The sequence below is a fragment of the Trachypithecus francoisi genome, unplaced genomic scaffold (assembly GCF_009764315.1).
Source record: "Trachypithecus francoisi isolate TF-2019V2 unplaced genomic scaffold, Tfra_2.0 Contig00057_ERROPOS647011, whole genome shotgun sequence".
Classification (NCBI taxonomy): Eukaryota; Metazoa; Chordata; class Mammalia; order Primates; family Cercopithecidae; genus Trachypithecus; species Trachypithecus francoisi.
The window spans coordinates 1-58,155 of NW_022680466.1; the positions used below are offsets into that span (position 1 = coordinate 1).

General features: G+C 43.7%; 1 protein-coding gene and 3 pseudogenes across 2 annotated transcripts; all 4 read right to left on the minus strand.

The window, feature by feature from the left end:
* Positions 1–9,911: 9,911 nt before the first annotated feature.
* LOC117086971 (leucine-rich repeat-containing protein 37A3-like) lies at positions 9,912–39,898 on the minus strand. The gene is given in 13 exon segments (XM_033216716.1): positions 9,912–10,135; positions 13,277–13,381; positions 13,968–14,981; positions 14,984–15,268; positions 15,270–15,742; positions 15,745–15,786; positions 17,717–17,835; positions 26,765–26,839; positions 27,443–27,514; positions 30,677–30,757; positions 31,391–31,462; positions 37,403–37,474; positions 39,184–39,898. Coding segments are annotated over 13 exon segments (3,024 nt in total). The 5' UTR covers positions 39,735–39,898; the 3' UTR covers positions 9,912–10,072.
* Positions 21,608–24,126, minus strand: LOC117087048 (annotated as a pseudogene). Its single transcript, XR_004438663.1, has one exon. The product of XR_004438663.1 is annotated as an endophilin-A2-like (transcript).
* A 208-nt stretch (positions 39,899–40,106) lies between the features above and the next one.
* Positions 40,107–41,506, minus strand: LOC117086836 (annotated as a pseudogene).
* A 287-nt stretch (positions 41,507–41,793) lies between these two features.
* On the minus strand, positions 41,794–45,446 carry LOC117086917 (annotated as a pseudogene).
* Between the last annotated feature and the right edge of the window lie 12,709 nt (positions 45,447–58,155).

Here is a 58,155-nt window from a genome sequence, read left to right on the forward strand (position 1 = left end):
ATAATTTTTTTTTTTTTTTTTTTTTAGCTTCAAGTTCAGGGGTGCATGTGCAGGTTTGTTATAGGTAAACTTGTGTCATGGGGGTTTGTTGTACAGATGATTTTGTCACCCAGATACTAAGCCTAGCCTAGTACCCATTAGTTATTTTTGCTGATCCTCTCCCTCCTCCAACCCTCCATCCTCCTATAGGACACAGTATCTGTTGTTCCTCTCTATGTGTCCGTGTGTTCTCCTCATTTAGCTCCCACTTGTGAGAACATGCAGTATTTGGTTTTCTGTTCCTGCTTTAGTTTGCTAAGGATAATGGCCTCTGGCTCCTGTTTTTCATTTCTAAACTATTAAAAAATCTATTTGGCCTGTAATCCCAGCACTTTGGGAGGCCGAGACGGGTGGATCACGAGGTCAGGAGATCGAGACCATCCTGGCTAACACGGTGAAACCCCGTCTCTACTAAAAATACAAAAAACTAGCCGGGCGAGATGGCGGGCGCCTGTAGTCCCAGCTACTCGGGAGGCTGAGGCAGGAGAATGGCGTAACCCGGGAGGCGGAGCTTGCAGTGAGCCGAGATTGCGCCACTGCACTCCAGACTGGGCGACAGAGCGAGACTCCGTCTCAAAAAAAAAAAAAAAAAAAAAAAAAAAAAAAAAAATCTATTTGGGGCCTGCACAGTGGCTCATGCCTGTAATCCCAGCCTTTTGGGAGGCCAAATTGGATGGATCACTTGAATCCAGAATTTTAAGATCAGCCTGGGCAACATGGACAAACTACATCTCTACAAAAAGTTTAAAAACTAGCCAGGTGAGGTGGTGCATGCCTGTAGTCCCAGCTACTCAAGAGGCTGAGTTGGGAGGATCATCTGAGCCTGGGAAGGTTGAGGCTGCAGTAAGCCATAATCACACCACTGTATTCCAGCCTGGGCAAAAGAGTAAGACTCTGTCTCAAAACAAACAAACAAACAGACAATATATATATATATATATTTGTTCATTCCTAATAATCTGTGTTTGATAGTTCATCTTTGTGATTGTACTTTTTTATTTTTGAAAACATTACGTATCATAACTGTTCTCTTTTTGGTTTCTAACAGTCTTTGGGTACCTAATTCTGGGATTTTATTGTTGACTCTGCTGCTGGCTGGCTGTTGAGTCTGTTGTGGACTCTGTCACTCTGTCATAGTGGCTTTTCTTCTGAAAGGTTTGGTGATCTTAGATGCTGAATTTATTGTTTGAACTGAATAAGTCGGGAGTTCTGTGGACATACAGTGGGAATTTAGTATGTTTTCCTGGAATCATTTCATTCCCTCTTGAGTTCTCAGCTTGGGGAGGAAGCTTCAGGTTTCCTATCCCAGCCTTGCTGCTGGCCTGCCCCTCTGCCTACCTGCCACTCAGGGACCAGCTTCACTCAGTCCCCGACTTCACTCAGTCTCCCCAAATCTCACCCCCCCGCTTTTTTTTTTTTTTTTTGACAGAGTCTTGCTCTGTGACCCACACTGGAGTGCAGTGGCATGATCTCGGCTCACTGTAATCTCCGCCTCCTGTGTTCAAATGATGCTTGTGCCTCAGCCTCCCGAGTAGCTGAGATTAGAGATGTGCACCACCACGCCCGGCTAATTTTTTTGTATTTTTAATAGAGACAAGGTTTCACCATGTTGGCCAGGCTGGTCTCGAACTCCTGACCTCAGGTGATCTGCCTGCCTCCCAAAGTGCTGAGATTACAGGCCTGAGCCATCACGCCTGGCCACCCTCTTCAAACAAAATATGGGCATTTCCATTGGCCTAGGTCTTCACCTTGCCTACTTTATTGACTTACATTACTTACCTGGTCCCTGGAGACATAGACACATTTGTCACCCTTAGAGCTCAACCAAATTGTATTGAATGCATTTATTTGGCAATTAGTGCCTGTATTTTAATCTTCATTTCACATATGTGTTCCATTTTCCTAACTAGGTTGAAATAAGTCACTTGATGTACAGAATCCTGTTAAGTATTTTTCTTTCTTTTTTAAAAATTTTGAGACAGGGTCTTGCTCTGTCACTCAGGCTGGAGTGCAGTGGTGCAATCACGGCTCAGTGCAACATCCACCTCCCAGGCTCAAGGGATCCTCCCACCTCAGCCTCTTGCATAGCTGGGACCACAGGTGTGCACCACCATGCCCGGCTAATTTTTCAAATTTTTTCTAGAGACAAGGTCCTGCTATGTTGCCCAGGCTGGTCTCGAACTCCTGATCTCAATGTATCGTCTGGCCTTGGCCTCTCAACGGGCTGGGATTGCAGGTGTGAGCTACTGCGCCCAGCCAACTATTTTTCTTTAAATTACTTTTTGGTTGAGGCCGGGCGCGGTGGCTCACGCCTGTAATCCCGGCACTTTGGGAGGCCGAGATGGGCAGATCATGAGGTCAGATCGAGACCATTCTGGCTAACACGGTGAAACCCTGTCTCTACTAAAAATACAAAAAATTAGCCGGGCATGGTGGCGGGCACCTGTAGTCCCAGTCCCAGCTACTCGGGAGGCTGAGGCAGGAGAATGGCGTGAACCCGGGAGGCGCAGCTTGCAGTGAGCCGAGATCGCGCCACTGAACTCCAGCCTGGGTGACAGAGTGAGACTCCGTCTCAAAGGAAAAAAAAAAAGTTACTTTTGGTGGTCACTTATCTCAATAAATATTAATATATGTTTACAAAACCTTTTTCTTACCTGAAGAGCTGACCTCAACCACTTAGGGTTGAGTCCCTGTGATAACGTTTGAGGGTGCCTGAAATGTCATCATGATTCGTCCCCTGGGCTAAGCTGAAAGCTAGTGACATCTCAGGTCAATAAATTAAGGTTATTTCCCGATAATACAAACATGTAACACCGTGAAGTAGGTTTTAGACAAGATTCCCTCTTTTCCACGGCAAAGGAGAGTTAACTTCTTGCTGAGGTGGTCGAGGTCCTAGCTAAGGCATTAGGAAGGTGGCGGGAGATTGGAACGTGCAGTAGTTGCGTTCTGGAGTTTACTGAGGCTTTCGCAGTGGGGATTCCACGCAACAGGTCTTAGGACGCCCTTCCCTCAGGGCGTGGCTCCTGGCACAGATCCACAGCGGTTGTCATCTGAGTCAATTTCAGGACTCCAGCTCCAAGCTTCGGAGTTCCCTAAATTCTGGGGCCTTGTCTCCTTGTCTCCCCCAACAAATTTCCCTCCGTCGCTGGCGCTGCCCGGTGCCTTCGGTCGCTCGGGCGGCCCCTCTCCGCGATTTTTTTTTCTTTCTCTCTCTGGCTCTTTCAGCATCAGTTTCCCGATGGGGCGAGAGGGGAATGATACCTGGGGGCTCCCCTGCCTTCCTCTCCCAGCCGCAGAAGGGGAGATTCGGGGAGGAGGTCTGGGCCACTTTGGGCTCCAGACGGAGACTGTGGTCTCCGAAGGCCTTTGACAAGGGGCGTTTCGCGAACTGCACGCCCCTCTCAGCCGCGCCACCGGCGCTCGGAGTCCAGCCGCGCCGCGCTGCGCCGAGTGCGGGCGCTCCGAGCTCCCGCCCGGGACTCCACACTCCCGCGCTCCCCGCAGCAGCCGCCGCGTCGCCTCGCTGCGTCCCAGTCTCTCCCGCGGTGCAGCTCACGTGACTCCGCTCTGGGAGAAGGAAGAAACAAGATAGCGGCGGACGGCGATCCGGCGTGGGGCCCCAGCAATTCTGATTGAGCCTTCTCCCTCCAGCCCCTTCCGCCAGCCCGACCCCTCCCGCCGGGCACCGCGGGCCTCCCCACCCGCCCCAGCGCTGCCCACCGCCCCCACTGCGCCCGCCCCTTCCCCTCCGCTTTACCTTCTCCCACCTGCCTAGGCTACAATTGGAGGGGCAGGTGGACAGGCCGCCCAAGCAGCTCGCGGCTCCCGCTGCGGAGCCCTGCCACCGCCGCCACGGCCCATGTCTGGACCCATCGAGGGTCTTCGCTCACAGCACCTGGGTAGCCTCCGCGGCAGATGGGCCGCAGGCCAGGCTGAGATGGACCCCAAGACACGGCTGAGCTCGCCCAGCAGGGGCAGCAGCAGCCGGAGGAAGCCGCCGTCGCCGGTCCCCTGCCCTCCTTACTCCCCTATCCCTCCCCGGCAGCACCAGCGCCCCCGGGCGGCGGCGGGGGAGGGACAGGAGGCGGGGGCGGCCACCTGGCCGGGACCACCGTGGCCCTGAGGGCCGTCAGCAAGGTGGTGCACAATGACCACGACAGCAGGAGATGGAAGAAGAGGACTGCCACACCGAGGAGACCCACGAGTCTGAGGACAATGAGGAGGATGAGATGGAGGAGGACGACGATGACTCCGATTACTCGGAGGAGCAGGACGACGACGACGACGACGCCAGTTACTATATGGAAAGCAGCTTCAGGAGCCATAGTACCTACAGCAGCACTCCAGGTACCCACCCGGCCCAGTTGCCGCAGACTCCTTCTCCACCTCCTCTGCCCTCCCCTCTTGCTCACTCCTGTGCTGTGCATCCTGCTGCGGTCTCCCCCCAACCACGCCGACCCCCCAAACAGAGGGGAAATGGAGGGCACATCAAGTGGCAAAAAAACTGGATTTACAAGAGGAAAGAGGTGCATTGTTCAAAATGGAGATTGCATTGTTACAGTTTGAGACCGCACTCGCTCGATCTCTCTCACCCCTCCTCAACCGCCTCTTTTCCTCTTCAAAATACGCGCAGTGCAGTGTCTCCCCCGGCAGAATTGAAACTTTGGCAAACACATATCCATTGCATTCAGTTTTCTCCCCTTGTTTTGGTGTGATTTTCTGGAATGAAAGAAGCCTCTTGTTTTACAAACCTCTTTGCATTTCTAATGAGGTTTCTTTCGAATTTTTATTATATATCTGTTCCTTAAAAGGGAATTAAGGATTTGGACCGATCGTGGCACTCAAACACACACCTAACTGTGGTTTTTAAACTGTGTTAAGGAAACGGATCATTTGGGTTAGTAGGGGAACCTTACCTGGTCTTGTGTGTTTGTTTTTATTCTTCGAGTGCTAATGGGCCCGTGCAACAGTTGCTGGTAAATGGCTGATTAAAAAGCAAAGCAGAAAGCCAAACAAGACCCAACCAAATTTGGTAATTTATCCGATTCAAAATTGTTTTGGTTAAATCAAAAATAAAAGTACAAGACCGCAGGAACGGGCGTCTTAACTCATTTGATCGCTTTGCCTTGCTTGGGAAATGCAGTTTCGTGTCACCTATTGCAGAAGATGTGTAGTTGATCATCTGGACATAATCGCGGAAGATGAACTTTTGGACCGACTTCTGTCACACAGCGTCAGTATCAGATTTCTTACACAGCGACTTTTACTTTTCACTATATTTCTGAGGAAAAGGCCCTCCCGAAATCCATAACGAATTTCTCCATGGTAACCCCTCTTCTGTTTTCACACAGAAAAGTTTCTCTAGGCTGGTGCTGAGATGCATTTTGTTAAACACCCCCCGCCCCGCGCCAAGGCTGCTTTGTATTAAATACATAGTTGCAATGTACTAAATTGTGAAATTAGCATAACCGAAGCAACAACTGGCAAGACATTTTCTTTATAATTTTGCAAATCTAGATTAGTTAAATTAGAATCTGGTTTTAAAAGCATTTAAAAAATGAAGTTTATGAGGAAATATTTGTGAGGAAAAAGGACCCCTTTTTCTTTGAAGTAAGGCATGTCATGTTTTTCTCAGAGAGACTAGGGTAGTACAAGTGGTTAAAATGAATTATTTTTTTATTTTTTATGGTTTTTTGAGACGGAGTTTCGCTCTGTCGCCCAGGCTGGAGTGCAGTGGCCAGATTTCAGCTCACTGCAAGCTCTGCCTTCCGGATTTACGCCATTCTCCTGCCTCAGCCCCCCCCAAGTAGCTGGGACTACAGGCGCCTGCCACCGTGCCTGGCTAGGTTTTTGTATTTTTAGTAGAGACGGGGTTTCACCGTGTTAGCCAGGATGGTCTCGATCTCCTGACCTCGTGATCCACCCGTCTCAGCCTCCCAAAGTGCTGGGATTACAGGCTTGAGCCACTGCGCCCGGCAAAATTGTTTTTTTAAATAAATGCTTAAATACTTACTGAAGAAGTAGGGTAGTATTATATTAAGCCAAATGTAAACTCACGTAGGCTGTCCTAACATAAACTGAAAAAGGTAATTACTTTTGCCCGATGGTCAGAATCGTTGCCAGACTTGTCCTGGGAGGCTGGCTGAAGAATGAAGGGAATGAATCAAGTGTCAGGTATTTATGTCTTATATGTAGAAAGGACTACATGTAAATTCTTGGCAACTTAATTTTTTTTTTTTTTTGAGACGGAGCCTTGCTGTTGCCTAGGTTGGAGTGCAATGGCGGGATCTTGGCTCACTGCAACCTCCACCTCCTGGGCTCAAGCGATTCTCCTGCCTCAGCCTCTTGAGCAGCTTGGATTACAGGTGCCCACCAGCACGCCTTGCTAATTTTTGTATTTTTAGTAGAGATGGGGTTTTACTATGTTGGCCACACTGGTCTGGAACTCCTGACCTCAAGTGATCTGCCCACCTTGGCCTCCCAAACTGCTGGGATTACAGGCGTGAGCCACCACGCCCGGTCCTTAGATGTGTCTTGTGGTTTGCATGCAAGCGTGTGTTAGTAACGGACTTTTGTAAAATAATTTTATTATACTAGAAAAGTGTGTGTATATATATACACACTTTGTGTGTGTGTGTGTGTGTGTGTATATATATATATATATTTTTTTTTTGGACAGCATCTCTCAGGCTGGAGTGCAGTGGCACGATTCCAACTCATGGCAACCTCCACCTCCTTGGTCAAGTGATTCTCCTGCTTCAGCCTTCTGAGTAGCTGGGACTACAGGCACCTGCCACCACACCCAGCTAATTTTTGTATTTTTAGTAGAGACGGGGTTTCACCATGTTGGCCAGGCTGGTCTTGAACTCCTAAACTCAGGTGATCCACCCACCTTGGCCCCGCAAAATGCTGGGATTACAGGCGTGAGCCATCACCTAAGGCCAAGTATATTCCTTTGATTTTAAAAATTAAAATAAAATCCAAACCACAATAAGATGCCACTTCACATTCACTAGCATGGGTGTAATTGTTTAAAAAAAATAAAAATAAAAAGTGTTGGAGAGGATTTGGGGAAACTGGAGAAAGTAAAACCATGTAGCACTGTGGAAAATACTTTGGCGGTTAGTCAAAAAGTTCAACTTAGAGCTACTATATGACCTAGTAATTCTATTCATACATATATAGTCAAAAGAATTGCAAACATTTAATCATTCAGAAACGTATACACATATGTATGCAGCAGCATTATTCTCAATGACCAAAAGGTGGAAACAACCTCCATGTGCATTAACTGATGAATGGATAACACAAATGTGATTGATCCATATAATGGATGTATTCTTCAGCCTTGAAAGGAAGGAAATTCTGACATGGAGAACCCTTGATGGCATTATGCTAAGCAAAATAAGCCAGTTACCAAAGGAGAAATACTGTGTGATTCCACTCACATGAGGTACTTAGAGTGGTCAGATTCACAGAAACAGAAAGTAGAAGGGTGGTTACTGTGGGCTGGGAGAAGGAGAGAATGGGGAGTTAGTGTTTAATAGGTACAGAGTTTCAATTTGGGAAGATGAAAAAGTTCTGGAGATTTGTTGTAGAACAATGTGACTGTACTTAACACTACTGAATTGTACACTTAAAAATGGTTAAAGATAACCAGGTGTGGTAGCTGATGCCTGCAATCCCAGTACTTTGGGAGGCTGAGGTAGGAGGATCACTTGAGTCCATGAGTTCAAGATCAGCCTGGGCAACATAGCGAAATCCTGTCTCTGCAAACAATGCAAAAATTAGCCAGTAGTGTGGTGGTGTGTGCCTGTGGTCCCAGTTACTTATGAGACTGAGGTAGGAGGATCACCTGAGCCTGGGGAGGTTAAGGCTGCAGTGAGCCGTGATCACACCACTGCACTCCAGCTGGGAAGACAGAGTGAGACCCTGTCTCAAAACAAAGGTAGGGGGAGGGGCAGTGATTAGAGTTTAAATGTTATGTTATGCCTACTTAACTGTTTGAAGTCACACACAAAAGTCTTTAGTGAAATCATGTATTTTATGATTTCATTTATATGAAATGTCCCAAATGGGCAAATTCATAGGAAGTAAGTAAATACTTGCCAGGAAATGGGAGAGGAAATGGGGAGTAGGGTCAGTGATTCTGGGGCTTCTTTCTGGGGTGATGAAAATGTTCTGGAATTAAATAGTGGTGATGGCTGTACAGCCTTGTGAATGCTATACTAAAACCCACTAAATTCTGCACTTATTTAAATGGGTGAATTTGTGGTGTATAAATTACATCTCAATAAAAATTAATAAAAAGGAGTGGTGTGAGGAATTGGGAAAACAAACACACACATATATATACAATATACACACACATATATACACATACATATATGCGCCTTAACCCTAATCAGTTCCCTTTGTCCTTTCTGCAACAAAGTTATACCCAACTTATACTCTAAGGTATATAGTCCAGATCTATCTGTATCTCTCTCTCTATGTGTGTATGTGTGTGTGTGTGTATGTGTGTGTGTATATATATATATATATATATATATATATACCTTTATCTTTCCAGAAAAATATGCAAAATGGCTTGGTGAATTTTTTTGATTTTAACACTTCAACTTTTTTTTGGCCAGTCGTGGTGACTCACACCTGTAATCCCAGCACTTTGGGAGGCCGAGGTGGGTGGATCACTGTAACCCAGGAATTCAAGACCAGCCTGGGCAACATATTGAGACCCCTTCTTTACAAAAAATACAAAAATTCACCAGGCTTGGTGGCACGTGCCTGTAGTTCCAGCTACTTGAGAAGCTGAGGCAGGAGGATCGCTTGAGCCTGGGAGGCAGAGGTTGCAGTGAGCCGAGATTGCACCACTGCACTCCAGCCTGGGTGAGAGTCAAACCTTGTTTCAAAAAAAAAAAAAAAAAAAAACAATCTAGCCTCGCAGTGGCTTCTTTCTGTAATCCCAACCCTTCCGGAGGCCTTTAAGGCAGGAGGATGCCTTGAGCCCAGGAGTTTGAGGCTGCAGTGAGCTATGATTCTGCCATTGCACTCTAGCTTGGGAGACAGAAACAGACCTTGTCACAAATATACATTTTTTTCTTTGCTTTCTTCTTCTTCTTCTTTTTTTTTTAAAGACAGGGTCTCACTCTTTCACCCTGTCACCCCCCAGGTAGGGGTGTAATGGCTCAACCTCAGCTCACTGCAACCTCCCAGGTTCAAGTGATACTCCCAACTCAGCCTACCAAGTAGATAGGACTACAGGTGCACACCACCACGCCTGGCTAATTTTTGTGTATTTTTTGTAGAGATGGGGGTTTTGTGAGGTTGCCCGAACTCCTGGGCTCAAGCGATCCACCCAGGTCAGCCTCCCAAAGTGCTGGGATTACAGGTGTGAGTCATTGCGCCCGGCCAGTCTTTTCCTTTTACTGTGTCCGTGGTTCAACAATTTCTTTTTTTCCTCGTTCTCTATGGACTTTCTACTTCATTTGGACTCTGCTTAGATTGGCCTAGTTTTCTCTTTAGTCAAATATTCAGGAAGCAATTTATTAAAATTAAAAAAGATTGGCCGGGCGCGGTGGCTCAAGCCTGTAATCCCAGCACTTTGGGAGGCCGAGATGGGCGGATCACGAGGTCAGGAGATCGAGACCATCCTGGCTAACACGGTGAAACCCCGTCTCTACTAAAAAATACAAAAAACTAGCCGGGCGAGGTGGCGGGCGCCTGTAGTCCCAGCTACTTGGGAGGCTGAGGCAGGAGAATGGCGTAAACTCAGGAGGCGGAGTTTGCAGTGAGCTGAGATCTGGCCACTGCACTCCAGCCTGGGCGACAGAGCGAGACTCCGTCTCAAAAAAAAAAAAAAAAAAAAAAGATCTAACAAGCTTTATTTTTATTATTGTTAAAAATCCTCATTTTGAAGAACACAACCACAAAGTAAAGAATGTTATCATTGATTTAACCAGCAAAAAAACAATATTTAATAATAACATTTAAAAAACATGGCTCCAGGCCATCTGGATGCCTTAACGTGGGCTCAGGGTTCTAACACTGATGAGGCTTCTTTAACTTCCTTCAATGCCCTTCTGTGGGAATGAATCTGTTTTGGAAGAAAACACAATTGAGATTATCCATCACAGCAACCACTATCTGCAAATCTGTATTCATTCCTTTTATTCATTATAAGTCTCATCTACCTGATAAGTTTTTTGAAGACAGGAATTGTATGATGTTCAACAGAGCTTTGATTCTTCCACAGTTCAGTCATCCTTGCTATCCTGCGGGGGACTGGTTCTAGGATACCGCCCCCACACCATGCCAGAATCGGTGGATGCTCAGTCCCTTATAATGGTGCAGTATTTGCATATAACCAACACATATCCCCCCAAATACTTTACTTACTTGGAGACAGGATCGTCCTGTCACTTAGGCTGGAGTGCAGTGTCACAATCACAGCTCACTGCAGCCTCAACCTCCTGGGCTCCAATGATCCTCCCACCTCAGTTTCTTTGGTAGCTGGGACTACAGGTGCATACCACCACACCTGGCTTTTTTTTTTTTATTTTTATTGAAGACAAGGTCTCACTATGCTGCCCAGGTTGGCCTCCCAAAGTGTTGGGACTACAAGTGTCAGTCACCATGCCTGGTCCCATGTACTTTAGGTCATCACTAATAAAATGTATAGATATTGTACAATGGCAACAGTTGTTATACTGTACTTTCTATTTGTATTTTTATTGTTTCTTTTTTCAAATATTCACCTCATCCAGTTGAATCTGAAGATGTGGATCTGCTGATGAAGAGGGCTAACTGTATCTAACTTAGGGTCTTGCATGCAGCTGACACTTAATGCATTTTTTTGGCTGTTTTAGCTAACATTCAATGGACAATTCCTAATAAAAAACTCTTAAAAGTATGAAAAAAAAGGAAACCTGCTCTAAAGTGGCAGGAAAACCAGCCTGGGCAACATAGCAAGACCTTGTGTCTACAAAAAAAGTTTTAAAATTTCACTGCCTGCCTGTAGTCCCAGCCACTCTGGAAGCTGAGGCAGGAGGATCCCCTAAGCCCAGGAGTTTGAGGTTACAGTGAGCTAGATCACACCATTGCTCTCCAGTCTGGGTGACAACAAGGCCCTGAGAAAGAGAAAAAGAGAAAGGAAAGGAAGGGAAGAGTGTACGTATTTAAAAGTAAGAGGCAAAACTATCATTATTTGCATATAAAATAATAAATGTTAGCCAAAGAAGCCTAAGAGAATCAACTAAGATTTTACTGGAAGTAATATGAGAATTCAGTACGGCGACTAGAAACCAAATCAAGAGAGCAGCACACAAAAGTCAAATACTTGTCAGATGCACCACCAATAACTAATTAGAAATGGAAGTAAGTCCCATTTACAATGGCAATACAAATGTATGAAGTATTTAGGAAGAAAAATACAAAGATCTGTTATGTAACAAAAGACGTGTAAGATCTGTATGATGGAAACCCTAAAACTCTTCTGAAAGACATTAACAAGAAATGAAGAAATGACATGAAATACCACGTTCCCAGAATGTTGTATAGATGTCAATTCTCAAATTAATCTACAAATTTAAGGTAATCCTATTCAAATCCCAAGACAGTTTTTGGTGGTAGCTATTTTTAAGACAGGGTCTCGCTCTGTTGTCCAGGCTAGAGTGCGGTGGTATGACCACAGCTCACTTCATCCTCAACCTCCCAGGCTCAAACAATCCTCCCACTTCAGCCTCTGAAGTGTCTCATATGGTGTCCAAGAAATGGGGACAAATCTCACAAAGGGACTAGGCTCAGGAGGGCTGGAATATTCAGGGAAGGTGTTTTTTTTGTTTTGTTTTGTTTTTGTTTTTTGAGGCAGAGTCTCGCTTTGTCACCAAAGCTCGAGTGCGGTGGCCCGATCTTGGCTCACTGCATGCTCTGCCTCCCAGGTTCACGCTATTCTCCTGCCTCAGCCTCACGAGTAGCTGGGACTACATGCGCCTGCCACCACGCACAGCTAATTTTTTGTATTTTTAGTAGAGACAGGGTTTCACTGTGTTAGCCAGGATGGTCTCGATCTCCTGACCTCATGATCCGCCGCCTCAGCCTCTGAAAGTGCTGGGATTACAAGCGTGAGCCACCACGCCTGGCCTATTCAGGGAAGGTTTCAAGCAGAAAGATGAACTTGAGTTGGCTTTGGAGAGATTCATGGGACTCCCACAGGCAGAGTGAAATAAGGGCATTTTAGATGGACAAATGCACAGACAAGAGCAGAAATGCGGATGGTGTGACTGGGGTATGGTGAGGGGCTGATCTGGCTGGAATGGAGGGCTGCCACAATAATGGAAATGGTAAATGAGGCAAATAAGGTTGGATTGGGAGCATGGCGTCAAGGTTGCCAGCTTATTAAATCACTCTTCCAATATGCTAGCAGTGGCCTCTTGGGAAAAGTAATACATCATGTAATCGAACAAAAGGCAAACAGAGGCAAGCTCCAGGAATGGGCACTGTGAACAGGACTCGCCCCAGAGTAGCCAGATGTAGGCTTTAGACATGTTAATGCAGGTTGAGCATCTCTGATCCGAGGGGGAATGTCTCACATGGTGTCCAAGAAATGGTGACACATCTCACAGAGGGCCGAGGCTCAGGAGGGCTGGAGTATGAGACATTCCCCCTCCCCTGTGAACTTAAAAATGTGGCCAACAATTTTTTTTTTAAATGGCTACTCTGTAGTGCTTTAACTGGACCTATTTAGACAATGCCTTACACACTGGAAAAGGATGATACTGTGTGAATCTAATAAGTCTACAAGACAATAGTTCTCTCTATTGGCTGGCTCCTTCCTCTCCAGGGTGATGACAACTTCGTGAGGGTGGAGATTATACGTCTCTCATCATTTCAGCAACAAGGAAATAAATTAGTGGCAGAGTAAGGGGTGACTTGGTGAGTACATCTAATTGTTGACATCGTTTTACGTGGGAGAAATTTTGCTATTATATCAACTTCTTAAAATAGTCTAGTGGGATTAACTTGGTTTCATTTCACAGAGACCTCCTGGAAATGAGGATCCTTTAAAATCCTGGAATATACACTGCAGTAAAAGAACAAAGTATACCTCAGCCTTAAAGGACTGAAAAAGAATGTCAAGTAGCAGCAGGTGGGGAAGTGGCTTTGGTTTTCAGTTTGTGAGCTCTGAATCCACAAAAAGACAGGACTGCATTCTGAAAACCTGAATTATTGTCCTTACCTCAATGAGACAAAAAATTATAACCACAATTGTTAGTATTACAGTCACAGATACTGCCAAGATGATTTTGTAGTCAAAAGCATATCCTGGAAAGTCTTTCATGAGCTAAAAAAAAAGGAAAGAACAATTAAAAAAAAAAAAAAGAGAATGGAAGCTAACTTCTCAAAACCCCAGTATTCCAGGTGAGTAGCTTACAGGTTTTTTTTTTTTTTTTTTTTGAGACAGAGTCTCACTCTGTCACCCAGGCTGGAGTGCAGTGGTGTGATCACGGTTCACTACAGACTCCACTTCCCTGGGTTCAGGTGATCCTCCCACCTCAGCCTCTCTAGTAGCTGGGACTACAGGCATGTGTCATCACCCCAGCTAATTTTTTTTTATTTTTGTGGAGACAGGGTTTCACTATGTTGGCCAAGCTGGTCTCAAACTCCTGACCTCAAGTGATCCACCCACCTCGGCCTCCCAAAGTGCTGGGATTACAGGCATGAGCCACCCCACCTCACCTGTAGTTCATCTTGTGTACTAATCTATTTCACTCTCTAAATGAGCAAAATGGGAGATCACAGTCATGGCCAAACTTACATGGCCAAGACAAGCTATGGCCTGGGAATTCCAGGTTCTCTGGTGTGGGCACTTTCCTGGCATACACTAAATGATGGGAAATCTGGGTCTCATGTTTCTGTGTGGTCCTCACCTCGCTCGACTTCTGCTCTTTCTGTTCACTCTGGGTTTCCATGCTCTCATTAATATAGTTCTCAGTTTTCCATTGGTCCGTATCCCATTCTGCCTTGGACGCCTTTACTTCCTTCTGCTCACTAAGAAGCTTCATCAGGAGGCCTGTCCTGGAGATGAGCTTGGCACAGGTCAGTTGCACATGGGTGTCAGAGCAGTCCATCTTTAAGGTCCGGATAACATGAGAAATAAACCTTCTCACATCCTCGGTGGGGATGAGGGATCGTAGCTGCTCGGTTAGCTGAATTTCAAACTGATCACCTGGGGATGAGAGCAATGGATAATTGAAGCTTTTGGGCTCAGGGGACAGGTCAGTGCCCACGTTGTTGTATTCCCATTGTGTTGGATCGGTTTGTTTAACAGATGGCCCTAAGTTGAACGCAATCCCAGCAGAATCTGCCTCAGGAGGAGGATTGTAGTTTGTGTTTTCAGAGATGGTGCATTCTGGCATAGTAGTGGTTTCCATAAAAATGTTTTCTTCGAAGGCATTTCTTGCAGTTGTGTCTTTTACATTCGTGTTCTCTGTAACACGTTCTGAAGTATCAAATAGTTTAGGAAAAGGATTTTCCTTAGGACTCAGGTCTACTAAAGGCAAAAAAGCCCTTTGTGAAGGGGAATTTATGGGGCTGTTCGCTGCAGAGAATGGCGGCCTGTTTGCAAGCATCAGTCTATCGAGATAATTTTTCTTTCTCAAATTTCGACTCTTTTTGGCCTTGGGTGTTCTGTGGGCCACACGGTAGCGAGTTTTATGATAGCAGTAGTTTTTTCTGGCATATACGATTGGTCTAGCAGCCTTTGTATTCTTAACTCTAGCCTCTGCATTTTCTAAAATTAAAATACTGTAGGTTGAGTCTTTTGATCTGTCTCTGACCTGAGGTAGGGCTTTTGCAGGGGTGGAAGCAGAAGGCTCACCCATGAAGAAGCATTTCAGCACAGAGGAGATTGCCGCCTTACGCTCTTGGGTGAATGAAGGCTTCCTGCTTCAAATGCGTAGATGGCATTTCCTGCTAACTTCTCGGGCCCCTGCTCTATGTGAGGCTGTTCCAGCTCCCCTGGGACTGGGCTCCTGAGCCTTTTTTCTTGGGCAGCGTTCTCCACAAATGCCCGTGCACCCTCCTCCCTCCTGGTGCTCTGCTTTCCCACCTCTTTGAAGTGCCTTTTCTGGATGCTCCTTGGGCCCAGGAGGACTCTGTTCACTCTCTGCAGGTTTTTGCCTACACTTTGAATCTTTATCAGGCTGTTTTCCTGTGGTTGGATAAATGAATGATTTCTTTTCAAATATTTGGCGTTTAAATTTCTTACCTAGAAGGCTGGTCTGCATAAGCATGGCAGTTTTTTCTTCCCTTTTAACTTCATCGATTTTTTCTTGTGTTTCTGCATGTAACACATTTTCTAGCAAATACAGCTTTCTCAATTTATTTTCATAACTTGAGTTGTTGGATGCAGGTTGAAGAGAGGGGCCCTTTGTATTGTTTTCCAAAATACTCAGGGGCCTATCTCCATCTTGCGCATTAGAAAAGAGTAGTTTCATGAATGGTAACAACATTGATTCCGCATCTAGATTTCCTGCTGAGAAATAAGGCAAGATGTAACTTAGTGCACTGATAACCTCACTCTCATCATTGGTGTCTAGCTGCTCACTCCCAAAGCCTGACAAGTTGATGCCACTGCTGTCTGAGGGTGCCTCCGGCTCAATAGTCAGCTCAGTGCTCGTGTGCTCCTTCCGGGCCTGTAACACTTCATGAACGCTCCTTCTCGATTCCCTATGGATGCTTCTTCATCTGTGAAAAAAGAAGAGACTGCTTTGATCATGAAAGATGATGGGACGGCACGCATCAGTCCACAGCTGTACGCCCCAGTCACACGGAGTAGGAGTCAGCAAACATTCGGGTGCCATTCAGAGCGGAAACATACACCCAATCCTAAACCTATGAAATGGCAACAAAAGGAGGAAAAAACATCTTTTGAAAACATGGCCACCTACTTGGAACATTCCATAGTGTGACACAGAGTAAGTCTGCTTAGGATTATTCTGTTGATCCCCAGGGGCCAGTTGCCCAGTGCTCAAAGCTCAAGGTGGAAGACAAGTGCTACCATGATGACCTGATGAGCTGGCCTCTCTGCAGACTGCTCCGTACCCTGTGCTGTCCTGCCTCAGATGCAGAGAGAGCACAAGGCTCCCTCTCTCCTTGTCCTCGGTGTACCTGTAGTCTCGCTACCATCACAGCTGAATGCAATGAAAGGCAGTCCTCTGAGAGGAGCAGGGTGGAGATGCTAAAGTGGAGGATCCCTCCCATTGCTGATAGATCCTCATCTGGCACACGCGCCACCCACCCACCCCATTCTCTGCTCCCACATACTGTAGCCCCATCACAGAAGACGCGACATGGAAAAAACTGCGTCCACCCTAATTCTTTTCTTAAATTTGGGCAGGGATTCAGGGTGTAGGTTAAGAGATTTTTAATTTGCCAGATTGTAGGCTTATGTTGTTGAATGTACAATGAATCTATGGTATGACAGCAGTTTCTGGATAAACATTACTTGAGGTCCTAAAATGCAGAAGGGAAAAAGCAACTTTCGTCAGATACCTACTTTGCTTTCATTTCATCTCTAATATTTTGGATGCAGAATCATCCAAAGCTTCTGACTGCATGAAGGTCAAATGTACCAGTGTGCAGCTGGCTTTCTTTTCCAGAATTAAAAGTATCTTGGGCGGTGCTGAGGGTCGGAGGAAGAAGTCAAGATTGTGAGAAAGGAGAAAGATGGGCTTGGGGAGAACACAGAATTGGGACAGAAGACCTGGCACAAGGTACAGCACCTAGCACCTCTGATCTTGTTTTTCCTCATCTGTAAAAGGAGATTACCAATGCTTTTCTGCCCACCTCTTGGGGAGAAGGGAAGAATATAATTGGTAAAAAAAAGTTTTGAAAAATAAGCAACATTTTCTTTAAATAAGTAGCCAGGCATTATTCATCATCCACCCCATATCACTGGTAGATACCTGTATTCAAGCTATCCGGACATGAAAGCAGTCACATTTTAGAAGTCATGAAGTTGGTGCTAATAAACCTAATCTACAGAAAAACTCCTGAAAGCACTTGAGCATTTGTTCTGTGAATAGAAAGGTTTGAGATTCAGAGCAAGTTCAGAGTTGGATGGTCTAAGCTTGGAAAATCCCTCATTCCATTAGAAGAGCCAGGTAGCAATTTCTGGTTATGGAACCAGAAGCTCTCAGGCTTCAAATAAAATAGCATCACTTGTACTCTTATAAAATTGTAAAAACAAAAACAAAAAAACCCGGATCTACATCTGTCCTATAAGGCCGCGAGTACTTGAGATCTCATGGATATAAAACCAGCTTACAAACTACATTGCACTGTATGAAGAAATTATCACTGGGGGCAAAGCACCAAGCAGAGAGCACAGTACACAGTGTGTGGATGTTAATGTTATTGCCTAGTCTTCCCATTCCTTTGTCTTGGTCCTTTATGAATATGGAACAGTTCTATTATTACATTTTCTAATAATAACTGAGAACCTGACTCTCAGCAAGGGAATAGTTCAGAAATTGAGGGAGTTTAACTCTGAATGAGTAAATAAAAATAAAGCAATTATATCATTACTTTACAAATTTATCAATTAAAAATAAAAAATTTAAAAACAAACACTTAAAATAATGTAACAATTGATCACCAGGCAATTTGGACTCACGACAACGTATGGTGCTTGTCAGACATGTACTGTTGCAATGCAGCTTGACTGTCTTGCAGACAGCCTCAATGCTGTTTTTAAATTGGCAGAGGCAGCAGGCCATATGGCTAGGTAAGATCCTATAGATGAAAACAGAGAACAATAAATTAGTGGTAAAGCGGTTGAGTAGGTAAAGGAGGCAGGCCAACGCTACCAGAGGGCTGGGTGAAAAGGTGTTATTGAGGCCTGTGGACTGAACAGTTGGGTAGGAACTAGAAGGCCCATAGGAAGGAGGACAGAGGTGCCCAACTGAAGGGTAAGCATGGCAGTGAGTATGGTATGCTTAGAATAAAGGTGGTTGGGATTAGAATTGGGTGACGCTGATCAGTAGTTTAATTCAGAAGTATTTCTTCCCAACTCAAAAGTCTCACTTTGGGCTCAAAGTACACAGGAAGAAGGTAGACTTCTAAGAAGAGTCTGAATAAGTCCCCAACTTCTGGAGGCCCTTTCTCAATTCCTGTTGGGAGTGGGAAATACTAGAAATTACTCTGGGCATTAAAAATAGCTTAGTTCAACGTGGATTGTGGGGTTAAAAAAATAACAGAGATTGCATTGGTCAAATCTGGACAATTTGAGCATTCAAAAGAATAACAACAATAATAAGCTATAACATAATTAATATATAAAAAAGAATCAATGAAGAATGATATTAAAAAAGAAAGAAGGGGAGTTGTTCTTTAATGAAATAAAGCCAGATAATAAATGTGGAAGGAATGACAGAATTTTAAAAAGTGTCACTTTGCAACCACCAGTAATAAAAATTGATTCAGACAAGGATTATCACTGATGGACAGCTGGGTGAAAAGACATCTGAGAACAGGATCTTCACTGATCTCAAAGTACTACCTCACACATTATTTATTAACTATAGGAAAAATTACTTTTTTAAAAAACGAGACAAGGTCTGACTCTATCACCCAGGCTGAAATACAGTGGCAAAATCATAGCTCACTGCAGCCTTGACCCCTCTGGGCTCAAGTGACCCTTCAAATTCAGTCCCTGGGACTATAGGCTTGCACCACCACACCCAGCTAATTTTTTTTTTTTTTTTTTTTTTTTTGTATTTTTAGCAGACACAGGGTTTCACCTTTTGCTCAGGCTAGTCTAAAACTCCTAGACTCCAGCAATCTGCTTGTCTCAGCCTTCCAAAGTGCTGGGATTACAAGCATGAGCCACCACACCCAGCAAAATAACTACAATGGAGAGACCTGGAAGATTACCTTCAACAAGTGATCAAACCTCATATTACAGGTCACCTGCGATCCCGAGGCAGGAAGGATACATCGCCTATGCAGTATTCTTCCCAAAAATGCTTCACTTGAATCTCATCATGAGGAAACAGAGAAATCCAGATTGTAGGACAATTTACAAGACAACTATCTTTGACTCTTAAAACATGCCAACGTCATGAAAGATCAAAGAAAGTAGAGGAATGTTTTAGATGAAAGGAAATGAAGACATGACACGCAGTGCCTGATCTTTGATTGGATTCTGTACTGTTCTTTCATCTTTCTGGCATGTTTGAATTTTTTTCAAAGTATAAATTTGGGCAAAAGAGATAACCAAGACAATTGATTAATTTATTGTTATGGCTTATTGGGGGCAGTTTCAGAGAGATAAAAACAATCTCTGTAACTGGAGTAAAAGGTTAATCTTAGGCAGTATAGCATGGTCATTAAGAATACAGATTCCACAGCCAGACTAGGCTTAAATCCCAGCTCCACTAATAACGTGAATTTGGGAAAACTGCTTAATCTCTTTCCTTGGCCTTGTTATAATAGTACCTACCTCTAATAAGTTTTGAGGATTAAATGAAATCAATACGTGAAAAATGCCTGGCACACAGTGAGTGGTCAATAAATGTTAATGACTATAATTATTACGTTACAGAGGTTTTGGGTGGGCGGGGAGGGGGCGCACTTTTCTGAGTCCTCCAAAAGGATGGCTTTATTAGGGCCACATTAAGACTGTGGAGACAGAAGAGTGTTTCATGGATATCTGAAGTCTATGAGTTGGGGGTACAATGTATAGAGTTTTAGATTACAACTGCATCCAATAAGTTGGCCTGACACATCTTTCAAACCTACAGAGGAATAATCACAAGTGACTAGTATTACTCCTTTGGGTCCAGTGGAAGCCTCTGATCTTCATGCGGACTGGACCCAGAACCGTAACCCAGCATTTTATTATACAGCAACCTTAACTCTGACACAAAGGTGTTTCTTTTGTTTGTTTTGAAGCTGGGTCTCGCTCTGTTACACAGGCTGAGTGCAGTGGTACAATCTTGGCTCACTGAAGCCTCTGTCTCCTGGGCTCAAGTGATCCTCCCACCTCAGCCTCCTGAGTAGCTAGAACTACAGGTTTGTGCCACCACACCTGGCTCATTTTTGTACATTTTGTAGAGATGGGGTTTCATCATGTTGCCCAGGCTGGTCTCGAACTCCTGAGCTCAAGCAATCCTTTCTCCTTGGCCTCCCAAAGTGCTGGGATTATAGGCACGAGCCTAGAGGTTTTGTTATTCTTTTCCTGCCCCCAACTTTTGATTTTAAACATTTTCTTTTTTTTTCTTTAAGCCTTAGGATGGCTGGGAAGCATTTTCAAATGGTCTAATGAGCACCTGTATAACTTTCATCTGGAATCCACAGTAGCTAATACTTTGTCACATTTGCTTTCCATGTGTGTTTGTCTATACATTTTCTGGACAAACTATTTGAGAGTCAGTTGCAGACATAACGACCCTTCACCATTAAAGACTTCAGTGTGCAGCCCCCAAGAACCAAGACATTCTCCTACATAACCAGAATACTATCATCACCCAATGAAACTTAATAATATTATCATTGCCTACTATGTAATCCATATACACATTTTCACAATTGTCCTAATCATATCATGGCTTAAGAAATTGAGAATCCAATCAAACATCACCAAACATCAGACATTACATTTAGTGTTCATGATTTTTTTTTTCTTTTTGTAGAAAGACATTTAATACTTCTGTTTACAAAATTCAGGCACACATTTCACTTTGCGCTGGACCGTGTCCAAGGCTGTGTGCTCATCTCTGCCAGGGTGTCTGCGCCCTTCATGTACTGCTGACAAAGGGCGCAGAGCAGAGCCTGGGGTCCAGAGGCTTCAGGCTGGGCCACAGTGGGAGAGGAATGTGAATGTGGCCCAGTCCAGAGGACCCCCCATTTCATCGATTTTGGATTGGGTGACAGACAAAGCAGATGTTGGGGCTGCGGACCTACTGGTCTGGGCAGGGGTCTGGAGACCCCAGGGCCGCCTGCTGTGGCCTAGAGGAGATGGTCAGGGCCACTTCCCACAGGGTGGGGTGGTAGTGTCTGGGAAAGGGGAGGCCTGGCCACGAGGAGCTTTAACATTTGCTCACTGGAGCCTTTGTGCTTGGCCCTCAGCAGCACGGCTGGGGCTGTGATCCCGTGCGAAGTGTGCTGGGGTGTATGTGGGTGGTTGGTGGTGACAGCTTGTGCTAGAGTGACACAGGCCTCCGTGGCCCTGGCTGGGGGCAGTTGAAAAGCTGAAAAGGCCGAGACGGGTGGATCACGAGGTCAGGAGATCGAGACCATCCTGGCTAACACGGTGAAACCCCGTCTCTACTAAAAAATACAAAAAACTAGCCGGGCGAGGTGGTGGGCGCCTGTAATCCCAGCTACTCGGGAGGCTGAGGCAGGAGAATGGCGTGAACCTGGGAGGCGGAGTTTGCAGAAAAAAAAAAGAAAAGCTGAAAAGGTACTTGGCTTTGTGAGGGCGGGGCTTGGGAGGCGGGGCCCTGAAGGAGGCTATGTTCTCTGTCCTGGGACAGATCCCAGCTGGCCTCTGTCCCCGGCTGCAAGCTGACAGCAGGCAGGGGAAGCAGTGAGGCCCTCTGCCCTGGCCTTGGGGAGGAGTGCATGTGTGAGGTGGGGGTGCAGTGGCCCTGGAGTGGGGCCAGGGCCCATCTCCAGCACCAGGCTGGGACAGGATTTAAAACCAAGGTCCTGTCTCTGAGCCAACCCGGGGGACGCTTGATCTCATCCTGTTAAGGCCACAGGACACGACGGCAGGCAGTGGGCCGGGTCCCTGTGGGATCAGGACGGAGGTGGGTGCTGCCGCGGTGGAACACTAGTGTTTGTGAGAGTACCTTAGGATTAGCCCCGCCTGGGCCAGCTAGGCAAGGAGTTGGGGAGTGAGGAGGAGGCTGGCGCAATGCAGTAGGGAAGGCAGCTGTCACCGTTGGGGGTCAGCGCCAGTGTAAACAGGCGTCCCCACCCACCCAGATAAGCCCCCCACCCAAGTGTGGCTCCCTGCTCAGGGAGTACCTCGAGGACCTGGGACTGGGTGACACCGGCAGGCTTGGACACCATCCTAGCAGCAGGAGCCTGGAGGAAGGCAGAAGACCCGGCAGGGGGTGCCGCCCAGTGTGGACAGAGGGGCGGGGCGCTGGCGAGTCACTGCGGCAGGGGCACGAGCGTGTCCACGTAGCTGAGCAGGAAGAAGCCCGACTGGCCGTCCAGCATGCCCTATACCAGTTGTAGTTGATCTGGTTGGTCAAGGTGATGACGTCACCCTCATGGAAGCCCAGTTCCCCATGGTTCTAGGGTTCGAGGTTGTACAGCACCTTGCAGCTCCACTCGTCTATGGGTGGCATGCTCCTGCTAGGAGTCCAGATGGGCTTGTCGGAAGATCGGAAAGAGGAAGCTGTGATCTTGGGGACTGTGGTGCTGGGGAAGCCCCCGTTGGACTGCTCAGGCTCTCCGAGGTCAAAGGGCTCCCGGGACTTGGGCTTATACTCCCGCTTGGGGCGTGAGGAAGCTTCCTGCATTCTGCGCTTGGGCTTCTCTGCCAGCTTGTCCGGGATCTGCACGGCCCGCAGGTAGCAGTCCAGCTGCGCCTCCACCAGGGTTGGGAGCTAACTCACCTGCTCGATATTGGTCTCCAGGAGGTTGCGCATGCTGGTTTCTACCACCTCCTTGGACTCCTCAAACTTCTCCAGCACCTGGCGCAGCTCCTCATTGGGGATCTTGCCCTGCCGCTTCTTCTTTTAGTCAAAGTCCAGGCGTCGGCCCTCCAACTGGTGGTGCTGGATCTCCTTCAGGTCGTTCTCGCACAGGTTCTGGAGGTGGTCAATGAAGTTCTGCTTGACCTCTATGTCCAGGGAGTCCTTCACCTCCACCAGGTGCTTCATGGACTTGCCAACATCCAGCAGTGTGTCACCGAAGTTGGACTCACCGCCTAGCTCCTTCAGGTGGGGGATCAGGTACTCGCTCAGGAGCCCCTCCGACTGCAGGTAGCTGGGGTTCTTCACCTGGCCCCAGATCTCGGACACCATGTTGAGCATGGTCAGCTTACCTGCGAGGCTTGGGTTGGGCTGCAGGTACTTGATGGTCCTGGCCAGCACTTCCGTCACCGCCTTGCTGGTGACATCCACCTTCTCCATCTCTTTGAAGTCATCATCCAGCTTGGTCCCCTCAGCCCCTCCCACCTTCTCACTGACCAGCTGGCTTGCCTTGTAGAAATGGTTCTTCAGCCCCACCACCGACATGCCCGCTGCCGAGCCTCCCACCGGGACAGTGCCAGCGACAGGCTTCCAGGCGCCGCCAACCCTCTGCCCGCCTCAGCAGCCCCCGTTGGCACCGCCTCCGCCACGTGCTTGCCAGCCCCAGCGCCGCCTAGTGTTCATGATTCTTCAGTCTCCTTCAATATAGAACTGTTCCCAGGATTGTTTTAAAGTATACTGACAAACCTTTGAGACTGTAAATGACCTGACGTATACATTATCTTTACTTGAGAATGGTAATTTTTCAATACGCCATTAAAGATCATTACACATGAGACAAGACAAATGCACTGGCCTACTTACTTTGTATATAAATGTGTAAACTCCTGAAGACTTCCAGTAATAAACTCCAATAAGGCAGTTAGTTCAATGTCTGTATGGCCTTGGTGACAAATGGTTACAGAGAATGAGAGCATTTTTCCTATCCACTAATGGTCAAGACAAAAGCAGACAGATCCTCACTGTCTTAGAGACCCAAGTGAGAAAGCTGGTCGATGAAGAGGACTTCATCCAGAGAGGAAGGGATCTAGCTGACAGGGAAGATGCTGCAGGAGGCTGAGGGAAGTGAGGCTAGAGCAGTAAAACAGATCTGACAATGTGGTCAAGATAAGAAAGTGACCTGACAAAAATTAACAGAGTGTGAAATGAAGGGCCCTTTCCATGCTAATCTTGCATACTGCCCTCAACCAGCCTTAGCAAAACAGAGTTTCTATTTAGTTTGCCATATTGTGGGGTGGTGGCACTATTTAAGTTGCAGTCAGTTGTGTAACAAACTCACAGTAGGGCCCTGCAGAAATACATACATATACACACACACACATACACATATATATATACACACATATATACATATATATAATTTTTTTTTAAGACAACGTCTTGCTCTGTCACCCAGGCTGGAGTGCAGTGGTGCCATCTTGGCTCACTGCAACCTCCACCTTCTGAGTTCAAGTGACCCTCCCACCTCAGCCTCCCTAGTAGCTGGGACTACAGGCCTGTGCCACCACACCTGGCTAATATATATATACACACACACATATACATATATGCACACACACACACATATATATACACACATACACACACACACACACACACACACATCTGTATATATATATATAATTGCAAAGAAGGCCAGGCACGGTGCCTCATGCCTGTAATCCCAGTACTCTGGGAGGGTGAGGCAGGAGGATCACTGAGGCCAGGAGTTTGAAACCAGCCTGGGCAACATCGTGAGACCTCGTTTCTCCAAAAAATAAATATACAATTGCAAAAAAAAAAAAAAAAAAATACATCCTCACACCATATATTCAAATTAACTAAAAACGGATCATAGACCTAAATGATAGTATTTCTGGGAGAAGACATAGGAGTGAATCTTTTCCACTTTGGACTAGACAACAGGTTCTTAAAGATTTCTTAGGTACGGAACAAAAAAGCACAAGCCATAAGAAAAAACTGCTAACTTAAAGCTGATCAAAATTAAAAACTTCTACTTTTCAGAAAACACTTTTAGTTTAATTATTATTAATTTTTTTTTTTTTTTTTTGAGACAGAGTCTCACTCTGTTGCTCAGGCTGGAGTACAGTGGTGCAATCTTGGCTCATTGCAACCTCCACCTCCCAGGTTCAAGCACTTCTTGTGCCTCAGCCTCCTGAGTAGCTGGGATTACAGGTGTGTGCCACCACACCTGGCTAATTTGTGTATTTGTAGTAGAGATGGGGGTTTTGCCACGTTGGCCAGGATGGTCTCGAACTCCTGACCTCAAGTGATCCACCTGCCTTGTCCTCCCAAAGTGCTGGGATTACAGGTGTGAGTCACTGTGCCCAGCTAGAAAATATTTAGAATGAAAAGACAAACCACAACCTGAGAGAAGATATTTACCAAACACATATCTAAAAGGCCTTGTTTTTTGTTTTATTTACTTGTTTAATTTTTTAGATAGTATCTCATTCTGTGACCCAGGCTGGAGTGCAGTGGTGATCACAGCTCACTGCAGCCTCGACCTCCCGGCTCAAGCAATCCTCCCACCTCAGCTTCCCGAGTAGCTGGGACCACAGGTGAGCACCACCACACCTGGCTGATTTTTATATTTTTGGTAGAGACGAGGTTTCACCATATTGCCCAGGTGGTCTCAAACTCCTGACCTCAAGCAGTCCTCCTGCCTCAGCCTCCCAATGTGCAGGGACCACTGTACCTGGTCCCTGAAAGGACCTGTATCTAGAGTCTATAAAGCACTCTTAAAATTCAATAATAATGAATCTTTCATAGGGTTACAGGGAAAAAAAACCTCAATAAAAAGACTAGTATCCAATTAAAATATGGGAACAGATTTGAACAATTTAGTAAAGAAGATATTTGCACATGAATATTCAACATCACTAGCTATTAAAGAAATGCAAATTAAAACCACAATGAGATTCCACTACACATCAAGCAGTAGAAAGGCAAACATTTCTTTAAAAACTGAAATATAAGAATCTGCTGGACCGGGCCAGGCGTGGTGGCTCACGCCTGTAATCCCAGCTCTTTGGGAGACCAAGGCGGGTGGATCAAGTGAGGCCAGGAGTTTGAGACCAGCCTGGCCAACAAGAAACCCCATCTCCACTAAAAATACAAAAATTAGCTGGGTGTGGTGGTGCGAGGCTATAATCCCAGTTACTCAGGAGGCTGAGGGGAGAAGAATCGTTTGAACCTGGGAGGCAGAGGTTGCGGTGAGCTGAGATCTTGCTGCTGCACTCCAGCAACGAGGCTCTGTCTCAAAAAAAAAAAAAAAAAAAAAATCTGCTGGGTCGAGTGCGGTGGCTCACACCTGTAACTCAAGCACTTTGGGAGGCCAAGGCGGGTGGATCAATTGAGGTCAGGAGTTCGAAACCAGCCTGGCCAACATGGTGAAACCCTGTCTCTACTAAAAATACAAAAATTTGCTGGGCGTGGTGGCATGCACCTGTAAGCTAAGCTACTCGGGAGGCTGAGGCAGGAGAATCGCTTGAACCTGGGAGGCGGAGGTTGCAGTGAGCCTAGGTCATGCCGCTGCACTGCAGCCTGGGTGACAGCGAGACTCCGTTTCAAAAAAAAAAAAAAAAAAAGCGAAGTGAAAGAAGCCAAACATAAGAGGCGACACGCTATATGATTTCATTTATAAGACATTCTGGAAAAGGCGAAAGTATAGGAACAGAAATCAGATTAGTAGCCAACAGGGGCTGATGGTGAGGGGAGGGAATCGACTACAAAGGGATACAAGGGGCCTTTTTGAGGCAACAGAAATGCTTTATATTGGGAATGTGGTGGTGGTTATGTAACTATACATCTGTCAAAACTCATCAAACTGTACCCTTAAAAAGGGTGAATTACATGAAAATTATATATCAATAAACCTGACTTTAAAAAATAATAAAACAAACCTAAAGATCCAATTAAGTAAAAATAAATCTAAGAAAAAAATAACTTACAGTTTTTCCAGTTCAATAGTCATCGTGAGAATGTTCTTAAGTGTTGCAAGTGGGACTTGTGTTTTTCCCATGTCTCTAAGGAAGAAAGCCGAAACATTCATGATATGAACCCCAATAAAAAATTCTGTACTTTAAAAGATAATTCAAAGACATGTGATTACTTCAATATCAGCTTCTCTATAAAACAAGTCAGCTCAACAATTTATTTGCCACAGAATTCCAGAGACCTCTTATTAAAGAAATTTGATTTGCATCATCAAATTAATGATATTCAAGAATAGAACTTACATTTTTTCTTTTTTTTTTTTTTTTTTTACCATTTATCTTACTTCTCATTTCATATTGCATTCACTCATCTTGATTATTTACTCTTTTCTTCCTTTTTAGAATAATGAACACCTATTCTTCTTTGCTTTCTTGGTTAAGTAATATTCCTCCATGTGTCTACATGTTCCAAATCCATACAGGTTCTTCAACACTGTTCTCTTGCCCTGCTGGCTGTCTTGACCATTACACATCCTTTCTTAATCCTTTTCTTTGCCAATAACTTTTTTCAATAACTCAGTTAAAATTTAAATTATGACTTTTTAGCCTAAATGCAAAATACTTAATCTTTGATGAAAAATTTAAAAAGAGCATAAATCATCTCATGACTCATGAAAGTGCTATAGTACTTACAAATATTTTAATGCCGGCAATTTAAAGAGATACGGATCTTCAACAGTTGTCAGAGGATTGTGATTGAGAATTCTGAAAAATTCAATAGAATTAAAATTATCTGCATTTTCAATGTGTGAAATTGCATAAAAAGTTTATAGTCATTTTTTGGTATGGAACTTGTAGGTAAAAAAAAAAAAAATTTTCTATTTTTACCTAATAAATCACCATTAGACTTCGTAAAGCACTATTCCTTTGGGAACTACCTAGGTCTCTAGAAGATAAAGTAGAGGAGAGAAACGGGAAGAAATAGAAAAAATTTTAAAAAGTGGATAGCAAAGGAAAAATATGCCACAGAACTTTTCAGGTCAAAAACCCTAGAAGTGACTGTTGGTGGGAAGCCCTGACTCTGTAGGAAACACTATTTCTAGTGTCCTCCATAATTCAGGTTGCTTGTCCTACTTCAAGTTGCTCATTTTTGTTGTTGTTGCTGTTTTGTTTTGTTTTGTTTTTTTGAGATGGAGTTTTGCTCTGTCACCCAGGCTGGACAGCAATGGCTCCATCTTGGCTCATTGCAACCTCCACCTCCTGGGTTCAAGCGATTCTCCTGTCTCAGCCTCCTGAGTAGCTGGGATTACAAGTGCCTGCCACCACTCCCAGCTAATTTTTGTATTTTTAGTAGAGACTGGGTTTCATCATGTTGGCCAGGCTGGTCTTGAACTCCTGACCTCAGGTGATCCACTCCCTTCAGCCTACCAAAATGTTAGGATTACAGGTGTGAACCACTGTGCCTGACTGCTTGCCTTTTATCTTTGCAAAGTTTTTCAAATTCATGGTTTAATTTGCACAGTTAAGGAAAAAAATAGGACCAATTCTTTTGCTTTATAGCCAAAGAAAAAGGGATAAATCTAAGAGAAGGAAGAACGGGTCAAAACCATACTCCCATCATATACTCCCACTTGTCTTGTATGACATCACAGCCTTTGTTACATTGCATGTAATCACCTGTCTACTTGTCAGTCTCCTGGACTATCAGGCTCCTTGAGGGCAGAGACCACATCTTATTCTCATTGTCATCCCTGTGCCTGGCATGATGTCTGAAATTTACTAGGCATTTAATAAATGTTTATTGGGCCGGGCGTGGTGGCTCATGCCTGTAATCCCAGCACTTTGGGAGGCTGAGGTGGGCGGATCACCTGAGGTCAGGAGTTTGAGACCAGCCTGACCCACACGGAGAAACCCCATCTCTAGTAAAAATATAAAATTAGCCAGGTTTGGTGGTGCATGCCTGTAATCCTAGCTACTTGGGAAGGCTGAGGCAGGAGAATCGCTTGAACCTGGGAGGTGGAGGTTGTCGTGATCCAAGATCGCACCACTGCACTCCAGCCTGGGCAACAAGAGCAAAACTGTCTCAAAAAAAAAAAAAGTTTACTGAATAAACAAACGACATTTTGTTTATATGTCAACAAAATGAATAAATTCATTTCGATGAGAATTTTTATTCCAAAATGCTGCAATCTATTTTCTTTTTAATTCTTTTAAGTGAACAAGAAAAAGAAAAGAAATAGGAAGAAATAAAAGAAAATCAGCCTTTACATTAACCCAAGAATCATCACTTTTGCAGAAATTATAAAAATAATAATTATTACAGTGAGTATCTATTGGGCTGCTAGGTGTTTGTGATCGGCATTTCACATTTAATCCTCACAACAACCTTATGTGCTAGATATTATTGCCCTATTTTATAAATGAGGAAACTGAGGTTACACAACTTGTCCTAGGTCACCAAGCTATTAAGAAGCTAAACTGCTGGGTGCGGTGGCTCACGCCTGTAATCCTAGCACTTTAGGAGGCTGAGGCAGGCAGATCACCTGAGGTCGGGAGTTCAAGACCAGCCTGACCAACATAGAGAAACCCCATCTCTACTAAAAATACAAAATTAGCTGAGTGTGGTGGCGCATGCCTGTAATCCCAGCTACTAGGAGACTGAGGCAGGGGAATCGCTTGAACCTGGGAGGTGGAGGTTGCGGTGAGCCAAGATCGTGCCATTGCACTCCAGCCTGGACAATAAGAACAAAACTCCATCCCCTCCCCCCCCCCAAAAAAAAAGAAAAGAAAGAAAAAAGAAGCAAAGCTGTAATCTGAACTCACGTGCTTAATCTGTAGGAAGAAAAAGGGTTTACTTTAACCTTACGGGTTTTTACATTTTTCTTTTCTTTCTTTCTCTTTCTTTCTTCATTTCCCTCCCTCCCTTCCTTCTTTTGAGTCAACATTTCCATTTATTGGCCGGGCATGGTGGCTCATGCCTGTAATCCCAGCACTTTGGGAGGCCGAGGAGGGCGGGTCATCTGAGGTCAGGAGTTCCAGACCAGCCTGACCAACGTGGTGAAACCCCATCTCTGTCAGAGTCTCGCTCTATCACCCAGGCTTGAGTGCCATGGCATGACCTCAGCTCACTGCAACCTCCGCCTCCCGGGTTCAAGCGATTCTCCTGCCTCAGCCCCTTGAGCAGCTGGGATTACAGGCACCTGCCACCATGCCCGGCTAATTTTTGTATTTTTAGTAGAGACGGGGTTTCACCTCGTTGGTCAGGCTGGTCTCGAACTCCTGACCTCAGGTGATCCACCAACCTTGGTCTCCCAAAGTGCTGGGATTACAGGCATGAGTCACCACCACGCCCAGCCTTCATTTATTTTTTGTAACTTCTATTTTAGGTTTAGGGGTACATGTGCAGGTTTCTAATACAGGTAAATTGCATGTCACAGGGGTCTGGTGTACAGATTATTTTGTCACCCAGGTAATAAGCATAGTACACAATAGGTAGCTTTTTGATTCTCACCCTCCTCCCACCTGCCACGGGAACAACAGCTCCCCAGTACCTGTTGTTCCTTTCTTTGTCCATATGTACTCAATGTATAGCTCCCACTTATAAGTGAGAACATGTGGCTCCCAAAGTGCTGGGATTACAGGCCTGAGCCACCCCACCTAGCAACAAGGCTAATTTGAGGGTCACTTGTTTGATGCCTTTTCTTGCCCATGCCAAAGGTCAGAACTAGCAAGCAGAGCAGGTCATATATAAGCTATGTACGTCTCTTGGCCTCTCTGTACCTTAGTTTCCCCATTTGAGAAAAATGAATGGATCTTAAGACATACTTTTCAGAGTTCATAATGGGATTATACCCAGCTAACCAATAATTGTATGTATTTTTATACATAAATAGTTGTTTACATGTATTCATCTTCTATTTCACTTACAACTTGTGTAAAAACTGCATTCCGTGCCAGGCCTGAAATGTTCCAAAGCTCAGTTCTGTGAGTAAATTGCAACCAAGATTTCTACAAAAGAAGACACAAGCCAAAAGAAAAAAAAATTTTCAGAACATTTATCATTTGCTGTGATTCTAATTTATAAAGATGGAACATAACCCTAATCCTTTCTCTATGCACTAAGGAAATCTCACTGTGGAAGATACTGGCTTATGATTTATACCTTAGCATTGCACATGTGTGTGTATTAGCTGCAAAACAGTGAATGCTCATTAAATACCTGTGATAAGTGATCTTTATTTCTCTAGAACAGGATTTCACAACTTCAGTGCCATCGACATTTTGGACTCTATAACTGTTTGCTGTGGGCATTTGTCTTGTACCTTGGAGGATGTTTAGCAGCATCCCTGGCCTCTGCCCACTAGATGCCAGGAGCACACTCACAGTTTTGTCAACCAAAACTGTATCCAGACATTACCAAATGTCACCTGAGTACAAAATCACACCAGTTGAGAACCACTGCTCTCTCATGATTCACTATGATCTTTGTAATTCTCACACTAATCTTTGCTAGAGACAAAAAGGATTTGCTATATAATTTTAGTAGCTTCCTACTGGTAAAACTTTAATCATATTTCAAAGAGGTTTATAATTAAGTTTTAAAAAAATTCCAAATGTAATCAAGTTATATTTGTAACTTACATATATTGCAAAAATGGTAGTGCTTCAAATGTATGTCTTTCAATAAACCGTATTTTATTGCAGGATAAATCTCTAGAAAAAGTAAAAGAAAAATATTGCCTTGGTTAGTTATTAGAGGTTGATTAGTATGAATAATAGCAAGAGTTTAGAATAATATTGAATACACATTTTTCATCTCAACTCTAAATGTCTTGACTTGTGTTTGAACTTTCCAGAGCCCCTAACCCTGCCCATACCTCTCCTAGAGTCTCACCTTCATGGTTTTCATAAATAGAATATACATCTTAATAGACTTTGGAATTAATTTTTCCTGAGAGCAGCAGACTTGATTAGATGCCCTTTTGTAGTCTCATCAAATCCTAGATTATGAGCTCAAAGTTTTTATATATAGTTTCTAATAGTAAAAAAAACGTTTTTTTTTTTTTTTTTTTTTTGAGACGGAGTCTCGCTCTGTCACCTGGGCTGGAGTGCAGTGGTGGGATCTCAGCTCACCGCAAGCTCCGCCTCCCAGGTTTACGCCATTCTCCTGCCTCAGCCTCCTGAGTAGCTGGGACTACAGGTGCCCGCCACCTCGCCCGGCTAGTTTTTTGTATTTTTTAGTAGAGATGGGGTTTCACCATGTTAGCCAGGATGGTCTCGATCTCCTGACCTCGTGATCCACCCCTCTCGGCCTCCCAAAGTGCTGGGATTACAGGCTTGAGCCACTGCACCCGGCCATAGTCTCACATTTATACACCTTCCTAGTTTAGGTCTGTTTTCCTAAGCCAGTTCAATATCAGAAGAAATAAAACACATCCTTTCACATCATTTGAAAGGAAGTTACCCCTTTAACTAACACATAACTTTGAACTAATTCAAATCATATTCATAGAATCAATTTCTATCATATTAATAGAAACTCATTTTTGGTTTTATATTGCATTAATACTTCATGAAAGCAATTTCTTCAGTTATCCAGTGATGGTGCTTGTCCCTCCCTCTTTACCTGGATGGTGTAACGCTGTCTGGCTGATGTCTCCATCTCTAGTCTCTTCCTTCCTAAACTATCCTGCACACAGTCATCAGATAAACTCTCCAGAGTTTATCTGATGGGAAATTATTGAAGATGCAAATTCTTGGTCCCACTCTAGACCAACTGAATCAGTAACCACGAGGGCGGAGTCCGGAACTGAGTTCTAACGCGCCCTCTCAGTGATTGTGATGCAGATCTATCTACAGCACTGCTGCAGTAACACGGTTCCCCATGATGGCTCCTCAGCTGGGCATTCAAAGCCCTAGAAGATCTGGTTCCAATATCCTACTCTCCCTCCTTGTACTCTACAGGTACTCATGGCATTCCTCGAATACTTTCCTGTGATTTGCCCTTCTCCCATTTTCCTTTTGCAAGTTTAGAATATTTCCCCTAAGATGTCTGTCGGATGTTACACAATGGCCCTTCAAAGTCCTATTCAAACGGCATTGTTCTAGTAACATCCTCCTGGGTCCAGATTGAAGGCATTTTCCCCTTTTCTATGCTCCAGAAACAATGTATCCCTCCTCATGCCCACATCCATTTCTTCTTTTTAATGTAGTTATTTTTTATACCATTTCTTCTGAGCATAAACTCCTTGCAAGCATGGACTAGGTTTTGCTCATCTGCATTGCCCACCATGTTTAAAACTGATACATGGAAATAAAGCAAATTCAAATATTTGTTAAATAAATGATAGCTGGGGGAGTAGGAGGAAAATGACTATTTTAAAGGAAATGTAGTTTTATTACTTCACAGCCACTGTAGCACTTTGGCATCCACTTGAGGGTCTTTATATCCACTTGCCTTAATTCCTCTACATTTGAAAGAATCTGTTTGCAAAACAGCATCACTAATGAGCTTAATAAGGATTAACGACTACACACCTCTATGAACAAAGGATAAGAATCAAGCTTCCATAGCAATGAACATAGTATCTTCTTGTCTCTAAACAGACAGAAATACTATGCAGGTATCACTTTCTTGGTAACAGGGCTGGGGAGACAGTTATTTTGTAATTGGTGAAGAGTTAGGGGCATTTCTGGTATGCTTCTTAGTGTAAACATTTCTAGCTCTACCACTTAACCATCATTTTAAACATCTGTTTTCATATAACAATTCTTGAAACGAAATCCTTAATACTAGTCTATTCTGTTGGTAGCTTAATATTCTTGATCTGTTATTTATACAATTCAGCTGATTTTTAATATTTAATGTTATTTTAATTCATATTAAATTACCAAAAATTTCTGGATTAATGATGTTCAAATGAATGTAGGTGGTCTATATTTTCTTCTCCTTTAGGTAACAATCTGAAGTTAACTTTAATTCCTTTCATCCTACTCACTAATTTTTTCAAATCTTTTTTGTGAAAGTCAGACAGTAAATATTTTAGGCTTTGTGGGCCATATGATCTCTCACATATTTCTCTTTCTTTTCTTTTACTTTCACAGTCCTTTAAAAATGCAGAAACCATTCTTAACTTAATGGGCTATTTAAAATAGACCATAGATTAGATTTGATCTATTGGTTGTAGCCGAATAGAAGATGGTGTGTGAACCCTTATAAAACAAGGTTCATATAAGTGTCGTCACTGCTCAGATCTTCTTACCATGTGAAACTTTTTTCTGTCTGCATTTTGTCTATATAATTTAAAAACTGAAAATGCACAGGACATAGCTAATGCTAGAGATGGGCTGAGACCCTATACAAACCTACAGAATTGCAGAATTTTATTGCTGGAAAAATCTTAGAGATTATCTAATTTGAACCCCTTATTCATTTACGGATAATATGACTAAAACTTATAAATGTGATTAACTAACTTACAAATACTGGAGGGATAGCAGGCCTTCAAATGAATCCTTATGTAATTCAGTCAAAGAATTTCGTCCGGGCGCGGTGGCTCAACCTGTAATCCCAGCACTTTGGGAGGCCGAACGGGCGATCACGAGGTCAGGAGATCGAGACCATTCTGGCTAACACGGTGAAACCTGTCTCTACTAAAAAAATACAAAAAAACTGCCGGGCGGGTGGCGGGCGCCTGTAGTCCCAGCTACTTGGAGGCTGAGGCAGGAGAATGCGGAACCCGGGAGGCGGAGCTTGCAGTGAGCTGAGATCCGGCCACTGCACTCCATCCTGGGCGACAGAGCGAGACTCCGTCCAAAAAAAAAAAAAAAGAATTTTCACTGAGATTCTGGAAAATGAAAAAGTCATTTCTAGATTAAAATGCAAAGTACAACTATTTGCCACACAGGACTATGTCCTGCATGTGGGGAAAGCGGGTCATGGTCATTTCAAGACGGTGTATCTGCTCTTTCATTCAAACCTTTCCTTACATTTTCCTTGTGTGTCCATCTCTGTCCACCACTACACACACACACACACACACACACACACACACACAGGCACACACAGGAAAGCGCACACACACACACAGAGGAAAGCGCACACACACACAACACACCCTACCCACTCTTCCCACCAAACTGCCTCCTCTCTACATCCCAAAGTCCCTGTTAGAATCCACCTCTGGGTGGCACCAAGATCAGCAGAACTTCCATTTCCTCCTCTTTTCCCAAACCTTATTATGAAAGCCCCACATGGAACCATGTCAGGGCTGCAAGTGAAGCCATTCAACCTTTTTCCCCTATCAAAAAAAATGTGAGAACTACAATGTGCATACAGTGCACAGGACATCAATGTTCTTTGTATTTTATTTAATTTGATTTAATTTCTGAGACAGGGTCTCATTCTGTTCCTAGACTGGTGTCAAACTCCTGGCTCAAGTGATCCTCCTGTCTCTGCCTCCCAAAGTGTTGCAATTGCAGACATGAGCCACCTCACCTGGCCAAATATTCAGTTTAATAATTAAAAAGGAGATACCCATATTGTTACAAAAGAACATTGCTAGCATCCCAGAAGTCCCAGTGTGCCCCTTTCCAATCAAATCCCTCTCTCTAACCCAATTAGAAAAACTCTCCTGACTTTTGTAATAATGTCTTGCTTTTAAAATGTAGCTCTGGCCTGGCATGGTGGCTCATACCTGTAATCCCAGCACTTTGGGAAGCCAAGGCAGTGAATCACCTGAGGTCATGAGTTCAAGACCAGCCTGGTCACATGGTGAAACCCTGTCTCTACTAAAAATATAAAAATTAGCTGGGCATGGTGGCGGGCACCTGTAATTCCAGCTACCCGGAGGCTGAGGCAGGAGAATCGCTTGAACCCAGGAGGTGAGGTGGGGAGGTTGCAATGAGCCAAGATCGTACCATTGCACTCCAGCCTGGGCGACAAGAACAAAATTAGGTCTCAAAAAATAAATAAAGCAATTCTCCTGCCTCAGCTTCCCAAGTAGCTGGGATTACAGGCACCCACCACCACACCTGCCTAATTTTTGCATTTTTAGTAGAGACGGGGTTCGCCATATTGGCCAGGCTGGTCTCAAACTCCTGACCTCAGGTGATCCACCCGCCTAGACCTCCCAAGGTGCTGGGATTACAGGCGTGAGCCACCGCACCTAGCATGTGTTTTATTTTTAATTTAGAACTCATGTATGGCTTGTCTATATATTGAACTGGTAATGTGACACACAAACTGTTGTGAAAAATGCCAGTTACTTCGAATGTAAGCATTTTTTCCAAAATTATTTGTGTCTAAATCAATTCCTTCTATAAATCAGTAAGAAAAGGATGAAACAATTCAACAGGAAAAAGAACAAAGGATAGAAAACTCAGAGAAGAAACACAAATGTTCCATAAACATATAATGATATTTAATTAAATTCATGAGTAATCAGAAAAATTCAAATTTAGGTGGAATCCCTTTTATTCATCCATAACATCAACAAAAAGTTGGAGAATACCCAGCGGTGAAAAGGTGTGGGGGAAATGAATGATGTCATCTCCCCACACTTTTCACCGCTGGGTATTTTCCACTTACAGTAAGTTGGCACAACATTTTTGAGGGCAATTAAAATTTATATCTACATAGTCTTCACTTCAACAATTCCATTTCTAGATATCTATGCTACAGGAATACTTGCCCATGTTCACAAAGAAGCATGTACAGGGATTTCACTGCAGCAATGCAGGTAACAAGAAAACTAAGCATAATCTAAATATTCATCCATTGGGGAATTATTAAATAACTATGATGCATCCAGACTATGGATGATGCAGGAGTTTAAATGAATGGGTGAACGTCTGAGTACTGGGAAGGAAAGAATCTAAGACATATCATGAAGTGAAAGAATCAAATTGCAAGATGTTACCATTTATGTAAAGAAAAAAGATTTTTCAAGCAACACAACAAATCCATTTTGCTTTATGTAAATATGTATGTAGGCAAATGGGAAAAACTCTGGAAGGATGTATACTAAATGCAGAGTAGCATTACCTCAGGGATGAGGGAGTAGGGCACAAGGAGGGTTTTTGTTGTAACTGTTATTGCATTTTTATACATTAAAAATAGAATCGGGCTGGGGGTAGTGGCTCATGCCTGTAATATGAGTATGTTAGGAGGCCAAGGTGAGAGGAGAACTTGAGCTCAGGAGTGCAAGACCAGCCTAAGCAGCATGGGAAGACCCTGTCTCTACAAAAAATACAAAATTGGGTGGGCATGGTGGCATGCACCTGTGGTCCCAGCTACTTGGGAGGCTGAGGTGGAAGGATCGCTTGAGGCCGGGAGGTGAAGGCTGCAATGAAATGTAATTGTGCCACTGCACTCCAGCCTGGGGCAAAGTAATATCCTGACTCTGAAAAAAAAGAGGAAAAAAGAGAATATAACCATGTATTATTTGTATGATAAATAAATTTAAGTTGCCTCTTAAAGAGAGCCTACCAAATTTAATTTTAAAATAACCATAGGATTGCAATCAACAGAGGCTGATTTGGGGAATGGAGGAAATATCTTTTTTCAGAGGTATTGACCTCAAAATTCTGGACTGAGAAGGATCTTACAATGCAGTTAGTTTTCTGTCATATTCAGAGAGAATATACACTCACAGTTTCTCGGTCCAACTGTATGCTTTCCATACATTTCCATCAATGTGAGAAATATAGTTTCCGTGGAAACCTCTGTGAAGAAACACAGTTTATATCCTTGAATAGGTAGGACAAGAATGAACAGGATAAGTAAAAGAATCGTGGCAACCTTGTCGGGGATATTCAGTTACAGAAAATAACACCTGCTTTCTTATTTCCAGAGCTATCAGCTTCCCAGTTCGCACAATTCATCAAGAAACAATGTGGGGCCACTGGCACAAATGATGAGGCATCTCCCGGAAGCTTAACTTCCTATCCATCCCATCTCTTGGACAGACGATGCCAGTTAATTACTTTGAATGTAAGTATTTTATCAAAAAGCACTTATGTGTCTAAACAAACTCCTACAAATCAACACAAAAATGGTAAATAATTCAACAGAAAAATAGGCAAAAGCTTATCACTATCGATAAATAAGTAGAAAGAAACCCTACGCCAGGTAGCACCAAAGCTTTGCCCTCTGTTGAAACATCCTAGGCTTTTTCTTTCCACTCTTATTACAACCGATCTGATTTGGCCCCTTCACACTTTACTCCTATGTTTTGCAAGACCTTTCTAAGTTGTCTCCCTGAAATAAGCTTTTCCTTTTGGGCGCTCTACATATGGATTCTAAAATAATCCTTTGCATGTCTACACTTGAACATAAAGAAAAAAACAAAATAAAATAATTCTCCTGTTTTAGTAATTTAACCTCTCTTGCTTGGAAACTTTCAATGGCTTTCCACACCTCACTGTGTAACTTTCAAACTCCTGTAGCTGATAGTCAAGGTTTTACATAATCATATCTGCATTGCTCCCTCACCTAATTCTTTGCAGCCAGATTGGTCTACTAAATTCCAACCATACCTGTAGCCATGCCTTTGCCTAGACTGTACTCCCATTTTTTTTCTATTTAACAAATTATAGCTAGTCTTTAAGACCCAAGTAAAGTTTTAGCTTATCCATATAGCTTTCCTTGATCTCCACACCTCAAGGATCATAGATTCTGGTAAATTCTAGCACCGACAGTATGCATTTTCTTTTAGTGATTAATTATATATACCTCCCTTTTTATGCCTATTCTATTTCTTCCCTCCTATCATTTTCACGTTCTGGAGACAGTAGCATACTTGACCCTGGGTTTGACACAAAACGAGTGCTACATATCGAAAGCCAGGGAAAACGATGAGTTGTGGACATAACTGAAGGACTGAGTAATCATGTTAACAGCCAACACTCCTACATATGCTAGGCACTGATGAAGTGTTTCATATATTCACTCACCTAAATTTCACAACAATCCAATGAAATGGGAACTAGCATAACCCCCAGTTGAAAGGTGAGGAAACTCAGTCACAGAGCAGAATAACTTGCTCTGGGTCACCAACCTAATAAACAGACCTGGGTTCAACCCCAGGTAGCCTGGCTCCGAATCAACTCTTAACCACTTAGAGCCTCATCACAGATCGGGAGGGGACAGGCTGCTGTAAAGAGGGTGAAGCAAAAATGGGAGGAGAGCGGCGGTTAAGCAATGATGTGATGGGGCTAAATAAAAATGGATGAGAAAACAAGTAAAAGACTGGAGTAAAAGCAAAAGACTGGAGAATGGGTCTAACATTAAAGGAGAATAAGAAGGCAGAATTGACAAGCAAAGGTGAAAGTAGAAAGTCAGCTGTCAGTATGGCTTGGGGAGATAAAGGAGGCCCACGAAGGCCTCCAGGAAAAGGCTGGAGAAGGTGATGACTGAGGAAGGTGATTCTTACAAGATGGTGAAGGTGCCATTGTAGGTGTTGGGCTCTGGCACAGGAACTTGGCGGAGCCTCTGCTTTGGGCTGAGATCAATACATGACAGCATCTCATTTCCACAGGTACAGAGCTCACATATGTTGGTGCTTGTGGAGGCCTTCTGTTCCTCTGGTGCAGTTAAAGCCTTATTTTGGGTGTGACTTTCAGACTGAACCAATGAATCTTGAGTAGGTTCTAGTTCAGTATGTGGACCTGTGACTTCAGTCAGGCTTCGATGCAGAGTCTGAACCTGGTCTGGATGAGAAGCTGTAGTCTTCTCCAGGGCTGAAGAATGTCCAATCTCTGCAATGGGCTCTGGAGTTACGGCAAGCCCTGGGTCTGGAGGCTGAGTCGAGGTCTCCTCTGTGGTTGGAGATGGTTTAACCTCTGTAGTAGGTTTTGTAGTTATGGTAAGCTTCAGGGCCAGAGGTTGAACTGTGACTTGAGTCAGGTGCGAATGCTGACCCTGACCCTTGTCTGAAGGTGGAAGTGTCACCTCAGAGTGTTCTGGAGGAGGAGCTGTAGTCATCAGGGCTGTAGAAGGTTCAACCCCGCAGGGGGTTCTGGAGTGATGGTAAGTCGCAGGTCCAAAGGTTGAACTGTGACGCTGGGTGACATTGGATGCTGAGCTTCATGCTGACCTGGTGTTGGAATTGTTACCTCTTGATGTACTAGAAGTTGGGGTACAACTTTCTTAGTAGACTGAGTTGGGGTCTCCTGCGTGGTTGGAGAAAGTTCAACCTCTGTTGTGGATTCTGGAATGATGGTAAGCCCTAGGTCCAAAGGTTGAACCATGGCTTGAGTCAGGTGTGAATGCTGAGTCTGAACCTGGTCTGAAGGTGAAAGTGTCACCTCAGGGTGTTCTGCAGGAGGAGCTATAGTCATCAGGACAGTAGAAAGTTCACCTCTGTTGTGGATTCTGGAGTGATGATAACCCCAGGTCCAAAGGTTGAACTGTGGCTTGAGTCAGGTGTAAATACTGAGTCTGAACCTGGTCTGGATGTGGAAGTGTCACCTTAGGATGCTTTGGAGGAACGACAGTCTTCTTCAGGGGTGTAGAACGTTCAGCCTCCGTAGTGGGTTCTGGAGTGATGGTACGTCCCAGGTCCAAAGGTTGAACTGTGATGCTGGGTGACACTGTTCATCCTGAGCTTCATCCTGACCTGGTGTTGGAACTGTTATCTCTTGATGTACTGGAAGTTGGGATACAACTTTCTTAGGAGGCTGAGTTGGGGTCTCCTGCATGGTTGGAGAAAGTTCAACCTCTGTCACGGATTCTGGCATGATGGTAAGCCCCAGGTCCAAAGGTTGAACTGTGGCTTGATTCAGGTTTGAATGCTCTGGAGGTTGAGCTACAACTTCATTAGGGAGCTCTGGAGTCTCAGCTGGGGCCTCCTGCTGGTTAGAGAAGACTCACCCTCCTCAGCAGCCTGTGGATGCTCAGCTTCAGCCTCCTGCTGGTTGGAGAGGGGTTCTCACTATTAACAGGTTCCGGAGATTGAACTGAAGTCTCCTGTTGAATTCCTAAAGCTCCAGCCTCTTCCAGTGACTCTGGAGGCAGAGGTGGGCCCCCGTGCTGGGTGGCGGGAGGTTCTGCATCATTACCTGGCCTTGAGAGCTGAGCTGTAGCCTCCTGGAGGACTGGAGAAGTTCCCACCTCTGCACTAGGCTCTATTATGGTGAGCTGCGTGTCTGGAGGCTTAACAGAGACATTGGGAAAATCTGAATGCTGAGTTTGATGGTGACCAGGAGGTGAAACTGTGACTTCATGATGTTCTGTTGGATTGCAGATGATCGATTCTTTTGGGGCTGAGCTGGGGTCTCCTGCTGGGCTGGAGAAGATTCAACCTCCCCAGAAGACTCAGAAGGCTGAGCTGGCTGCTCCTGCTCACTGGGGGAAAGTTCAGCCTCTATAGGAGGACCTGGAAGCTCAGTTGGGGCCTCCTGTTGGATTGCAGATGACTCATCTCTTCTGGAGGCTGAGCTGGGGTCTCCTGCTGGGCTGGAGAATTCAACCTCCCCAGAAGACTCAGAAGGCTGAGCTGGCTGCTCCTGCTCACTGGGGGAAGTTCAGCCTCTATAGGAGGACCTGGAGCTCAGCTGGGGCCTCCTGTTGGATTGCAGATGACTCCATCTCTTCTGGAGGCTGAGCTGGGGTCTCCTGCTGGGCTGGAGAGACTCAACCTCCCCAGAAGACTCAGAAGGCTGAGCTGGCTGCTCCTGCTCACTGGGGGAAGTTCAGCCTCTATAGGAGGACCTGGACTCAGTTGGGGCCTCCTGTTGGATTGCAGATGACTCCATCTCTTCTGGAGGCTGAGCTGGGGTCTCCTGCTGGGCTGGAGAAGATTCAACCTCCCCAGAAGACTCAAAGGCTGAGCTGGCTGCTCCTGCTCACTGGGGTAAAGTTCAGCCTCTATGGAGGACCTGGAGCTCAGTTGGGGCCTCCTGTTGGATTGCAGATGACTCCATCTCCTCTGGAGGCTGAGCTGGGGTCTCCTGCTGGCGGAGAAGATTCAACCTCCCCAGAAGACTCAGAAGGCTGAGTGGCTGCTCCTGCTCACTGGGGGAAAGTTCAGCCTCTAAGGAGGACCTGGAAGCTCAGTTGGGGCCTCCGTTGGATTGCAGATGACTCCATCTCTTCTGGAGGCTGAGCTGGGGTCTCCTGCTGGGCTGGAGAAGATTCAACCCCCCCAGAAGACTCAGAAGGCTGAGCTGGCTGCTCCTGCTCACTGGGGGAAAGTTCAGCCTCTATAGGAGGACCTGGAAGCTCAGTTGGGGCCTCCTGTTGGATTGCAGATGACTCCATCTCTTCTGGAGGCTGAGCTGGGGTCTCCTGCTGGCTGGAGAAGATTCAACCTCCCCAGAAGACTCAGAAGGCTGAGCTGGCTGCTCCTGCTCACTAGGGGGAAGTTCAGGCTCCACAGGAGGACCTGGAGGCTCAGCTGGGGCCTCCTGTTGGGTTGCAGAAGGTTCCACCTCCTCAGGAGGCTGACCTGGGGACTCCTGCTGGCTTGGGAAGATTCTGTCTCGTTTTCAGCCTCTGGAGTCATGGGAACCTCCACATCTGCAGGTTTAACTGTAATGCCAGGCAAGTTATAAAGAAATTGATCCTCACCTGGGGGTTGAACTGTCACCTCAGGATTCGGTAGAGTTAGACTCTCCATAGAGGATGCTGGAGGCAGAGCTGGGGCCTCCTCTTGGTTGAAGAAGGTTCTTCCTCCTCAGGGAGCTGTGGAAGCTGCCCTGGGGCATCCTGCTGGAGTAAAGAGGACTGCATGTCTTCAGCATCTCTGGATTTGAGTTTCAGGCTCTAGATGGATTTGAGAAAGTCCAACTTGCTCAGGGGGCCCTGGAGGCTCATCTGAGTTCACCCTGAGTTCTGGAGGCAGGCTGCTGGGATACAATGTATCCATACTCGGATATTCATCCTGCAAAGTCTGTTTCTGATGCCCAGACTTGGATAATTGGTGTGGAATTCCATCAATCTCAGCAAGGCTCCAACGCTGAGCTACATCTTTCTTCAGGTTCTTGGGCGAAACAATAAATATGTTGGTTTTGAAATCTTCCTGTCTAGCGGAACAAGTCTTTCATCTGCCTGATGACCTGCAGCCCGATCTAGATCTGCAGTTGGAACCTTACTTTTGAGGCGAGGAAGCTGAACTAGGGTCTGGTTCTCATCCCCGTCCAGCAGTGGGACCACCTCTGGGAGCCTTTCTTGCGGAGTCAGCTTGTCATTTAAATCCTGTTGTGCTTATTAGCTCATAAGCTGTACAAAGGCAGGTGCAGGCAGCAAGCTGGATTTGGTCAACAGGCTGTAATTTGCCAACTCCGTATCTCTTTCATTGGGTGAGAATGCAATACTATGTGTTATGTAAAATGTCTAATGCCTGGCACTGGCATTTAAGAAATTATCACAATTATTTGGTAAATTTTATTTTTATTTTTATTGTCCTTAAAACTTGTGGGTGTTTTTTTTTGAAAATTGAAGTGTATAATATTTTGATTTTAGTATAAACTGAAAAACTGGCCACCAACTATTTGCATCTGATTCCATCAAGAGGTTGTCCACTTTTTTCAACCTTTGAATCTGGGCTGTCCTGGGGCTTCTTTTAACTAATAAAATGTGACAGAAGAATGTTGTACAATTTTCAACCCCAAATAAATGAGGTTTTGCAGCACCCAAAACCAGTTAGGGTGGCAGGCACAATGCACATTACAGTCATTTATTCCAAAATGTTGCTGTTTTCGCTAAACTGTCGCATGTTTGATAATGAATTCACCACCCTACTAGGTAGAGGCTGCCAGGGAATAAGTGAGGACTCCAATTTTCTGTAGCAGTGGGACCACCTCTGGGAGCCTTTCTTGCGGAGTCAACTTGTCATTTAAATCCTGTTGTGCTTATTAGCTCATAAGCTGTACAAAGGCAAGTGCAGGCAGCAAGCTGGATTTGGTCAACAGGTTGTAATTTGCCAACTCCGTATATGTTTCATTGGGTGAGAATGCAATACTATGTGTTATGTAAAATGTCTAATGCCTGGCACTGGCATTTAAGAAATTATCACAATTATTTGGTAAATTTTATTTTTATTTTTATTGTCCTTAAAACTTGTGGGTGTTTTTTTTTTTTGAAAATTGAAGTGTATAATATTTTGATTTTAGTATAAACTGAAAAACTGGCCACCAACTATTTGCATCTGATTCCATCAAGAGGTTGTCCACTTTTTTCAACCTTTGAATCTGGGCTGTCCTGGGGCTTCTTTTAACTAGTAAAATGTGACAGAAAGAATGTTGTACAATTTTCAACCACAAATAAATGAGGTTTTGCAGCACCCAAAACCAGTTAGGGTGGCAGGCACAATGCACATTACAGTCATTTGGGAGGCCGAGACGGGCGGATCACGAGGTCAGGAGATCGAGACCATCCTAGCTAACACGGTGAAACCCCGTCTCTACTAAAAAAATACAAAAAAAGAGCCGGGCGAGGTGGCGGGCGCCTGTAGTCCAGCTACTTGGGAGGCTGAGGCAGGAGAATGACGTGAACCGGGGAAGTGGAGCTTGCAGTGAGCTGAGATCCGGCCACTGCACTCCAGCCTGGGCAACAGAGCAAGACTCCGTCTCAAAAAAAAAAAAAAAAAAAAAAAAAAAAGCTTGAAGTTTACTGGGTGGGTTTTATTTAAATTGAGTTAAAATAATTATTTTACAGGGAAGGACTTCAAAACACATTGCAACTTCGGGGTGAAAGTTAAATAAAACACTCTAGCCCCAAATTAAGTTCCCACTGAAATGAAACTTTTGCTCCCTTTAAAAAAAAAAATTCCATAAATAGTAAATAATGACTATTTTCTTTTGAGATTACTTTAGAAACTTAATCCCTATTTAAGAGCTTTCATATGCAGTCATGTGTTGCCTGCCATGTGAGGAGCTTGAGAAATGTGTCATTAGGTGATTTCACCATTGTGCTAACATCATAGCATATACTTACACAAACCTAGGTGGTATAGCCTACAGCACACCTAGGCTATATGGTATGGTCTATGACTCCTAGGCCACAAACCTGTACTATGTGTTACTGTACTGAATATTAAAGGCAATTGTCACAGAATGGCACGTATTTGTGTATGTAAACATGGAAAAGGTATAGTTAAAATACTGTATAAAAGATAAAAATGGGGCCCAACCACAGTGGCTCATGCCTGTAATCCCAGCACTTTGGGATGCGGAGGTGGGTGGATCACCTGAGGTCAGGAGTTCGAGACCAGCCTGGCCAACATGGCAAAAACCAGTCTCTACTAAAAATACAAAAATTAGCTGAGTATGGTGGCGCATGCCTATAATCCCAGCTACTCGGGAGGCTGAGGTAGGAGAATCACTTGAACCCAGGAGGTAGAAGTTACAGTGAGCTGAGATCACACCATCGCACTCCAGCCTGGGCAACAGAGTGAGACTCCATCTCAACAACAACAACAACAACAACAAAAAGATAAAAATGGTATGCCTGTATAGGGATAGCTCCATTATACTCCCATGGAACCACCATCATATATGTGGTCTACTGTTGACCAAAACTTCATTTTGCAGCACATGATCGTAAATGATTGACAGAAAGATCTTCAGCAAAATAGTCCACCCAAGGTATATGGGAGATATTGAGATCCAAGTAATAAGCCATATTTGAAAGGCATTATAGTTTTCGAAAGCTGTAGCACAATCAGTCTTAAGGCCACTTACATTCTCCCCACATCTCTGGGATCCTGTTTGAAGGGAGTTCTAAAAAGGCCTGTGTTCAAGCAGCCCAGCATCCCTTACTCCTGGGGCCGGGGGAGACTAACCCCTCTCCTATCTCCACAACTGTAGTAATACAGTCCTCAGTCCTGCTCTCCAAACTTCAAATAAGAGGTCAGAGCCAAGGGTCAAGACTTTAGGAAAAGCCCCAGAAATACCCTGCACTCAAAAAGCAGTTTCAGAGTTTCACATTTTCCTGAGAATGAAACAAATTATCCTCCAAATTCTGCTGCTTATTTTGAATTATGGTTATACTGGATATGTTATCTGACCCTTGAGGGTTTTTTTTTTCTGAGATGGGAGTTCACTCGTGTTGCCCAGGCTGGAGTGCAATGGAGCGATCTTGGCTCACCACAACCTCCACCTCCCAGGTTCAAGCGATTCTCCTGCCTCAGCCTCCCGAGTAGCGGGATGCATGCGCCACCGTTTCCCCATGTTGGTCAGGCTGGTCCTGAGCTCCCAACCTCAGGTGATCCGCCCGCCTTGGCCTCCCAAAGCACTGGCATTACGTTTGAGCCACTGCGCCCAGCCCTGTTACCTTTGATTTTTTATCTCCACATACTTGAATTAAACCGTGTAGTTCTTCTTCCCATCTGACATCTACAATCTCTTCACTGGGTCTGTACTCCACAGCTATTTTATCACTTTCTGAAATAAAGTTAGCAAGGATCAATTCAGAATGTTTTTCATTCTAAAACTTCCTGCATATATTGGTAGCAGCCCACAATGAAACATTATTTTGGTTTCTAAAAGCAGAAAATAAGAGCACTTTCCTGGAAGTTCCCTCATTATACCCTTGGATTTTTTCTTTTTTTTTGGAGACAGGGTCTCACTCTGCACCCAGGCTGGAATGCAGTGACACTATCAGAGCTCACTGCAGCCTGAAATTCCTGGGCTCAAGTGATCTTCCCGCCTCAGCCTCCAGAGTAACAGGGTCTACTCCCCTGTGCCCAGCTAATTCTCTTTTTTAGAGACATGGTCCCGCTTTGTTGCCCAGGCTGATCTCAAACTCCTGGCTTGAACTGATCCTTCTGTCTTGGTCTCCCAAAGTGCTGAGATTTCAGGCGTGAGTCACCATGTCTGGTCTCACAGCTCAGTTTTTAACATATGCATGAAATATCAACTGTGTTTGGGTCACAGGACTTTATGATGTTACAGATAGGAACTAAGGAATAATAACATAGGAAATAGCCGGACGCGGTGGCTCAAGCCTGTAATCCCAGCACTTTGGGAGGCCGAGACGGGCGGATCATGAGGTCAGGAGATCGAGACCATCCTGGCTAACATGGTGAAACCCCGTCTCTGCTAAAAAAACAAAACAAAACAAAACAAAAAACTCGCCGGGCGAGGTGGCGGGCGCCTGTAGTCCCAGCTACTCGGGAGGCTGAGGCAGGAGAATGGCGTGAACCCGGAGGTGGAGCTTGCAGTGAGCTGAGATCCGGCCACTGCACTCCAGCCCAGGCAACAGAGCAAAGACTCCGTCTCAAAAAAAAAAAAGAAAAAAAAAAGAACATAGGAAATAAAAAATGTGGAAACAAAAATGTTGAATCACAATATGACTAAATGGAAAGGCATCAGGTGTGGGGTCAAAGTTCAAATCCAAAATAGGGACCACGGGGCTAGTAGACACTTCACATTAGAAGCACAGCTAGGTGTCTACTCACTGAGAACCGGAATTCCACCAGATACAATGAACAAAGCTTCAGAGTGAAAACATTTGAACATTTTTTTTGGCAGAAAATGGCCCACATGCTCCATAGACAATACAACTTCCTTTAAGGCAAACTAGAGCTATAATGCTTTTGGTCTAAGAAGTTTTGAGTGTGTGCAAGGGATACCTCTGCACACTAGGGAGAGGGAGACAACCCACACATTTGGCTTCGTTATTAAAGGTCCTCCCTCCCTGTAACCAGATGGGTTATTTCCCCTAAGATCCAGATGAGTAAAAATTCATACACATTCGATGAAATTCCAGAAGTTACCTTCAAACTCTGCTACTCATTGAATGCCATGAAGATATTGGAAAGAAAAAAAAAAAGAAAAAACAAAAAAACAACCTTTCTGCTCAACAAGGGATTGATATTATCACATTTGAGAGAACTTCAGAATCTCAGGCCTGAACCCAGGGCTGCTAAATTAGGATCTGCAGTTTCTCACAATCTTCAGGTGATTTACATGGTCATTAAAGGTTGAAAAGCTGCCTTGAAACAGTCCTTCCTAAAACTGAAGTGGAGGAGAAGCAAAAATCATCTGGTAAATTGTTCAAAGTAATCTCAAATGCAACCCAAATTTACAGAATCCCAGGTGAATCTCAGTAATCTGTATTTTTATCCTTCTCCCCATATAATTCTGATGTGCAGGCAAGTTTGAAAACCACTGCTTTAAGGCCGGGCGCGGTGGCTCAAGCCTGTAATCCCAGCACTTTGGGAGGCCGAGACGGGCGGATCACGAGGTCAGGAGATTGAGACCATCCTGGCTAATACGGTGAAACCCTGTCTCTACTAAAAATACAAAAAACTAGCCGGGCGTCGAGGCGGGCGCCTGTAGTCCCAGCTACTCGGGAGGCTGAGGCAGGAGAATGGCGTAAAACCCGGGAGGCGGAGCTTGCTGAGATCAGGCCACTGCACTCCAGCCTGGGCGGCAGAGCACGACTCCGTCTCAGAAAAAAAAAAAAAAAGAAAATGCTAAGGAAGTCAAGTGGTCTGCATGAATTCTGAAGACAAATGGAGAAGCAAAGAACAAAATTTGTCAATGAATTTCCAGCACAGTCTAGGTTAAGGGAGTGACTTTCTTGACTGAATGACACAGACTCTGGACCACCTGATCAGTTATTACCTTAATGGAGGAATTATATTACAATGTACAGGTACTTTAATTAGAATGACCTGGCAGTTACTGAGGCAAAATTTTCTGCTCCTTTGAATCCTGCAACACAAGAAGGATCTACATGGATGTTCTCTTCTCTGAACTGTTTGGATGAACTGGTCAACGGCACTCATTATGCCTTGGGTTTTAAATTTGCATCGTGGTCATAATCTGTTAATTAATTTCTCATATTTTTAATAAAAAGTTTGCCTATATATTTTAGACAGAAATTACCTTACTTTGCTGAAATTCTGAGAAATCCTAGACAGTTTTCAAGGCCAGGCTCAAATGTCACCTCTACTACCGTTTGCTGTGCCTCCTGGCACTGTGCTTCTGACACTCTGTACGGTCCTCCATGACAGCATGAGCACGATTATATTACAGGCAATTACTCATGCCCCCCTGGCTCATTTGTTGACTCCTTTAGAGCATAGATCATGTTTTATTTATTGTAGCAACTAAAACAATATGTGTTCAACCAATGACACCTATAAACAAAACTACCTGCCGAGGGCAGAGATGCAGGGGTAAAGTCATGCCAAGATTAAATCTCAGAAACCATTGTAGATTTTTCAGAGTTGACCAATACATTTATTGTATTAATTATAAAAAAAAATTTACAGTGTTTTCAGACTTCTAGACTTCAAAAGACAACTCTACACAATGTGTGTTTCTAGAAGAAAAAGTGTAACATTGTCCCCTTATTTCTAATTGGTATCTGAGAAAAAGAGGCCTCACTCAGTTTTGGTATAGGGAAGGGGGAAGTTCATTTCCAGCAGAATTTAATACTCCAGAACTAATAAAATCTAATTATTTAATCTGGTATTACATATCTATAAACCATGAATGGCATATCAAGAAGAAATAATCTGTGATGCATTTAAAGCTTTTAAAAATGATGAAACTTATTTGTCAAATGTAACAAGGATACACCTTCTAATGTAGAATAGTGTCCCAGTCTAGTATTAACGTTATTAATGAACAAGGCTATGTTCTTCAAGTACATTCCATTTGCCCCCAATCCCTATCTTCTGTGTCAATAATAATATAAAAATCACCAGCTGGCTTTTATAGGTGCTTTCTTTTTTTTTTTGAGACCGAGTCTCGCTCTGTCGCCCAGGGTGGAGTGTAGTGGCGCAATCTTGGCTCACTGCAACCTCCACCTCCCAGGTTCAAGCCACTCGCCTGCCTCACTCCCAAGTAGCTGGGCTTACAGGAGCCCATCACCACACCCGGCTAATTTTTATATTTTTAGTAGAGATGTAGTCTCACTATGTTGGCCAGGCTGGTCTCAAATTCCTGACCTCAAGTGATTCACCTGCCCAGGCCTCTCAAAGTGCTGGGATTACAGGCGTGAGCCACCATGCCTGGCCTATACAGTGCTTTCTATTTGCCAGACATTGTCCTAAGCACTTTAAAGCACATTATCTCATTTTATCCTCAGATCAGCTCCATAAAACAGCTACCATTATTACCTCTACATGTATATAGATATACGTGTGTGTGTGTGTATATATATACACACACACATATATATATCTACATACATTGAATGTCTCACCATTGTTTTCACTTTTGCCTTCAACCACTATATATATTTTAACGAGTTTAAGAGGAGAAACAATCATTTGTGTTTTAAAATTTTCCCAGATACCATTTCTGCTGCTCTTTCTTTATCTCTGAAGTTCTAGTATTACCACTGGTATAATTTTCCTTTGGCCTAAAGACCTTCTTATACATTTATTTTAGAGCAGAACTTCTGTCAACACATTCTCTTAGATCTTCATCCGAAATGTCTTTTTTTTCTTTTTGCCTTAATTGTTGAAGGATATTTTTGCTGGATATAGAATTCTGGATGGACATTTCTCTCAGTACTTTAAAGATGTTCTGCAATTACTTGAATCACTGAAAGGCTTAAAGTTGGGGACTGGCTCTACCACATACATGTTTTACAGCAAGGTTCATTACTTTTATATCTTCATTGTGGACCATAGCCTTTATCATCACTAAATCTTTGTCTCATTTGAGTTTTTAAATTTTGCTTTGAACCTAAACTTTTATAACTCCTTTCTTTTTACTTCCTACAATGTGGAGTTTATCAGGGACAACAAAGGCAGTTGGAAATACATAACTGGAGTTTAGAAGAGAGGTCTAGGTAGGAAAATAGATCTAGAAGTCATTGATATTTTGGTGGTAATTGAGTCAACTGATAATTAGGGGAACGTTGGGGAAACTAAATGCTGAGGACTATCACATGTAAGAAGGATGTATGAAGGAGGAATAACTGGTCAAGGAAATTGGGTCATGAGTGGCAACAGGAAATTTAAGAAGGATGTAGTGGCCAAAGGTATCATACATGCATTGTATATGTATGTAGATATATATCTTTCAATGTATGTAGATATGTCTACATACATATACACTGCATGTAGATATACATTGAAAGTATAGATATATATCTATATCTCATTGAAAGTGTATATGGATATATACACACATACACACACACATATATATACAATTATAAGGGAGGGGGTTAGAATAAAGAAACCTAAATGGTTGCAATACTTTTATGTTTTATTTAGAGGTAAAATGCTAACTCTAAGTAGGTAGGTTAGGTATATATTTTGTAATTCCTACAGCAAAAACATAGCACGGATATGACCAAAAGCCATTTAATAAAACATAACACTAAAAAATTTCATTTAATCCAAAAGTAGGCAGAAAAAAGAAACAGAAGAAACCCCCCCAAAAAAGAGATAATCAGAAAATAAATAATAAAATAGGAAACCTAAATCCAGTCATTATCAATCATATTAAATGTAAATGGTCCAAAACACATTAATTAAAAGATGCTGTCAGATTACATTTAAAAGAAAAATTAAAAAAACAAGAAACCATTTGAAAATATAATGATATGGCCAGGTATGGTGGCTCATGCCTATAATCCCAGCATTTTGGGAGGCTGAGGTGGGCAGGTGGCTTGAGCTCAGGAATTGAAGACCAACCTGGGCAACATGGCAAATCCCCATCTCTATTTTTACAAATTAAAAAGTAAATGAATATCATAATATATAGTTTAAAAGCAAAAGGGTAGAGAAAAATATGTCATTCTAACACTAGTCAAAAACAGTATTATATTACTAATATAAAACACTAATTTTATATTAGTATTAAATAATGGGTTTTTGTTGGTTTTTTTGTTTTTCTTTTTTCTTTTTTTTTGAGGTGGAGTCTCGCTCTGTCGCCCGGACTGGAGTGCAGTGGCCAGATCTCAGCTCACTGCAAGCTCCGCCTCCCGGGTTTACGCCATTCTCCTGCCTCAGCCTCCTGAGTAGCTGGGACTACAGGCGCCCGCCACCTCGCCCAGCTAGTTTTTGTATTTTTAGTAGAGACTGGGTTTCACTGTGTTAGCCAGGATGGTCTCGATCTCCTGACCTCGTGATCCGCCCATCTCGGCCTCCCAAAGTGCTGGGATTACAGGCTTGAGCCACCGCGCCCGGCCGGTTTTTTGTTTTTCTAAGACGGAGTCTTGCTCTGTTACCCAGGCTAGAGTGCAGTGGCACGATCTCGGCTCACTGCAACCTCTGCCTCCTGGCTTCAAGCAATTCTCCTGCCTCAGCCTCCCAAGTAGTTGGCATTACAGGTGCTCACCACCATGCCTAGCTAATTTTTGTATTTTTAGTAGGGACACTGTTTCACCATCTTAGCCAGGATAGTCTCGAACTCCTGACCTCAGGTGATTCACCTGCCTCGGCCTCCCAAAGTGCTGGGATTACAGGCGTGAGGCACAGCACCCAGCCTGTATTTATGTATGAATTTATTTATTTAGAGATGGAGTCTTCCTCTGCTTCCCAGGCTGGGGTACAGTGGTATGATCTCGGCTCACTGCAATATCCACCTCCTGGATTCAAGTGATTCTTTTGCCTCAACCTTCTGAGTAGTTGGGACTACAGATGTGTGCCACCGTGCCAGGCTGTTTTTCTATTTTTAGAAGAGACAAGTGTCACCACGTTGGCCAGTCTGGTCTCAAACTCCTGACCTCAGGTGATCCACCCGCCTTGGCCTCCCAAAGTTCTGAGATTACAGGCGTGAGCCACCATGCCTGGCCAAATAATGGTTTTTAATATAATGATTATTGCCAGAAATAAAGGTTATTTCAGAATGATAAAGGGGTCAAATAATCAAGAGGACAAAACTGTAAATGTTCCTGCATCTAATAACAGGGCCTCAAAATACAGGATATGTAAACAGACAGAATTTCAAGGAGAAGAGAACAAACTCATAACAATCACTGTAGCCTTCAACACTCCTTTCTCAGTAATCACTAGAACAAGCAGACAGGAAATCAGCAAGGATAGAGAAGACCTTAACACGATCAACCAACCTGACCTAATTATTATTTATGAAACACTTTACCTAACGGCAGCAGAATACATCTTTCCTATTACAAACTGAACATTCACCTAAACAAACCATGTTTCAGGCCATACACAAACCTCTAAATTTTTTTTTTTTAATTCATCATACCAAGTATGTTCTCTAACCATAATGGAATTAAATTAGAAACCAACAACGAAGATGTCTAGGAAATCCCTAAATGTTTGAAAATTAAACAGTATGTTTTAAAACAAATCACGGGTCAAAGAGTAAGTCGTAATAGAAATTTTACAATATTGTGAACCAAATGAAAATGAAAATAAAACATATATCACAAATTCTAAGATATGTTTTTAAAAGTGCACAAAGGGGCTGGGCGCGGTGGCTCATGCCTGTAATCCCAGCACTTTGGGAGCTGAGGCAGGTCAATCACCTGAGGTAAGGAGTTCCAGACCAGCCTGGACAACATGGTGAAACCCCATCTCTACTAAAAACCCAAAATTAGCTGGGCGTGGTGGTGGGTGCCTGTAATCCCAGCTACTCAGGAGGCTGATGCAGAAGAATCATTTCAACCCAGTAGGTGGAGATTGCAGTGAGCCAAGATCGTGTCACTGCACTCCAGCCTGGGCAACAGAGCAAGATTTTGTCTCAAAAGAAAAAAAAAAAAAAAGCATAAAGGAGCACGATGGTTTAGCCTGGAATCCCAGCACTTTGGGAGGCCAAGGCAGGAGGACTGCTTGAGCCCAAAAGTTCAAGCCCACCCTGGGCAATATAGTGAGACCTCGTCTCTATTTAAAAATAAAGAAAGAAAAATCAAAGAAAATGACGTATATATGCACAAAAGGAGATTATTCAGGAATTTAAAAAGTGAATCCAGGCCGGGCGTGGTGGCTCACACCTGTAATCCCAGCACTTTGGGAGGCTAGGCAGGTGGATCACGAGGTCAGGGGTCCAAGAACTGACTGGCTAACACGGTGAAACCCTGTCTCTACTAAAAATACAAAAACTAGCCAGGCATGATGGCGGGCGCCTGTAGTCCCAGCTACTTGGGAGGCTGAGGCAGGAGAATCGCTTGAACCTGGGAGACGGAGGCTGCACCGAGCCGAGATTGTGCCACTGCACTACAGCCTAGGTGACAGAGCAAGACTTCGTCTCAAAAAAAAAAAAAAAAAAGTGAAAACCTTCATCTATAAAGCTTGAGGTTTAGAAAATAAAACCTGGAGGACATTATGTTAAGTGAAATAGGCCAAGGACAGATAGACAAGTATCACATATTCTCATTCATATATGAGAGATTAAGAAGTTGATGTCATGGAGATAGGCAGTAGAATGATGGTTACCGGGGGCTGGGAAGCAGGTAGGGATGAAGACAAGTTGATTCATGGACATAAAAACTCAGTCAGACGGAATAAGTTTTAGTTTTTGTTTGCACAGTAGGGTGACTACAGTCAACAATAACTTAGTGCATATTTTAAAATAGCTAGAACATTTGTTACGCTCCAATACAAAAAAAAGGATAAACATCTGAGATGATGGATAGCCTAATTAACCTGATTTGATCATTACACATTGTATGAATCTATCAAAATATTACATGTACCCTTATAAATATGTACACTCTACCTTAAGGAAACAGTGAAAAAAGAAGGTGTGGAACAACAGCGACCACAACAAAATCAAAGAGGAAAATCTTTGTGAACTTGGGTTAGTCAGGCCAGGAATCAGCAAACCATGGCCAATCCCCTACCTGTTTTTGTAATAATCTAAAGAATAACAATATAACTGATAATTTGAAAATTATGTAATTCAAACTGCAGTGTTCAAAAAGTTTTATTGGAACAGCTCATTCACTTACATACTGTCTATGACTGCTTTCATTGCTACAATGGCAGAGTTGCAACAGGGACAGCAAGCTTGAAATATTTACTATCTGACCTTTTACAGAAAAAGTCTGGCAAGGTCTGGGTCAGGCAGAGTTGTCAGATGAACACCAAATGTGTAAGAAAAAAATGTGGTAAATCAGACTTCATTAAAATTTAAAACTTATGCTCTGGGAAAAAGACACTGCTAAGACAATGAAACACAAGGCACAGATGGGGAGAAAAGATATGAACATCACACAGCCTAACAAAACACTTATATCCAAAATATATAAAGAACTCTTACTACCCAATAATAAGAAATTGGCCAGCCATGCTGGTTAACGCCTGTAATCCCAGCACTTTGGGAGGCCAAGGCAGGCAGATTGCTTGAGCTCAGGAGTTCAAAACCAGCCTGGGCAACATAGCAAAACCCCATCTCCATTAAAAATACAAAAATTAACCAGACATGGTGGCATGTACCTGTAGTCCCAACTACTTGGGAGGCTGAGGCGGGAGGATTACCTTGAGCCCAGGGTCGAGGGGAATGACAGGCTGCAGCGAGCCAAGATCATGCCACTGCATTCCAGCATGGGTGAAAGGGCGAGACTCTGTCTAAAAAAAAAAAAAAAAAAAAAAAATATATATATATATATATGTAGAATAACAATAAAGAAAGCAACCCAATTAAACATCTTAAATAAAGATTCTGGTATCTTGGCCAGGCATGGCAGCTCATGCCTGTAATCTCAGCACTTCTGGAGGCCGAGGCAGGCGGATCGCTTAAGCCAGGAGTTCAAAATCAGTCTGGGCAGCATATCAAAACCCCATCTCTATAAAAAAAAAAAAAAATGCTAGCCAGCTGTGGTGGTGTGCACTTGCAATCCCAGCTACTTGGGAGGCTGAGAGGTGGGAGGATGGCTTGAGCCCAGAAGGTGGAGGCTGCAGTGAGTGGTGACTGTGCCACTGTTCTCCAGTCTGGGCAACAGAGCAAGACTGTATCTAGGAAAAAGAAAAAAAAAAAAAAAAGATTTCAGTATTTTTCCATAAACAATAATATACAGATGGCAAATAAAAAGATGCACATAAAAAGAGACTCAGAACCATCAGTCATTAGAGACAAGCAAATTAAAAGCAGAAGGAGCTACCACCATATACTTATTAAGGTGGCTAAAAATAAAACAACAAAAACTGACGATGTCAAGTGCCAGGGAGGACACAGGGCAACTAGAACTCTTCACACATTTGCAGGTAAGAATGCAAAATGGTACAGCTACTTTGGAAAACAGTTTTGGCAGTTTCTTATAAACATACAACCCAGAAATCATACTCCTAGGTATTTACTCAAGAGAAACAAGTATTGTGTTCATACAAAAAACATTATGGAAATGTTTAGGGCAGCTTTATTCATAGCTCCCAAAAACTAGAAATAACTGAAATATTCAACTGTTGAGCAGATAAATGCACTGTGATACACTCATGTAAGGGACTGCTACTCAGCAATAAAGAAACTACTGACACAACAACATAGATGAATCACAAATACATTATGTACTGTACAGGTATAAACTATTTTATTAAAAAATTAAGATACCTTTTTAAAAGTCAAACAGGCCAGGCGTGGTGGCTCACGCCTGTAATCTCAGCACTTTGGGAGGCCGAGGCCGGCGGATTACCTGAGGTCAGGAGTTCAAGATCAGCCTGGCCAACATAGTGAGACCCTGTCTCTACCAAAAACATCAAAAGTGAGCCAGGCGTAGTGGCGGGGGCCTGTAATCCCAGCCGCTCAGGAGGCTGAGACAGAAGGATCGCTTGAACCCGCGAGGCAGAGGTTGTGGTGAGCTGAGATCACGCTATTGCGCTCCACCATGGGCAACAAGAGCGAAACTCCATCTCAAAATAAATAAATAAATAAATAAATAAATAAAAGTCCAACAGTACATGAAAAAATAATGTGATCAAGAGAGGTGCGCTGCAAGAATGTAAGGGTGAATCAATATAATATCTACTAATATGATTCTATGAATATACACTACTATAATTAATATGTAGCAACCAGGAGGAAAACTATATGATCATCTTAAAAGATGCTAAGGTGACATTTGACAAAATATAATAGCCGTATCTGATTTAAAAAAAAAAAAAACTTACAAAAACAATTGAAACAGGCGAATACACTCAAACATTAAAGGCCTCAAACCAACAGCTAACCATTACATATCTGCATCAGCTCCGCTGAACTGGGACAGCACTAGATGCCTATCATTATAACTATCACGTGACACTGTGGTGGAGGTGGTGGTAGGGAATGTAATGTTTTTCCCTTTTTTTTTTTTTTTATTACCCAGGTTCCCATCAATGGTAGAGGCAATGTAATTTGAAGAGAAGAAGGAGATATAATAAGAATATCAGATGTGTACATGATTCATGTTTGCAGTTGATACAACTTTATTCCTAAAGTTATTCCAATCAAAGCAAAAGCTACAAGAAACAATTAGAAAAAAAGAATAGGTGGCTGAATTCAAAATTAAGTCTTTAATGAGTTTTCAACTAGAAGCCCCCTAGGAGAGCAGGTATTTTTATAGACAAATTAAAGATAAAATGAGATTTCATGGTATAGGTGAAAATATTTAGCAAATAAATTATACTTCGCCCAATTCTGTAAAAAGTATGTACATACACATGTGCTGGGTACAGTGGCTCACGCCTGTAATCCCAACACTTTGGGAGGCTGAGGCTGGCAGATTGCCTGAGCTCAGGAGTTCGACATTGCCTGGGCAACATGGTGAAACCCCATCTCTACTAAAAAATACAAAATATTAGCTGGGCGTGGCAGCGAGCACCTGCAGTCCCAGCTACTCGGGAGGCTGAGGCAGGAGAATTGCTTGAACCCGCGAGGCAGAGGTTGCAGTGAGCCAAGATCGCACCACTGGGTGGCCTGGGTAACAGAGTGAGACTCCTGCTCAAAAGAAAGAAAGAAAAAAAAAGTATGTATGTACACATGTTCACCTAAAGATGGTTACCTAATGAAAGGAACCAAAATATTAATGTTCTGAGTTTTCTGAATTTTCTACATTACTTTCCTGATAACGAGAAAAAGCAAAAATAAAATTTAAAGGTTTTACTAGATTTCCAGAAGCATTATTTATGAAAGTCAAAGCTTTTTTCCTAAACTAATTATCAAAATCACAGACTAATGAATGTCAAGAGCTCAAAAATGGGGTGAAAAGACTATGGCCAGCCACAGCCTGTTTTTGTAAATAAAGTTTTATTAGAACACAGCCACACTCATTTGTTTACTTATTGTTTATGGCTGCTTTCATCCTACAAGGGCAGAGCTGAGCAGCTGTGACAGAGCCAGGTGGCCTGTAAAACCTAAAACATTTACTAATTGGTACCCTAAGAACAAGTCTGCCAATCCCCTGACCATTAGATAATCTACTCCATCCTACACTGTACAGGTGAGTAAACTGAGGTCCACAGAAGAATGGCTTCTCTATGGTCCAAACTCAAGTTAAGTAAGAGGCAATGAAGACTCCATTTCCATGGTACTTTCTGCCACTT